We start from the raw sequence: 72,089 nt of genomic DNA, 5'->3' as shown, positions 1-72,089 counted from the left end.
GATTCGAACCACCAACCCTTCGATCATTGGACGCCCCGCTCTACCCCTGAGCCACTGGTAAAATAGATTCCTTACCTCAGATCAGATGTTCTGCAAAAAGATTATTCCAATTCCTGATCGCCAGGCCCAGACTGGCCATCGGGAGCACCGGGAGTTTTCCCGGTGGTCTGGCCTGCATAGATAAAAAAAATAATAATAATAAAAAAAATTATAATAATTATATATATTTTTTTATTATTATTATTATTTTTTTTTTGCCAGGCCATTGTTTCTAGTTGTGGCGGCGGCGCGGCGCGATAGTTAGATAACCTAGGTGGGTGGGGAACAACCAGGATTTCACTGTCTGCGACAGAGTTGGAGAACTATCTGACTCTCTCTCCCTCACCCGGATCACACACACACAATGGAGCTGTGCTGCCGCTTGTGATTGGTGGAGGCGGGACCAGGCGGGACCAGGCGATACAACTGATTGACAGCGGAGGCGGCGAATGGAATGGCAGATGGCACACTCCCACTTTTCTGAAAGGAGTTGTTAAATCTGACATTACAAAAAACAATATGTGGTGGTTATGATTGGGGCTGAAGTTGAATAAACAATTTATGAAAGAGAAAGTCTTTCAAGATTATGCCACATTGGCTACAAACATAATCACTGCAAAGTTATCAAAAAAATAAGAATCTGATCAGACACAAGGGTTAAGTTGTTGTTCCCTTTCTAATTTCCTCAAAAACATCTAGTCTAGTTAATGTGATCAATATTATTTGACAATTGATGCTTTTTGTTGGAAATTTCAGTCAGTGAGCTCATACTTTGAGCTCATTTTATAGTTAAAATGATTGAGACAACGCAATCTTCTGTCTTCGTTGTGCATGCATGCGTGTGCTCACCACACACAATACATGTGTCACTATTCTGGCAGTGGCTACTGTTATTATAGTATTGTAATGAAAGGTCTGTTATTTAATGTTTGTGTAAAGGGCTATTTTTACTGTTGATGGGTAGTGCATCAGTAAAGTGAATATGGTATTGTGCTCTTGCTCTGTTTGAATAGGTGGAGAGAGTGGTTAACTGTATTATAATAGTAAATAGAAAAATATGTTGTGCTCTTGCTTTTTTCTTTTTGAAGGTGGAGAGAGTAGCATTGCTAGTGCAGTTTTATTTGAGGTTCATAACAGTACATTGTACTAAGCAATTGTAGGCTCATTAGTTTGTGATTCACATGCACTAAAATTCACCAGAATGCAGGAAATTAAAAAAAGTCCGGGTGGGGGACCCCCAGACCCCCCGCTTAAAAAGTGTCCTGATTGGGGCTATATTTCGCGCTATATCTCCCGGTATGAATTATTTCGCCATTCCAAATACGATCGCGTTTATTGATCCAACAATCCAACCTCGAAACACATAATCCACGCTGCTCTGAGGGTCCACAATGAATGCAATCGTCTCGGGTTACATGCCTGAGAAGTAAAATGTGGATTCCGTTTATTTTTTTTCTACATGCATTTCCATTGAGTCCAATCCAATGGGTGCATTACCATCCGGGAGACGATAGGGGGCGGTATTTGCCCTGTTCGAGCTCATAGACAGTCCCAATGATAACGTGAGGCTGGATTGATGAAAAATGAATGGATATCGCTAATAAAAGCAATAACGATTAAATAACGAGATTTCTCGTCGTTGGCACTCAACGCATGGCAGCGAACAATGAGATTTCTCGTCGTTGGCACTCAAAGTGTTAACCCTAACCTTAGCCCTCAATTTATTATGTTTTACAAACTATTTTCTGATTGCTTCATTTAGTTATTTTTCTTTAGTCTAATTTGCTATTGTATTACATTTTGATGGGGGCATACAGTACCGTATATTCTCTCGAAGGATTCTTATATCATAATATTTCCATTTATATCTATTATATCCTGTGTATAATGCGATACTTTTGCACAGCATTTGCTTCCATGCAAATTAAGGGTTGCTCATCTATTATTAAGTTCCTATTGAACCAGAGTGTTTTCTACAATGTGTCCTCAGGTTTTCTGGTGGGTAGTATTGAAACTGGAGCCTGCTGGTAATAACTTCCTCCAAGAAACTAGACATTGGGTAAAAGAGATCTGTTTTCATTTGCACAAAATGTGCTCTTGTTATCGGTAAATAGGGAGAGATTATTTTTCAAAAACACTATTAACACATCCAGTGCCAGAGGGCGCTGTGGGCCGTGAGTGCTAACGCTTTGTTCAATGGGGATAAATGCTGGTATTTGCAGTGCTAAAACTATATTAAATATTATAGCTATGGATCTCTAATAACACAGTCGATTGTCAGTGAGTTTCTTCCGGTCAACATGCAAAAAACAGATTTTTTCATCCATACATTTCCAGCGATTCTGTGTAATCCCAGGAAACGCAGCCAAACAGCGCTTTACTGCATTTCACTATAAATCGTGCCATTCCTCACCTGGATAAATAATCAATCTGAGATCAATGCTAGATTATCGGTATTATGTTTCATCATGGATGCATGAAAGGGGGGGGGGGGGAGCCGCTCCTCCGTGCTTTGATCGCAACCAACGAGACACACCCCACACACACGCGCCGCAGACACACGCTCCGATCGCGGGGAAAGAATTACCGGATCAACACAATATTGATAATATATAGCCCTTACCTTGTCTATGATGTACTGCAAAAAGAATAATCCAATTATATGATCGCCATTCCAAGTACTGATCGCGATCATGTTTCCAACGTAATCCAGCATTGAACATGAACGGGGGGGGGGGGGGGGGTGCCTCGTCGATGCAACTGTGGTAACCACTTGTCTTGCCCGAGTGTTTAGACCCCGCCCCCACGCCGCAGCTCGGCCCAGACAACAAGCCACATAGTTTCAAATGGAGTGCAACAGCGGCCGCAAGGCATTAGGCGGCGGTATTGCACGTTTGCGATCTCAGACCCATTCAGGACAGCCTGCACAAGGTGCCTCGATGGATTATGAATGGCAATAGCGAATAAAAGAAATAACAACCCAGAAAACAGAATCTTCGTTTTTCGGCACTCAACCGTTGGGCCACAGAAACGAGAATTCTCGTGAACGGCAACCAAAGGGTTAATTGTGTTGACAACCATTCCTGGTTCAAGTAGGGCTTTGGGACAATGGTTGCCTTTAAGGTATAATTGAGTTATTTTAGATTTAAAGGTATCCAACTAGAGTTTCTCTTATAAACAACTTACTTTTTTATTGTTGTCTATTGTTGTTCTATTATCTAAATCAAATCAAATATATTTGTAGAGCCCGCAATCGCAAGTTAATGTCCCCATGGGCCAGACAAGTCTTCTTTAAACAATCTACAAGAAGAATACATTTCCTACCTCGTATAACCTTTGCAAAATCCATTTCCACAGTTTGCTTTCACAATGTTTACATTCCAAGTTTCACTTTTGGTTTGGTGAAACAGTCTGACCTCCTTTGAGTGACAGGCAGTTGGCTTGTTAGATTCTGAGAGAGATTGTATAGACCAGGGGATTTCAAAGTCTGAGACAGTGATCCTCCCTTCAGACAACACTGACACACACGCTGCAATGCAGGATCGTGTTGGTTATGCTAAGCCTTATCTGCTGAGCAAATCTGTGCAGCCCTTTAAACTATCCTGAGTACACATGTTTTGACTGACATTTAAGACAGACAGCAGTAGTTTCAGTTGGTCATAAGCTACAAAGTAGTCATTATCATTATTACATGTCGATCAACAACAGTAACATTTCATAATAAATATTATACAAATCTTCCGAAATATTCATTATTCAAATTGAACGTAGGCTATATTTTGCATGAACAGAAACAGCTTGGTAAATACCAGAATACTTGGGCATAATAACTTTCTATTTGAGTAGCAAATGTATGTAGCACAGTTTATGGAATATTTCCATGTCACACAGAGCGTGCACATTCACTCATGTTGTAGCACAGCGAGTGAAGCCCAATCTATCTCTCAGTCTGTTCTGCTCTTCACTTTCAAATGTCCTCAGTAATAAGTTACCAGTAGGATTGACTACTTCATCCACTAGATGGTTTGATGAATGCAGTTATGGGCGAAATTAAATTATAACAATTAATTATTAATGCTGACAGCACTGAATTCCCCCCAAACCAACCCGAGAGTGAAAGTGAAGTTAACTTGGCATTCACACAGTGAGTTTGTAATTTTCAGCAATGATCCAAAGCAAGAGAAATTATATGGTCCACCTAGTTGTATTTGAAAATCCTGCAGTACAGAAATAGCCCACTAAGTGTAGTGCTAAACAACTCATGCTAGTATCTCCATTTATATGGGCCTATTGGACTTAAAAATTTTTTTTTTTGAAAAATAGGTTATACATAAGAGCTGACCATTGGGCGGAGGTTGATCATTTGATATTCTAAAGGCATTATTTAGTCTATATACAGTACTGTATTCTGTACAGGGGTTTGACACCGGTAGGCCTATTTATGTATTTGTTTATACATAGAAAAAGAGTGATAGCATCAAGTCAAATGGATTGATCAAAAAGGTATGCTCCTACCCGGTCGACAGCTTGCTCTTGTGAAGCAAGAATAGTCTCAATAGGCGGTCGAAGGGTCAACATTGTCATTTCCCAGTAGACGCGCCTCAATGCTTCCTTTTATTTTCATATTTATTAAGAGTCTGTCCACCATCATGTTCACTGTCTCCTCTGTGATGATTCCTACTTAAATCATCCTTTCAACCAGCTGCTTCACAGGAAAGTAACATCTTCCAGTGTTTTTTCCAGGTCATTAACGGAGTCACTGGGCTTGTAAATGCCCTCATGTGTGACAAAATATCAAGGGTTGATTGTTTCGCTGTTCTATGAAGTCGTATGTTGTATGAGCTCACTCATGTTAGCTCATTTAGTTGCACAACACTATTTATAGTCCTCAGTGAAACTTGAACACGTTCATTTATTTTCATTAACATTTTAATAATTAATTCATGTAAATGTATTTCCATAAAATGTTTGTGTTTGGTTGGTTTTTCTACCGGTCCCACTGGCAAGAAAGATTTTCATTTAATGGATTAGGAGATTTCCTTAAGGTCAAAAAACAGTAATGACTGGCTAAAGGAAACCCTGCCCCACCCCACCTCCACCACCGCACTGTCAGAGCGCATTGTCATGAGAGTAGAAGTTAGGGCTGGATTTACATTTACTGCAAAGTCTTGTTTAGGAAAAACAGCATCATTCTCTTCACACTTTCCTTGCGGGGACTGAATCCGGCTTCGGGAATAACCGGACAAAGACGTTTGGATCGGGGGGCAATCCCGTGTTTGTCCAATCACTGTCCAGTTCACCGATAGAATGGCCGCCGGACAGCTGAACAGACAGGCTCAAATAGATATGACTAGGTGTGTGATGCAGGCAATTACCGGAAAGTAATGGGTCTTGTGTTTGTCGGGGAGAAGGCAAACAAGAGAAAACGTGTGTGCGGCAAACCATGAAACCGTGAAATATTGGAGTGTGTTATTTTTCCTCAGAGATGCCAGTTATACCCCCCATGCACCCCCTCTGTGCCCCCTGACATCCTTTCTCACAAAATTCTCTCTTGATCTGGCTGCACCCTGTGCTGCTGCTGCCACTGGAGGTGTTTGAGCTCTGGCAGAGCGGTACATGTCCCTGGTTTCCATTAATAGTCCCAGCCATTCTCACAGAAGAGGGGGTGGTGTCATTTAAGACAAGCTTTTAGAAACCTAGGAGTTCAGCTTCATTAGAACACCTTGTTAAGTCTATGTTAAGTTTTGTCATTTTCTCAAGCCTCTCTCTCTCTCTCTCTCTCTCTCTCTCTCTCTCTCTCTCTCTCTCTCTCTCTCTCTCTCTCTCTCTCTCTCTCTCTCTCTCTCTCTCAGCCATTCTCTTTGTATCCGACTGACTTGTGTATTCTTGTCTCTTTGTCTCCCAAACAGAGAATCCGAACATGATGAAAAACGTACAGAATCAGAACAGTAAGTACCGCTGCAGCCGCCTCGAAAACAAGAGAGACACTGTAGTAATCATCCCCGTAATGGTAGGCTTCCTGGTCTGTCCCTGGATCATTACGTTTCTGTAGACGCTTCCCAATGATGAACGCAACATGTAAACAAAGTTGGGAAAACGCACATTCTGCTCTGCCAGGCAAAATGAGCAGTCAATCCTGACAACCGGGGAGAGTTAGAATGTGCCTTGAATGATGAAAGTTGTTGTCAGGTGGATGTCTTGTGCTTTTATTGTGAATCTGATGCCCCCCCCCCCCCCCCCCCCCTAAACAGAGAGTGCGAGAATGACTCAGTCTGGAATCATCTGTGCCTGATGTTCGTAGGGGGCGGGGGTGGGGGGGGGGGGGGGATACAAGCCTCCTTCAGTGACTAACTACTCCTGTCACTTTTGGAGGAGTGTGAGATTAGGGTTGTTTTATATGCACTGTGGTGGCTCATTTGCGGCTCCTCAGATTATCATATGTAAAGATGAGGGATTGTCAGAGCAGAGGCAGCTACAGAGGGATATGACAGCCACCTCTCTCTCTCTCTCTCTCTCTCTCGCTCCATCTCTGCTAGCCATATCTTAGGGATGCAAATTTGAATATGCAAATGCTATAGGCAAGCGCCGGAGCAGGCGTGCCGCAGCAAGGACAGAATCAGGTCAGCGTGGAGGTGCAGATCGTGGAGCGCGGTGCAGACATGTCTTGCATGCAAGTCAGAGTGGTGTAGAACATGGCCCCAAGTGGACGCCACACAACGTGCCTGATGGCTTAATGGTTGAACGGCCCACTCCCTCCTCTGGTGTGTGTAGGAAGACCACCCCTGTCACTCAGTCAGGGCTCGCGGTAGACCAGCTAACCGCGCTTCCATTGGGGGGGCTACATTCATCTTTGTCAGAATTCCAACGCGGTCTAAGAAATCTACCGTTACATTATGGCAATGAGCACACATTGACATAAATTAAACATAAATGTGGTTGTTAGGAAGGTAATGTAGCAGATGTACCTATCCAAAATATACCGGAAGTATATATATATTATATATAACTTAGTATGTATTACACTTTTTACACAACTCCAGTTTCCAAGTGGCAGTTTGAAACAGATATCTAGTCAGCGTATTATTATGCGAGAAAGCGAGTAGAGACACATTTGTGCATGATTGATATTGCACATCACAAAAATCTATGGATGTTGTTTATGTCGTCACACATCTGTGGAATGGCCTGAGGGCCAGGTCGCTACTGCAGCATGTTTTGGCTCAAAGTCTATTTTGGTCTAATTGTGTTTAAAACCAAGTCTATTTCTGTCTGAATATATGGGGCAGGATCCTACTGGTTAGAGAAGATCGCTTGAAACCAGGAGGTCAATGCCTCCATTTCCCTGGACCAGCTTGAAACATTTCCGTGAGAGGAAGTGAAAGAGAAGTGTTCTCTTCTCCCTCAATAACTCCTGCCAAAAAGTGCCCTGAGGCACCAAACCCACGACTGCCTCAGTAGAGCTCATCAGAAGCCAAGTACAAGACTGGAGTTATACTGGTTCAATGCAACTCCCAGGGGTGTGGGTGTGCTCGTGTGTGTGCGTGCGTGTGCATGTGTGTGTTTGTGTGCAACCCTCCTACACACCTGCAAATACCTCCTCAGGCCATTACAATATATCAGGATTTAAATTAACTGGACAGTCAGAATGCATTGGTTCACTCACCTATGAATGCATTGCTTGTGAAATTATATATGATAAAGAAATAATAGGATCACGGTACATTCATAAGTCAGTAGTGCTGTGTGTTTTGAACACGAGAGAAATACAATACTGTTATTTCACACACTGCACTCAACGACTGAACGCGTTCTGAATGTCCAGTTAATGTAAATCAATACCCGATAAATAAAAAGGTTTTCCCTGAGTCAACTTGTCCGGTTAAGCACGGGTTAAAATCATTATATATGTAACGGATGGTATCGTGAAGCGCAGTCACGAAGGGCTTGGGTGAGTAGCGGTGCTATGGGTTAAACTCACTCTCATCCTCAAAAGACACGTTGACGTTACAAAGCAGTGAGTTCACTTCTTGGTATAACGGTCTGTGTTGTTGCCCGCGGTGTGGGAGACTCGGGTTCGAAACTCTCGGGGCATGGAAGTTTAAGGTGACGATGTCACAACCGTTATACTATATAAACACAAAGGGTACACGCATTCTATTATTTCAGAGGTGAGAGAGCAGGGAAGCGGGCTAATTGTGTCTTTGTCTGACTCTGTCTCTCTCTTCGTCTCACTCTTCCTCTCTCTGTGGCCCCTGCAGATGGAGCCTCCCGTGTGGACGTGCTGGGAGTAATGTGGATGGCTCTTGTTTTCACAGTGACTGTGGAACTGACGTGAAACGGCCCGTTCAAGACACACACACGTGCAGATACTGTACACGTACACAACACACAAACACACAAAACAAACAATCACAAAATGCACATTAACACACTCTTACAGCACCTTCCTCACACACACACACACACACACACACACACACACACACACACATACACACCCCCACACACACACCCCCACACACACACCCACACACACACACACACACACACACACACACACACACACACACACACATTCCACAATCCTGCAAGCCTTTTTCAATCATCAACAGACCCTCCATGCGTCAGTCTATCAGGAAACAGCGCCTCCACTGGACGGTGCTCCACTCTGTTTTTTTTTTTTAATGAAATAATAACCAAGACGACGATATCAAAAAGAAACAACACAATGAACATGAGAATATCCACCTTCAATATAGCCCTGCCCAGTCACACCTTTTTTATTCCTTTTCTTTTTGTTCTTTTTATTTAATTTTTTCTTGTCCCACATCTGCCTGTTGATCAATAAAATCGGTTGGTTAAAAAAGAAAAAAAGCATTTGGATTTTATTTGGATACAACTTGAACCATCATTGGTGTTTGACTGAGATGCGACAACGCGGAACCCGCCTGGGACGCATCCGATTCCCAACAAGCCCATGAACCTACAAAACGCGGATGCTCCAAGAGAACATTCTTATTTTTTTGTCTTAATACAACAAGTATTTCTTTTATTCTGGTGGTTTGGAATGTACAAGAGGGTTTAAATGCTAACGAGAAAAAAAGAAAAGAAAATGAAAAAAAATCTCCTTTTTGAGTGTATTTTGTGTACATCAGTGTAAATATTGAAGATAACTAAAGAGGTTATGGGTTCAGGTCGGGGAGGGTCGACAAGGAGTTTTCGGGAGGGTTTACAGATCACCGCCTTTGTTCGTATTCCATCCTCTACGCATTTCCACGGCTGTGACGACAGGACAATTAAACAGCCTTTTTGTTTTCTCTGTCTGGCTTTTATGTTTTTCTTTTCTTTACTTTTTTTTTACATCTATATGGCAGGTCTCAAAATGAGGACACAAAAAAAATACAAAGACTATCTATCATAATGTCTGCCGTTTTGGGGTTGTGGTGCATGTGACGTTTGAAGATTATTTCTCCTTTTTGTGTGCTGCGGTTCACAGACGATGCCGCAGCTGCTCATTGTCACTGGCCTTGTAGTCCAGTTATTTACTTGTTACATACTATCTTAAGTGACCTACATTGTGTACAATAAGTAACTCTTACCCTGACATTTACTAGTAGGATCATTTTAGCCGCCATTCCATGAGAGGTTCTCAACTGAAGCAGCGTAATGTAAACAGGGTTGTTGCATTTGTTTCATATCACCTGTATTAAAATGGAGAGATGATCAAACTACAGCACAAGCCTTGACTTTGCTTAACGTAGGAATGTGTCCGACCTGACGTGTGGCAGTGCAGCGTGTGTCTTTAACGCGGGACAGATAATACATCTGTTCTTGCACAATTCCATTCACATCTGGATGACAGGTGGAATGTATATTAAAATCCCATTCCACCATATTGGGGGAAATGTAACAATACACCTATTCAGACACACAGAGGCCGTGCCATGCCTGCTCAAATTCATGGAAGTTGCAGAACGTACACGTACCTGTACTTGGCTCCAAACTCTCAACACCGATGTTGTGACCTCCTCTATAAGCATTATACTCCAGTGTCTGAAGGAGATTCTGACTTTGGTGTTAACCCTTTCATTATTCGCGCTCTCATACACACGCATAGTGAAGGTTGGCTTAATGCGGGGTAATCCTACGTTTTTTTGGAATTCACAAGAATTGCAATTTAAGCTATTCTAGAGACACAACATGTATTAAAGGATTACGGTTTAAAACCAGGTGGGAGGCAAGAGAGGGGGTTTTAAAGCTTAGTACAATAGAGAAGGATAGACCCGTCCGTTTGGGAGATTGCCTCACCTTGCCAAAGTACAATCCATATCCTGACATTCTGAAGATGAGGGCTTTATAGCAGGAACATCATTAACAGACAGTCATCTGTGCGTTGAATTAATTTTCTGCAGAGAGAGGGAAAGGAGGGCACAAATCCATTTATAACTCCGCTGTCACTCGGGTTTTTGATTTGAGAGGCACTTCAGTGCGTTTTTTTGTTCTGTTACCTTTCCATTTTGATTGAAGAGAGATAACAGGTCCGCGAGCATCACTGAATGCCTTAGAAAACATGCAAATTGTCTTTTAATGACTTAATTATCCCGCCCAGATGAATAGCACATCATTACTTTGTTTACACTTTGCAGAGTACGTATGCATGCGTGCGCACGGTGGAACAAATGTTTCTCTCTGCTTATAGTATGTAGGTCGACAAGATGAGAGACTAAAGCATATACGCCTCATTCGGCATAGAGACGGCTCAGATTCAAGTTCATGGAAGTTCAACCTCTGTTAACAACATCAAAGTCATTTGTGACTAAAAGAAAAAGGGCCAAATACATGCATCCGGCAATTACCCTGACTATTTTTTTACTTGTGTCGTCTCCCGCCAACAAAGGAAGGCTGCCTATAATAACCATGGATCTGAAGTATTTAATGATCACCCTCTGTGTTAGTAATTGTGGGAGACTTCAATGTAAAGGGGGGTGGAGCAGGCATCTGTGTACTCTGTTTAACCACATGCACACAAATTACTGTGCATGCTCATTATAAAGTGGATACTGTAAGCCTAAGTGTTGTGCTTTGTGAGGGGACAGAGTGATTGATGCCTTATGATAAGATTTGAACCCGTCTCCCAGTCCCTCAAACATTTACCCCATAGTTCATAACCTCTCTATTCAATATCCAAAAACCAAAGTTGTGAAGTTTGACTTTGACTGATTCTAATGCACCGTGCTTCAATTCACATCCCATCCCTCTTACTCACCTCCAAGGTCACAACTCTGTGTTTGTGCGTTCCACTCTTGTTCTCCCGTTTGTTGCCGATCTCTCGGCAATGTCACATGCGAGCAGGGGTGAAAGTGTCTCCACACAACAGTGCACACATGGCACATATGACATTTTGGTCCACAGTGCTCCTCCTGAACGGTTGCAGTTTGAAACGGGAGAGTGGGTAAGAACGAGGAGCTGTGTTTTTTTTGCCCCCCGCCGGTGAATTATTCACGACTTCGCCTCGTGCCTGTGGAGTCCGGTTCCCCTTTATGCCGTCCGCCGGCTGGGCTATCAGATGACCAAGCAGTGTCCATGTCGGGCGAAGACACACGTCTCCCTGGGTGACACACACGTCTGAGAGCCTTGCCTGAGTGTCGCTAAACTGCCCTCTCCGCAAAGACCCTGGCCTTGGTCGAGCGCGTTGTTATCGGTAACACAAATGACAGCGGTGACACAGTGACAAGGCTCCTGGGTGACAGAGATGTATGTTTGCATCACAGTGCCGTCTATAACAATGGATGGTATTGTCAAGATTATTCCGCAGACACTCCTGGTGTTTGGCATTTCTCAGAGGATTGTCTGTATTATTCATAATCCTATATGTACATAATGCCAAGCCAGCACTGACATTCCACTGGCCTTTTTTGTAACCCAGAAATTAAAGGCCCAGTCAGTGATTTAAATGTAAGCAATATGAGTAGCCCCACCACCAACAATAACAAATAGAGATATGTTTTCATTCTCCAGTTGATGGACTTTAATTATATTTGCTGTATTGTATGGATGTAAAATGTTTACTTGCATTGGAGATGTTTGCAAAAATAAGCTTATTTTCCATGCAGATCAAATTCATATTTACTTATATAGTCAAAAGATATATATATATTATTGGGGTTTTAACCTCTATGAATTGTTGTGAGTATACATTTTGGTAAACTAGCATATTGCATAGCCATTCCCCTCCAAAGCCAAGTCTGTGCGTGTGTGTGTGTGTGTGTGTGTGTGTGTGTGTGTGTGTGTGTGTGTGTGTGTGTGTGTGTGTGTGTGTGTGTGTGTGTGTGTGTGTGTGTGTGTGTGTGTGTGTGTGTGTGTGAAAGACCTTTGCTCTGTGACTTGACTGAGCAAACAGAGGTATCCTGGTCACTAAGGACATAATAAATGTCCTATCATTATTCCACCCCTTATTCAAACCAAGTAATCTGCTACAGTATCTAATCAGGAGTTTGAAGAAGTCAAAGACTGTGATCTAGCTATCTTGTTTTTGACACATGCAGTTCCTGCCTGGCATAAAGGCACACAATTAGAACAACTCCTGTTAAAATGTAAACACAAGTTTCAGGTTCATTAGTTCAGTTTCATTTTTTATCCATGTCCTTTTACAGGAGAAGAAATTATTGCTTCTTAGCCTAGCAGCAACATAAACACAGTAGTACAGACAATAAGAACAGTGTAAACAATACAAACTATAAAAGAAATAGCAGCATAGTAAGAATAACAAATACAACAAATATCACCAGCTTGAAAAGACTGGTGCATTTATTTCACACTTCCTAGATAATAATTTATTTTATTATTATTATTTTATTTAAATTGTATCATGTGACGTTTCAGAAAAATACATAAGTAAATATTGATCTATACGGAATTTGCATGCCCTCTACTGCTTAGTGAGTAAGCATCTCACCTGCAGGTAGAGCATGACTGGCGCCCCGCCCTTACAGAGGCAGAGATGCAAATACTGCCTCCGCAGGGATCAACTTACACTTTGTTCTTTGAAAGGAGAGGCACAGTCATCAGAACACTGCAGCTCTCGTGTGATGAAAAGCAGTAGACGTCTGCTAAAATGCGCAACAACAATAGCATACAATAGGAAACGTCAGCCAATCTCAACGTGGGAATCGTCACTACAGCGATGCCTATAGCAGAGCTGTTGGGCGTCCAGTTCGACATGCAACTGCTGTTGAAGCTGAGCCTCTCTGTGGCCACTGTGCTGCTCGTCTCCTGGGCCTACAGGTTCTACAGCTCCAGAAGCACAGGGGAACATCCGCTCTATGTCAAAGAAACTACAGACAGTGAGACCCAAGAACCTACAAATGGAACCTGCCAGAACTGCAAGACGCCTCTGCGACCCCAGAGCACAGCCAGACACCACACAGACGATGAGGACAAACGACCTAGACCCTCACAGACTGACGTTGATGCAGACAACCTGACACCTCACAACACGGACAAACAGCCACGAGAAGAGGCACAACCATGTCAGATGGAAAACACAGGAGGATCTCAAAGCACCGAGGACCAAGACACCAACATGGACACGACCTCTCGTGTAAGACAGACAGAGGCTACTAATAGTAATATATCTGGATCTACTTTGAATCGTCCAAGTGTTAGAGAGAGTGGTCTGGCCACTCTGACGGGGCAGCGTGTGGGTGTGGGCAGGGAGCTCAGGCAAGATCTGGAGCACAAGGGCGCTCACTCCATCTTCCTCTCCAGGGCAGAGATCACAGTGGAGGACGCTAACCTGGTGCAAGGTGAAACCGGGGGCCAAGTTCTGCATGGAAAGATATACGATTACTATGTGGAGTCCTCCTCTCACTTCATCACAGACCCAAAACCCACGCTGCGGCAGCGTAAGAGACAATCCTCAGACTCACAGTCGGAGGAGTTAAGAAGCTGCAGCGGCAGCCGCACAGCATCTCCCGTGTCTTTCAACCACATTGTTATGCGGGATCTTTCTTTACAGCAAAGCACTGCTGAGGACTCACTCCCGCCGGTGAGCCCTGAGCCAAGGCACCCCGCCAGGCCTGTACTCCTACGCAAGGAGAGCTATCTGACTGCAGCAGAGCACTCTGAGCTTCCCATTCACACTCTAACTCCGAAAGCTTCAACCCCAGTCAGTCACTCTCAGGGCTCGTCCTGTGACAAACAGAGCTCTGCCAGCCCTATGATGAGTCCCTTCACAGACAACAAAGGCTCGAGCCCGTGGGAGGAGCCCAGTCTAGAGACTGTAGCGGGTGCCCCATTTTTACACCTGCCAGCGGAAAACCTTAGCAGCGTAGATTTGGAGAGGCTGAAGGGTAAGCTTGATTTAGGGAATTGCATGGAAGTGCTAGGCCTGGCTAAGAAACACGGCCACCCTCTCCTGCAGCAAGCGGCCCTCCGAGTCATGTCAGATAACTACCTCCAGGTGCTCAGGGAGCCCAGTCTGTTCGGGAGGCTGATGGCAGGCGAGCGGGAGCAAATCCAGAGACAGAGAATGAGAGGGAGGAGGTTTGTAGTGGTGGCTGATATGGACCCTCAGGACTGGCCAAAGAGTACAGGAAGGCAGGCTACAGAGGCAGAGCAGAGGAGGGCATCCAGCGGCCTGTACTATTATGACGATTACAAAGACATCTGGCACCCGCTCTGCTCTATCCCGCAGGAGGTCATCTCAAGAGGCTGCGCTATATGCACAATGGACAACTACTTATTTGTGGCGGTGGGCTGCCAGGGTACAGAGAGAGAGATGATACCTTCAAAGCGAGTATTCTGCTACAATCCTGTGACATCCATTTGGAAGGAGATCAGTCCCATGAATGAGGCCAGGCCCCACTGCAAACTGGCAGCTCTGCATGGCTATGTCTATGCTATCGGAGGAGAGTGCCTTTCTACAGTGGAGCGCTATGACCCACGAGCAGACAGGTGGACGTTCGTGGCTTCACTGCCTAATGACACGTTCGCTGTGGCCCATCATGCCACAGTGTGCAACGGGGAGATTTTTGTTTCCGGAGGAACCCTGAGATACACACTGCTCCGCTACAATCCCAAAACCAACACGTGGCGACTGAGCCAGATGGTGTGCAGCAAAGACAGGACAGCGCAGATGGTGGCTGTGAGGAGCTTCCTGTATCGCTTCGACGTCAACGCTCTGCTTGGCGTTAGCGTGTACCGCTACCACACAGTGGCTCGACTGTGGTACCAGTGCAGCACCAAACGCCTGCTCCACTGCCCCGCCTTTCAGTGTGTGGCCATGGATGACACCATCTACTGTGTGAGCCACCGCTTCACCATGACTTTCAGGGCTGATGATGTCTCTCCCGGTTTCCTAGCCGACGACTTGAGTGTCCTCCCCACAGCCAAGGGCATCCTTTTCCCCCTTGTCCTCTCGCTCCCCGATAACAAGCCTCTTCAGACTCGCGTCTGACCAGGAAACTTTTCTTTCAGCGATCAAAAGATTGGGTGGGGGACAGAGTGTCCCTACCAGATCACACTTTACATCAGGGCTCCTGTTGAGCAAGTGGTTTTGGCTTAGTAGAACTCATTTTGTTTCCAGCAGTTCAAGCTCACACTGTTATTACAAAGGCGTTGCCATCATGTAATTACTGTTATTTATATGGCAATTATGACAGCATTTAAACTTTGCATCAGTTGTTTGTGAAACCAGGGCATTTTCTTGAACTGGGTATTCCTCAAGGAAATGCAGCTGTCACCATCACAGGCAATGAAAGTAAAATATTATGCTATTAATGGTAATCAGACTACTGTTTATTTATATTTACACAGAGAGTGCTGCCATATAAATAGTTTTTCATCCTCCTCCTTGCCATTAGGTTAACTGTAAATCATAGAAGATGCTTACTCCCCCAGTAAAGATAATTCCTAAACAAATCTCAAATGATTTCAGTTCTAACACTTTGAAGTGAATAAGCAATAATAGTCACAATCTACCGCTGTGTGTAACTTTATAGGGCACATATATTACTTACACTGGAGCCCGGATAGGCGGATACAGAACAATTATCCACATTTGCTCTTTACATATGAATAGACATGAATGGGTTTGGCATACAGTGTAAATATGTCCGCTTCTATAAATGAAGGCCCTTGCTATTTTAGAATAATTTCCCAGATTGGGGCCTTGCTGTTTTGATGCTCGTATTCAATGTTTTAGCTGACAAGTACTTTTATTTTATTCATATGAGGGCCTGTACTGTCGTTACCCATTATACTTTGTATTGAATGCTTTGATCGTTGCGTTTTATTGTTTGTAAATACAGTCACGTAAATACTTGAGTATTTGTACTCATATCTCATATTGTACAGTATCTTAAATTATTAAATAATGATATAGTGTCCAATGTTTGTTCCCTTCCGCTGATTTCCAGTGATAGCTCAGACTTCAGCAGCAGCAAAACATGCCTTTCTTTAAGCTGCTGTGGATAAGATCTGGCTAACTTGCAAGAGAGTGGGCAATCCATCCATCCATCGATCACAGTCAAATGCATACAAATATGTTATTTTTTTTTGCCTTTTTCCTTCTCTCCCATCCCCCAATTTTTGTCATTATGCCAATTCCTTCCTGGTCGTTGCACTGCCCTACTGTTGGTCTGGAGAGGCTGTAGACTACCTCATGCCTCCTACGATACATGTGGAGTTGCCAGCTTCTTCTTTTCACCTGACAGCTAGGAGTTTCACTGGGAGGTTCACTTTATTTCCCCCAGATCCCCTCCCCGCTGAAAAGGTGCCCCGACCGGCCAGTGGGAGTCGCTGTTGCAACGACCACGACTCATACCCCACCGGCTTCGCACCCGCAAACACTGACAATTGTGTTCGTGGGGACGACTAATCAAGCCGGAGGTACCGCTGCCAGGGATTGAGCCTGGGTCTCTGCGGTGGTAGGTGAGTGCTTAGACCTCTACACAAACCGGCCACCTCCACAAATATGTTATTTTTAACCCTGAAACTTTCACAGTCTTGTGGTACATGTCTGAGAATATATTCCTTTGTTTTGTTTTGGTAAAATAATCTGTTTTCATACCACTGATGCCGTTATGCATTGTTTAAATCCGCTATGTTTCCCTGCTCCAGAGTGGCCAATGAGGTACCGGCCTTTCCCTGACAGCTTCCCTGATTGATTGGAAGTTGTCAGGGAAAGGCAAAGGATTTCAGAAGGCATAACTCAGTATCTGGGCTATGGCGGTTACTGAAATTGTTTCATGTTACGTTACCCTACATCTGTGACACAATTTCATTATTTATTTTCATTATTCAAACAAAATGTTAATTAGAAGAAGTTGCTTACTGTCAGGATCCTAGGCCCGGTCCTGGCTGGACTGGGCAGGATGGTAACACTGGGCAGTACCCTCCACCTAACTTTGGGCAATGCCCTCGATCTGACATTGGCCCTCGGCCTGACATTGGCGCCCTACCACCCTCTAGTGGTGACAAACAATCGGTGCGCTCCAGTACACTGGACATCCTGACTACTGTGTTAACTATAATTAATAGTTTGATTAATGTGATGTCATGGTGTGTACTGTCATTGTCTTTCCCTTCCCTGGTGTGATGTCATACACGGTTTTGGGTTGTTAGGAGTTGCTTTTGTGTTTAGTTGTGTTTAGTTGTGCTTTGCTTATTGTCTAGGTGTTGTTTGTGATTCTGTGTTGGCCAGGTGTTCTTAATTGGTAATTAGTCGGGGTATTTAGGTGTCTGTCTGTCTCCCTTTCGTTGTGGCGACATTCCTCCAGTTACCCCCTGTTCCTCCACGTCGTGTCGCATCGTTCTCCCTCTAGTAAGTCTTAGTGTTTGTTGTTTTGTATTGTGAAGTTTGTTATTTAGTTTCTGTATTTTCCCTGTATTACACTGGATTCTACAGTAAACACCCTTCTCCAAGCTTCACTCCTCGCCTCTGCCTCCTCCATTCTTTCCCTTTCTGTATTATTGCATTCTACCTAACCCCATCGTGACAGAATGTCGCCACCAACATTAACGAATGCAGCTGTAAGGGCGAGCGATACCATCACCGTTGTCCTGGCCCTGATGGCCGGTGACATGAAGAGTTACTCACTGGCCAAATGGGGGTTCCTACTCCGGAAGATCGACCAGGTCGCCACTGAGAATCCGACACTGCAGACGGCGATGTGGGAGATGGCTGAACATGTTGTTGTCCTCATGGAGAAGCATAAGCCGAAGGCTGGGGTAGCTAGTCTGCCGACTGTTCTCAGGCTTACGGTCAGCCTAGATCCTCCCACAGCCGCTGAGATTGCTCGGATGTCCATCGCCGGTCGGACGTCCACAGCTAACCTAGCTCCGCCGGTTAGCTTCGTGCCAATAGCTAACCGGTCGTCTCCAGTTAGCACAGCTCCGCCTGTTAGCTCCGCCACTATAGATGGCCAGACGTCCCCAGTTGGTACAGCTCTACCCGTTAGCTCCGCTCATACAGCTAACCAGACGTCCACAGCTAACATAGCTCCGCCGGTTAGCTTAGTGTCAAGAGCTAACCAGCCACTCCCAGCTAACCTAGCTCCGCCGGTTAGCTTCGTGCCAATAGCTAACCGGTCGTCTCCAGTTAGCACAGCTCCGCCTGTTAGCTCCGCCACTATAGATGGCCAGACGTCCCCAGTTGGTACAGCTCTACCCGTTAGCTCCGCTCATACAGCTAACCAGACGTCCACAGCTAACATAGCTCCGCCGGTTAGCTTAGTGTCAAGAGCTAACCAGCCACTCCCAGCTAACCTAGCTCCGCCCGTTAGCTTCGTTTCAATAGCTAACCGGCCGTTTCAAGCTAGCACAGTCTCCACTGCCAGACTAGGCTCCAGGTTCAGGGTGAGCCTAGTATCTGAGACAGACCAGATGTCTCCAGCTAGCACAGTCTCCACTGCCAGACTAGGCTCCAGGTTCAGGGTGAGCCTAGTACCGGAGACGGACCAGATGTCCCAAGCTAGCCAGGCATCCCCAGCTAACATAGCTCCGCCGGTTAGCTTTGTGTCAATAGCTAACCAGCCACTCCCAGCTAACCTAGATCCGCCCGTTAGCTTCGTGTCAATAGCTAACCAGCCACTCCCAGCTAACCTAGCTCCGCCCGTTAGCTTCGTGTCAATAGCTAACCAGCCACTCCCAGCTAACCTAGCTCCGCCCGTTAGCTTCGTGTCAATAGCTAACCAGCCACTCCCAGCTAACCTAGCTCCGCCTGTTAGCCCCGCTACAGTAGCTAACCAGACGCCCACTGCCAACCTAGGCTCCAGGTTCAGGGTGAGCCTGGTAGCTGAGACGGACCAGATGTCCCAAGCTAGTCAGGTCTCTGCAGCTAGCAGGTCTAGGAGGGCTATTAGGACAGGAGCTGCTAGGCTCTCCCCGACTGTTAGCTTAGCCTCAGCAGCTAGCCAGGCATTCTCAGCTAGCACAGTTCCCACAGTGAGTCCAGGGCCCACAGTTAGCCTAGCCCCCGAGGCTAGTATGGCTAGTAAGGCCTCCACAGCTGGTCCAGCTTCCACGCCCAGTCCAGCCTCTGCTCTGGGTCCTGGCTCCTCATCCCCGGATCCTACACCACGCCTCGCCGCCGAGACCGATCCGGTCTCCACGCCCTGCCCGGCCTCTCCACCTGGTTCGGCTGCCGTGCCGGCTCCCGTCTCCTCGATGGATCCTGGCTCCTCATCTCTGGATCCTACACCACGCCTCGCCGCCGAGACCGATCCGGTCTCCACGCCATGCCCGGCCCCTACACCTGGTCCGGCTGCCGTGCCGGCTCCCGGCTCTACGACGGATCCTGGCTCCCCGTCTGGTCCAGCTCTGCGCCGTGATCAGCGTCCTGGTCCTCGCCGGGGTCCTCGCCGGGGTCTTCGCCGTGGTCTTCGCCGTGGTCTGCGTGGGATCCTGCTCCAGGGGTCGTCGCCGCCGCACCTCCGGTCCGGCTCTCCTGAACCGGCCCCGAGTCCGGCGGCTGGAGGGTCTCTCGCCCGGGATCCTGCTCCAGGGTCCAGCTCCCCTTCCCGGGCTTCTACACCTGTACCCACCCCCCCTCGTCGGGCCTCGGTGCCCGTCCCCACTCCCCCTCGCCGGGCCTCGGTTCTCAGGTTCTGCCCCCCTCCCCGGGTCTCGGTGCCCATCCCCACCCCCCCTCGTCGGACCTCTGTTCCCAGGTCCAGTCCTCCTCCCCGGGCCTCTGCTCCCGTCCCCACCCCCCCTCTCCGGGCATCTGCGCCCGTTTTCTACCCCCCTGGCTGCTATGCCCCTCCTGGGGTTTTCGCTCGGCCTCCTGGTCCCTCGTCTTCGGGTCCTCTCCCTGGGTCCTCTCCGGGGTTCCGGCTTCCTCCCTCACCTGCTTATGGACGTTGTTTTCGGGTGTCTGGAAGCCACCCGTTGAGGGGGGGGTACTGTCAGGATCCTAGGCCCGGTCCTGGCTGGACTGGGCAGGATGGTAACACTGGGCAGTACCCTCCACCTAACTTTGGGCAATGCCCTCGATCTGACATTGGCCCTCGGCCTGACATTGGCGCCCTACCACCCTCTAGTGGTGACAAACAATCGGTGCGCTCCAGTACACTGGACATCCTGACTACTGTGTTAACTATAATTAATAGTTTGATTAATGTGATGTCATGGTGTGTACTGTCATTGTCTTTCCCTTCCCTGGTGTGATGTCATACACGGTTTTGGGTTGTTAGGAGTTGCTTTTGTGTTTAGTTGTGTTTAGTTGTGCTTTGCTTATTGTCTAGGTGTTGTTTGTGATTCTGTGTTGGCCAGGTGTTCTTAATTGGTAATTAGTCGGGGTATTTAGGTGTCTGTCTGTCTCCCTTTCGTTGTGGCGACATTCCTCCAGTTACCCCCTGTTCCTCCACGTCGTGTCGCATCGTTCTCCCTCTAGTAAGTCTTAGTGTTTGTTGTTTTGTATTGTGAAGTTTGTTATTTAGTTTCTGTATTTTCCCTGTATTACACTGGATTCTACAGTAAACACCCTTCTCCAAGCTTCACTCCTCGCCTCTGCCTCCTCCATTCTTTCCCTTTCTGTATTATTGCATTCTACCTAACCCCATCGTGACAGCTTACTGCAAGTTTAAGGGAAGATCTGTGAAAGTGTAGCAGGATGAAGGGCTCTGCTCATTTGGTGTGTTGGCCACTGAGGTAAACAATACGAACGTGAATCAGAATCATCAAAAGATGCAATCTATAATTGTTTACTCATTTACAATCAAGTCTTTTGTTGTACATACTGTGAAATTGTGGACTTTGAACCCACCCACACACACTCACACACCATGACACATTGCACTGAGTGACATGCTGCTAGAGCGCCATCATGTGGCTCAGAAAGTAAACAACACAACCATACTTTTAGGGGGTAGAAGAGCTGAGCTCACCAGGGACATAATGTGCACAGAAATCAGCAGCAGACTGGGGTGACTGAACTAGCGAACAGCGGGCGAGACAAAGGGCTTCTTCTCTGCTGCACTGGAAGGCAGCGGGCAGGTGGGAGAAGGGGGCCAAACGCAGATGGTTGACCATCAAACATAAGCATATTTGATTCTTCCTAATTAAACACTTTGATTCCCCGTAATTAAACGCCTAATGGAACGGGAGTTGGATAGGTCCCCTCAGACCTCGCCTTGCATGACTCATGGCTTCTGCCTCAATACCCAGGTCAGCTGTGTCGTTCAACGTATCCCGTTGCCCCCCCACCCCACCCTCCATTTTTATTTATTTGCTCCTGAGTATCTAGGGCAATGCTAACAATCCATTCTGAGTTTCAAATATTAAGTGTGAGGAGAGAGAGAGAGAATTTGCATGTAATTATCCTCTGGAAGGGGCGGACATGATTTATGGACTCTGTTCTCTCTCTCTCTCTCTCTCTCTCTCTCTCTCTCACACATACACAGTCGCATCCACGCACGACACAGCACACAGTAGACCTAGACTTCAAGAGGACAGGAAACCTAGACCTGTGGACATAATGAGATTCCTGTTTCATTTTTAATTAATTTTTTTACTTCCCAAACCTTCTGCTCTATTACATTTTGCATGCTGCCTCTGACTAATAAAAATAAACTCAAATAGCACCACTTTGAACAATGGCTTCTGAATGGCCAGGCAGCATCTGAGGCAATCCAAGAGGCTATGGTCTAGGCCTGCCGTAATATGGAGGGAGGAGGCTGGGCCTGTGGTCTGGGACCTGTAGCAACGAGCGTTGTCTCAAGTCCAGGTCCTTGTTGTTATGGTTGGCAGCATGCATGCGACTGGAGAGCATGCACGGTGGTGATTTGACAAAGCTCTGGCAGAAGGCACTAAGCGGGTGCCCCTGGTACGTTGACCTGTACACACTCAGTGGTGGGAGGTGCGACTGCTGCTTTTCCACACAGGGTAGTTTGGACTCCCGTAGGCTAAAGTTAGTTGGTGGAGCTGGAAGAGAGGATAGAAATGGTTCAGCTGCTGGGTTTGCTGCAGACATTAATTATACCAATGACTGGTTTGGAAGGAACAATGAAAGGCATTCAAGGCTACCCAAGTTGAATTGCGTAAAAAAAATGTATTTCTGAGATGAAGTATGCTGGCACTAACTACTATAATTCTTCATGCATAATTTGCACAACAGCAATGGCCGCATGGCAATGGAAATTGTGGCCTCACCGGGTACTGGGTGGTCAGATCTCTCCGGCTGCCATGTCAGACTGTCTGGGTGCCAGGAGCGCAGAGTGGGCGGTGCAGAGTGCTTGCGCCCGTAGGTCTCATCATACAAAGTGACAAGGTAATGGGAGGGTGGTGTGCCATGGTGGGCCAGAACCAGCTTTGATGGGAGCCCCTGGGACACAAAACACACAGAGTGACCTTTCACGCTTTCCAACATGGAGAACAGAACCCGTCCTTTGAAACAATAATTTTCACCAGGCAGAAAAGTGGGAGCAGCAAATTGTTCTAAGTGGCTTTAAACTGTAGAGTAGAATCGATTATTTTGAACCGCTCTCATGAATGCTAAACCTGCTGACTCTAACCAAACGCTTTTGCTCATAAAGAGCTTTATCAAAGGCCCTCATCTTGCCCTGTCAATATTGTGCAGGAGTGGCCACTATTGAGAGCAGAAAGCCTTGCTATGCGGGGCTGTGATGGACATTTCATTGGTGGGTAAAGCCATGATTGTGCAGTTTAAGGCTGACCTCAGCTCTCCGCAGGGCTGATGATCTCACAGAGACGTCTGGTTTGAAGTCCCAGTGAGGCCGGTAGTCCATGCGGTTGGTGCTGTTGGCCGTCTCAGGGTCTCGGGTGAACTGTTTCAGGGAGAGTAAACAGACGGCAGGGGAGGGGAGACGGGAGGGGCGTGAACAGCCGCTCAAGCACTGAGCCCACGACACAGGGGTTCGGCAAAGCTCACACTTCACTATCGATCCACGCTGTTGGACGGTATTTCTAAAGTCATCCCTCTGCTTAGATCCTGAACCAGCAGCCTGTGGTCGTACTCCACGTCAATGCAATTAGTCTGGAGCTCTAGCCTCCCCACCAAGACACTGTGCTGATGTAGCTGAACTGAGGCCGTCTAATCACTTTGCTATAGATTTGATGACCAACTGAGGCTCTGCAAACCCCTCTGGCAAACAGCCATTGAGACAGTATTATGTTTTGGATCTTTGGTATAGACAGGACGTAGCCTGTGTTCTAATATTCAATTGAAGTTGTATGCTTGTGTTTGGTTGGTAAGATTAAAGAGTAACTACAGGCTGTGCCAAAACGTATCAATGTGTTTAAAGAGGTGATACCTTTGGATAACCTTTTGGTGAAGTGCTATGTGATCAGAGAATGGAAAGAAAGAAAGAAAGAAAGAAAGAAAGAAAGAAAGAAAGAAAGAAAGAAAGAAAGAAAGAAAGAAAGAAAGAAAGAAAGAAAGAAAGAAAGAAAGAAAGAAAGAAAGAAAGAAAGAAAGAAAGAAAGAAAGAAAGAAAGAAAGGATGGAAAAGAGGAACAACTTAAAACCCTACCTGAAGTTTTTCCTCCTCCCAGTTCCCTATGAGGACCCTGTTTGAATACTTCTGCTCTATTCTCCAGCCGGGCTGGCTCCATTTATCATCCTTCCCCTCTGTTTTGTTCATGTTGTACAAGGTGTTCAAATAAAGTTGACTTAGTGAATGTTCAGTCCCGTTAGAGCATGGTTAGCTAGTCAAACAGATAACATGTTGCTCACTAGGCGCATTCACTTGTGCATTCTCTGTTGCTATGGATACAGCAAACACTGACGGACAAGGCAAGTGAGGGTATAGACCGTTTCAAAGTGAAAACAATAACATTCTAAAGGACCCAAGTTTATTTCCTGTTGAAATGTTTGCTAATGCAGTAGTTGACAGGAAATACATTTCAAACTGTTGCCTAGGAACAGAATTCCACTGAAACCGTATATAGGGAGAAATGGGAGATGCCATTTATATGTTTTATAACCATATCAAAAACCATTCTTGAATGCTGGAGTAGTCTTTTGGCTTCTACATAGGCCTACAAAGTTTTAATGTTGCTACTCTGATGTTTGTGAAACATTTCTTAAGATATCCTCAGGAATACTTCAATTCAATCACTTTCCTGTTAAATTTCCTGTAAAAAAGATGTCACATTAAAATGTCGTATTCATTATTTTGGTTCTCCACAAGCAAAATAACATCACTTTCAATGAACATGAAAACGCTGAAGGTATTCTTCTATTTATTACCATAATAAAACATGACATACTGTAAATGCATACAAAGTGAGTATCCATTGCATGTTCTTCATAGTGTTTTTACATAGTCAACAACACTATCCACTACCCGTGTTGCAGAAGGGAAGGTCAGCCAGCCTTTGTTGATAAAGTTGATGATGCCATGAAAGCCATCTGCCACATGTTGCCAGGTGACAGCCAATCCCAGGTTCAGCAGACGTTTCCTGTAAAGAATCCCATCATCCCTCAGGACATCATGCTCACAGGTGAGGAGAAAAGTGGGCGGTGTCAACCGCAGGACAGCATCGTCCGCCAATAAGGGGGACACCTCAGAATCCAGACCTGTCTTGATCACATGATACACCTGCCCGTCATATTCTGGGGCTGCTTTCTCCCTGTAGCCCCGGGCCAGGCTCTCTGGCGGCAGGTTAGCAGGGGAGAGCCACTTCTTGTAGCGTGGCCTGAGCTCAGTGGGGACATGGTTGCCTTCCAGCACGTCTTGGCACACAGACATGTCCCCGTTGAGGTATTGCAGGAAGTAGAATGCAACGCGGCTACGGAACAGTATGGGCACAGCATGATTTTGCTGGTATGAGGGCAGGTTGAAATCTGCCATCTGCAGGGCCGGGTAGATGAGGACCTGTGCACAGGGGAATGGCAGATGTCTGTTCTCTCTCTTTGCCAGCCGTTGGCACAACGCGGCTGCCAGGTTTGCCCCAGTGCTGTCTCCCCCGAATGCAACTCTGCCAGGGTCTACGCCAAACTCCGTCTCTGCCACAGACAGGAAGTGACACGCCGCAGCCTCGCAGTCGTCCAACTGTGCAGGGTACCTGTGCTCTGGGGCTAGCCGGTACCTACGAGGGGGGAGAGAGAGCAGACAACAGGGCAAACATGTCAGATCCTGTGCCACTTTGCAGCCAATTTAGGTTTGGGTTATTGATCTGCATTGTGAAACCAAGAGGGAGTGTGAAAATAAAATACCCAACGGACACAACAGTGGCCTCAGCCTCCTTGGCAATGCGCCTGCACACTTCATCAGCATCATCTGAGAGGGATAAACACAACTTAAGTTTGCAACTTACAAAAGTTGTGAGCAGCAACCAAGCATTGCACAGATGAAACCTTAAAATAATTGCACTTCTTTACCTATGTTTGTTGCTCTCTACCTATGTTTAAAGGTTCGCTCTGCAATGTTGGATGTACATTATATTGTTTTTTTCCCTCACTAACTGTTGACTAAATGTCGACTGCCACCAAGGACAATGTTATCCATGAGAGCTAAAGGTTAACGTGCTTCTGATCTTAGCTTTCTTGTTGCAATGCTAATAATTTCAAATGGGATAAGATAAAGTTGCTCCAAAATTTGGATTTGTAGATCCCACATGACAAAATTACCAAAAATGTGGCAAAAGGAAGCTCAGCCAAATATATACCAATAAAGAAAAAATTTGCTTCCTGTGTGCTTTTGTTAAAGCTATTTTACTGAAGTAAATTGCACGTAACTTTAAGATTTAACAAACAATGCAACATCTTCACACAATACTGGGGCAAACAACACGTTTCAACCTCAGCGGGTCTGCCTCAGGCTGTAGGTTTTTAAACTGTCTAAGTTACCTATGTACAATTTACTAAAGTAAAAGAAAAAGCTCCTTTTTTTATTGTTAGATTCCACAGAAGAAATTAGATTCACTTTATAGTGAGCCATAGTCATGTCTTTACAAATGGCATTTTGGGGGCGAACTCGTCTCACTCGATTTTAAATCTTTAGGATTTGAGAACCTTTCTTTCTTTGTCTCACCTAGCAACAAGAAGGACTAAAACCAGAAGCATACAGTTTAAACCATAGAAATCACAGATAGCAAAGTTCTCAGTGGCAACTGATCGGCCTAACCCTAACCTAACTGATCGGCAACAGAAAATAAACGTTTATTAAATTTGCAGAACCTTCCCATTAATTAATTAATTAATTAAGAAGATACATGTGTTTGTTTTACCTATACTGCCCATCACCCATCCTCCTCCGTGGAAGTAGACCAAGCCCCTTCTGAAGCCCTCAGAGGCACCCGTGGGCTCATACACTCGCACTGGCACCTCGGAGAACCCCAGGTCCTTTATACGCAGCCCAGCAGGAACCGGGTTTATGTGGGTCAGAAATTGGGCCCTGAACCGTCTGGTGAAGCTGACCTGGTTACAGATACCCAGACGTTCCAGAATCCGGCCCTAGGAAAAGAGGAACCATGGAGCAATATTTTTTTTTAAATGCGAAGCACCTCTATAATCGACAATGTCACTAACTCATCCATCCACTCATTCACTCATGGTTAGCCACGGCCCCTAGTGGCGGCTCACAAGCAATGCACTTTGCATCTCACTGTGTCCTTGTTGTATTTTTGTCACATTAAATTAATTAAGTAACTAACTAACCAATTAACTAACTAATTCACTCACTCACTCACTCACTCAATAATTCACTTATTCATTTAAAATGTAATCCATTCACCCAGGAAGACTAGATTCATTAAATGTGGGTCTGAAGTGGTTTTGTAGTCTATCATAAAAAATAAACAGACAACAGTGCAATGTATTCAGTTCTTCCTGTCTGCATTCAAATGAGGAGAAAACAACGTCCTTGACATTTCAAGTGTTAGACCTGTTCTCTTATCTGAACTTTCACTTATCTACTCTTTATCAGTTGCTAGGGGACAGAAAAGGACAACCATCTTTGCCACAGGCCTGAAAGAACAGAGCTCATGTTGAACATTATTCAAACACACATTTTCTCATATCCACTAGACTAGGGAATAAGTTAGATTAATGATCTCAACAGAGACATGAACACGGTTTGACTTTCAGAAAAAATATTAAATAATAAGCACTAACAATCCCATAGATGGATACTCACCACAATCGCTATGCCAACAAATAAGCCATGAACTATATGCAGCTTTCCTCTATTTGCAACCCCACGAGGAATGTCTGAATTCATCAGCTCGGAGTACACAAGTCCAATTACCAGAAGGAGGAACGCTGCAAAGAGAGCAGCGAAGCCAATTATTAAAATCGCACAGCTTATGTCCATGGTGTTCCTGCCCTGTGCTGCTGGAGGTAAGTCATTAGGAGTAAATGTTTTATCTACCTACTTTCAAACTCTCTTCACTCCTCCCACATTTCCATGCAATGAATTATGACCTTCGTCTCTCTTAATGACATGGTTGGTTGCCTGTTACCTAGGAAAGAAAATTATTATGTTCTTCCAACATTACAGATTTGTAGTCGAGAGCAATTAGTTGTTTCACAATCAAATCAAGATGTTTGATGTAAAATATAGACATGATCTTTTTTATGGATAGTGGGTTTCAATTACTCATGTGTTTATGTGCTTACTGTACCTCGACCATCACTCCCTTACTCTCATTTTACAAACACATACATAATAGTTGATTAAATTGTTCCCTTTTCTAATATTTGCTTTCTGCCTCTTGAATGGAGGAACATAAGTCTGCTACAAATAGCTTAATACAACAAAGACTGCTATTTACATACTGTAGGCAGATGCTGGGAAAATAGACAAATAAGACCTTTACTGCAGGCAGCAGTCTGAAATGGGTTGAAGAGCTGCTATCTGAACTTTCACCACTCATCTGTAGATGGCAGTGATAGCATGAGTGAAAACTCTATTAACTACAACCATTTATGATCTTCAAGACATTATATGGTCCAGCCTGAACACAGACACACATCTCTCACACACACACACACACACACACACACACACACACACACACACACACACACACACACACACACACACACACACACACACACACACACACACACACACACACACACACACACACACAACTGGTATGTGTCTCTTATTATTGTAATTTTACATACACATACTGGGATAGCCTTTTTATTTGTATCCAGAGAGTACTGAAGTATCAGCTTCCCATGCAAATGGATTTAGATATTTTTAATATGTTATGTATATTTAATCTAAAGAAAAAATTCCAAAATGATGCCAGCATCTGGAGCTGTTCTGTCTTAGCGCCTGTACCAGTCCCTGAGAGTCTCTCCGCCTCCTCAGAGTAGCTGAGCATGCAGCACAAAGCAACCATTGTGAGGCTGCTCTTTAAAGCCACCCCAGTTTTTTTAAGCACAGCATTCAGCAATACCCAGTAAAAAAAATCACAGCCAGGGCTTGGGCCAAAAATCACAGACTGGAATTGCATCTGAGGCCCATGAATTCACAGGATTTGTTTAGGAAGTCATTATGCAGGTTTCTGTTCTGTCACACTGCCCACATTCTGTAGCCATGCTTCTGACCCATTTACCAGACTGCACAGTCACAATCAGGAGATGTCAGGATAAATGAATGTTATCACACCAGATGGGTTCAAACAACAGCTTGAGTGTTGACCAAAAAAAAGCTAAAACATTTCAAATACACACAAATTACATGTTTTGTAGGCCACATCCAGCACCTTTTTTTATTCAGCATCCTAGATTAGTTGTGTTGACAAAAGCAATATACTATGGTAAATGTGATAGCAATAACGTAGGCAAGATGTATCTTCAAACAAACGAGGCATGGTCATTCAACAAGTGTGTGTGTGTGTGTGTGTGTGTGTGTGTGTGTGTGTGTGTGTGTGTGTGTGTGTGTGAGAGAGAGAGAGAGGGAGGGAGAGAGAGAGAGAGAGAGAGAGAGAGAGAGAGAGAGAGAGAGAGAGAGAGAGAGAGAGCAATGACAAATACTAGAGCCAAGGTCAAGCAGTTATGTCACACATGTTAGGCAACAAACGTGATTTATGGGGGCAGCCTAATGTGGAGAATGATGGTCGAATTAAAACATACATGTGTTAATTTGCGAGTCTGATAGAATCTTGATAACCTTAAAACAGTTTCGACCACACAATCATCCCAGCTCCCATCCCATACTTTCAACAGTAGGCATCGCATAGGCTGGTCTAGGGGGTGGGGAGACGCAGCAACAGAGCAGACACGCACTAAACCAACATAATATTCATCCCCAGTTAACATGCCAATCAGGATTAATGTCCTTACAAAACTCCCATCTGGTCCATCCAGGTCTTTTCGGCAGTAGAACGAGTAATAAGCCCTACAGGAAAGTACACTATCGCAGCCAGAGTAGAGGCGGTAACGTAGGGCTAGAAGACCAGAATAGGAACACAATACCAAGTCCAGCAGTTTCAGTAGCGCACGCTACGGAGCCAGTCGCGCCTTCTAGACTTGTTTCATGTTTGCCTACCAGCGGACGACAGGCGTTATGAGTGATCATTCACTCTTTTTGAGAGACAGATCATAGTCGAGTAACATGTCAGGGCTCCTTCAACTGCACGTTTGCTCATTTTTCGCTGGCGGATTATTTATGAAATAGCCTACTGAATTTTGCACACATGATATTCATGTTGGTTGCATAGGCTACGGATAACAGTACGTTTATATACTCTGCGCTGGCAAGTGTTGGAAGACATCAAACTTGGCTCGCAGACTTGCATAAAGAATATTTAAACTACCCAAGGACTATTCCAAGATGGATTTGAAGAGCGTGGGCTACATGCTTCTTTTCCCGTTTCAGATGCTCTATTACATAGTCAAAGCAAGTGTGTTTTCGCTGTTACCAAGCAGAAGGAAAGAGTTGACCAAGGAGGTGGTGTTGATCACAGGCGGGGGACGAGGCATCGGCCGTCACCTGGCCAAAGAGTTTGCGAAGCAGGGGGCAAAAAAGGTAATGTCATTGAACTCTATGCAACTTGTTGCACACCGACAATAGTATACTCAAACAAACCTCATATGAAAGAGCAATTAATCAACTAATGCCCAAAGTAGTTCTGTTTTATTATATATATTTAATGAATGTAATAAAAAAAAATCACAGAGGATGAAATGAAGTAAGAAACGATAATAATAATGTATGGAGTTCATGTACTTTTTTTGGAAGCTGGATTGTATTATGCGGACCATTCCTGTCGGGGGCTGTTTGACCCCCCCCCCCTTTCCTTGACAGGTACCATAGTGAGTGGGAGAGACGTGCGTCCATCCTATGCTCCAAAACTTTTGTCGTCGTCGTCGTCCCCCCCCCCCTGTAACTGTAACTGTAATAGGAAAAGCTGGGATCGTGACCTCCATGTATTGGTCCAATAAGATTGCAAGCTGCCCTCAATTTTGTCGGCAGGGGTCAATCAAAGGGCACGTCTAGAGAAGCCTTATCCCTCACTGTCTGTCCCCTGATGTATTGCAGTGAGTGGGTTGGGCTGACATCCATTTTACCAGTCTCTCGAGTGATGAATGGCGTTGAGGTTTGACTGATGTACCCGGAAAGTTTTTCGTCAAAATGATTTAGGTTCTGATAAATGTCTTGGCTGTGTGTGTGTGTGAGTGTTTATGCACACTTGAAGCCGTATTAAAAAGTATTCAAAGTTGCTATAATCCTGGTTTAACCCTTACATGACAGTTTCAAGCTATGTCAATCAAAGGGGGTACCAGGTGCCGACATAACCCCACGCCATCACAACACAACAAGGACGCTGTGTTGCTTTAAACGAGAACCCGGGTCTAAACGCTTGTTTTTTATATGCCTGGCAGAACAGCATCGTGCACAGAATGAACCCAACAAAGAGCCACAGTCTATTTCAGAGGACCACCCCACCCAACCCAAACATGCGCTCACAGTTCTTATAAATAGCCTTGTCTCCAGCCCCCCCCCATCCTTCCCCTAACGAGGAGCAGGCACTTGGGCTTGAAATGCTCCAGTGACTGCACTGATGGTCCCCAGCACCGCTGGGTGGGCTGACCACTGTTCCCATCATCGTTTCCAACACTTGTTTTGTCTACCAAGCCAGTGGGCAAACATTACACAGCCGAGTGGCTGTCGAGGCCACTGGTGCCCTTTCAGCACTAACGTGTTAAAACACCAGCCCACTCTATTTTTGGTCCCTCCGGCCACGGAGTTAGCCCACTACTATATACGGCATGCGATTGTACCATAGGTAGTGCATTCCGGAGTGGTTAACAAATCGATTGACCTGTCTCAAGCCCCGCCTTCTTTTCCTTGATCCTCCAATCACAACCGCCGCTTCCCCCGAGATAGGTCCACTGCCCCGCTGAAATCCACAGGTGGGAGTGGAGTTTTCCCCTCTGATTCTTTTGACATGTGCACTAGACGTGTATGACGTGCTGTTTAAGTGCAATCTAAGCGGCTTGAAAACCCCTGCTATAAAAGCCCCATGAAACGCTGACTACCTTCCCATTCTTTTCATTGCCGTCTCCTCGGGGGGAACGAGCAAGAGGAAACCTGTGGGTTTTAAAAGCTATACTTTGCAGCTGCACAACAAAGGATGTCACCCAGCTTTTCAGCAGGCCATTGTTGGGTATTATCAAGGTGTGAAGGCTTTGAAAACAACACCTGCGGTAGCGTGCCTCACAATTACTCTCTGCCTAAAGAGATGCTAAAAAGAAATAGGACGTGCATCATGAATAGGGCCAACCTCTGGAAGCTGGAGTTCACCCCACGCTTCAGCCCCTTTGTGATTGGCAGCCGGAATTTCCTTTTTCTCCCCTGCTTTGGCTTTGTCGTGTTTTCACGGTGTGGGAAGGACTAACAAGAGTGTTGAAAGAACCCCCGTGAGATGGAGAGCAGGGACTTTGGGAGGAGGAGGCAAGGTCTCCTTGTTGCACTGCTGAGACAACAACCGTTACAGAACCGAGCTCTGAAACAATAAACCAGAACAGGGCAGGCCTTTTAAACCGAAGCAGCATCCAAGTTCAGAGAGTCGTTCCCGGGGGAGAGAGGCCTTTCAGGACCGTTCCACTGAACGGTTCACGACTTTTAAAACAACGGATTCACACAATGGGCTCCCTCTGCAACACATCTCACAGCCATAAGACAAACTCCAGAAGGCCGTGGTTATGCAAGACATTGTGATCCCTTGTGGTTCTCACCATGCAGAAAAATAGACTACATGCAGGATAGGCCATTGACAACATATTCATGTGTGTACAGTGTGTTGTGTGTTGTGTGTGTGTGTGTGTGTGCGTGTGTGTGTGTGTGTGTGTTGGGCTGGGCTGGGCTGGAGGCGGGAAGCACACTGCTCCCAGCTGGGTATTGGCCTGCAGCTGACCCTGCTGTCTCCACAGTAATTAGACAGTGGCAGGCGACTGCCTCCTGAACTCCTGCTGCCCCCACTGTGTGCCCCTTCTCTGCTGGCCTATACAATGGGTGTGAAAAGGAGGGCTCAGACCCACCCATACATTCAGACCTGAGAGAGATTCAATATCATTGTATTCTACTGGGGATGCAAAAAAAAGAAAAAGTCTATGACAGCCATTACTGAGCAACATCTGCACTGCACCCTGGTCTGGTTTCAAGACAGCGCTGCAGCAACACTTTGATCCAAGTACTTTAATTTAAAATCAAATCAAATCAAAGTGTATTTCTCACATACTTTGTCATACAAGTACAATGCGTGGTGAAATGCTTGTTGCAGAGTACTTAAGTGTGCTAAGTAAAATAAAGTAAGAGTAAGTAGCTAGTAGCTACTAGTATAAACTAGGCAATATATATATATATATGTGTGTGTGTGTGTAATTTGGTGTAAATCTTGTTAGGTGTGCCCAGTTAATGTAATCACTTGATTATCAGTGATACTCAAAGGGCTTATGCAAGGTCAATTAGAAACTGTTTTCTTATCGTTTCTTATCCTCATAGCAATTTGGCCAATTGTTGTTTGTTCTGAAGGCCCTGTGTGTTGAGACGGGTGATAAAGCTAATGAATTAAATAACATTTAACAGAAGAGCACAGTTTGAGCACTGATCTTTAATGAGAAGTGTCAGCTTTGTTTGTCAGGCTCAAATCCTTTTAAAAGCCCTCAGTGATTTATCAAGACCTGTCCGCTTTTACTGATTGCTCAAATGGGCTTGCAAATTAAGCAAACAAGGAATCCAATCTAAAGCAAGTCAAACAAGGGCTGTTTAGTGTGTGTGTGTGGGGGGGGGGGGGGGGGGGGGGGGGGCAATGTTTGTGGCACTGGATCTGATATTGAATTAAAGAATGTGTGCCATTGGCTTTCTATGCCCCCACATCTAAACGGCCCCACCCCCGTTTCTGGGTTACCTTCTGCCAATAAATAGGACAACCATAAGTCCATGAAGACACATCACTAAGAAGAATACATACACACTAACACATCACTGACAAGAATACTAACACACTAACACTTCACTAATAACTATTCTAACACACTAACACATCTCTAACAACAATACAAACACACTAACAAGAATAGACCTACTGATTGTCACAGGGTGTTTTCCACCTATCATCTGTTTTTCTATCATCTGTCATTGTACCAATTCTGATCAAAATAATCAAATAAATAATAAATATTTATATAATATATTTTTTTTGTCATTGAATTTGATCCAATAGTAACTTTACTGCCCAATTGTACAAAATTAAATAATAATAATAATAATAATAATAATAATAATAATAATAATAATAATAATAATAATAATAATAATAATAATAATAACAACAATAATACAAAAAATACATTAAAAAGTCTTCAAAAGCAGGCAAATATGTATTTTGTAACTCTGAAGTGACTGAAAGGTCATAGTTCGTGCCTTTGGAAACTTTACTTGTCTTTGTGTGTTTTTGACCTGTTGGGTTGAATTGCAGTCAAGAGAGCTGCAGCCAATCCAAGCTACGTAATCATTTTAAGTGGCTGTTGTCATACTGCAAGCAGAACAACAGCATGTTACACAGTACTCTTCCCCAGACATTATTCAGAGAATCAGAGAACGAATTGCAGGGGGGGGGGGGGGGGGGCTGTTTTGTTGAGTTTGTCGTCACTCAAGAGAAAGTTTAGCAGAGGTTGTCAGCTGCTATTATTTCTCACAGATGAATATCTGTGCACTTTACCTTTACATGCATTACAAAATACAGTGTTGTTGTTAGATCTATAAATCACTGCAAATAGCAAACACTTAGGGCATGGGGTGTGTGTGTGTGTGTGTGTGTGTGCGTGCGTGTGTGTGTGGACATAACATTGATATAAAACACAACAGGGGTGAATGAAAGGCTGGCCCACGTGCTCACATACAGACACTCTTTTACACACAAACACACACTCGCACACTCAGACACACAAGATCACTTTCCAGAGCACTTTCTGCTCAAATATTAACCTTGGTCACGGGCGACCAGCCAAACCCCACACTGGCCCCCTCAGCACTTCACACACGCACCGTTTTCAGACTCCCTGACCAGAAATGACTGGGCTCATCTGCCCAACAGGCCGTGTAATCTCTTTGAGAATGTGTGTTTGAGAGATGAGGAGGGCTCACCCCCTGATTTCATTACCTTTCCCTGACCCCAAAGACTGACAGATCTAATTGCCCAATCACTGCACCCCCTACCCCCACCCCACCTCCGTCCAACCCCCAGTGTCCCAACTCCCCCTGCTCAAATGACCGGCATTCATTTAGTCTCCGGCCCGATGAGGAGACGGTTCGTTCACACAGCAACCCCCCAGCCCCTTTAATCTTCCTCCAAAACTAATTGTTGGACTAAAAATGGCCTCTCTGTTCTCTCTGAATGAAAAGAGTATTGCTGCTACAGTAGCAAACCATCTCCATAGTTCCATCGGGTCCCAATGCCAGAAAGATGATGCAGAACATGCCCAGTGTTTTGTTTGTGTCTGGTTTCTGGGCGAAAAAGAAAAAAAACGTTTGTGCCCCTTTACAATGGACTGTTCCCTTTACAATGGACTGTTTCCTTTACAATGGACTGTTCACTTTACAATGGACTGTTCACTTTACAATGGACTGTTCCCTTTACAATGGACTGTTCCATTGAATGGTCATCTTATCTTCTTTTTGTATCCCTGTTTCAAATGCCCTGCACATTGCTGTCAACCTTTTAACCTTTGGAAATGTCCCTTTTCTGTTAGGTAATCCTGTGGGGGCGCACGGAAAAGTGTCTCAAAGAGACGGCAGAGGAGATCTCCTTGTCCGGCACGGAATGCCATTACTTCCTGTGTGATGTGGCCAACCGGGAGGAAGTTTATAAGCAGGCCAAGGTGGTTAGAGAAAAGGTATGCTACATTTTGTTGTTTCATTTAATTTGTTGGGAGACAAACCTTGAAACGGCAAAGCATTCTCAACATTTCTCCCTGTGACTTCGATCCCTTCCCCTGTACGTGCATTGGCCCGTAGCTGCTCGAGCTTTCTTCGTCCCATCTGGTGTATAGATCACACTTGAGTTGGAATGTCTAAATATGAGTCGGAATATTGCTGTCAACTCTTGGTGCTTCATGACCATAGTAATCTCATGAAAGAGAACAGATAGTGGATGGGATCTCCTTTTTTGTTGACTTGGGATACTGTTCTATCAGGTGGGGGACGTTACGATACTGGTGAACAATGCAGCCGTGGTCCATGGGAAAAGTCTGATGGACAGCGATGATGACGCCCTGCTGAAGTCTCAGCACATCAACACACTGGGACAGTTCTGGGTGAGTTCTGAGCGCACACACACACACAGTGCACACAATGGGACAATTCTGGGTGAGTCCTGAGTCATTGACTCCATTCATGCTTGTCGTTCACAAGCCATGGTTTTAGTGGCCTATGCTCTTGCATGATCAAATCTACACGATTGAATGTAGAAGGTTGAATATTGAATGGCTGCCATTTTGTCTAGAAATGCCTGACAATGCTGTTGTGAAAACCAATGCTGGTTTGGTGTTAGTGTTGTCAGAATATTGTATCTAGCATACAAGTAGCTCTATTGACGAGCTTTGCATATACAAAGCTCTATGGCAGCTTTCCGAACCGCAACAATGGCCTGAAGAAATTCTCCGGAGATTAGGACCAGATCCTTTGTTCCTTGATCCCAGGAACAGAGGACCCAGACGGCGAGGAAAGAGAGCTGGAGTCCGTAACAGGCTGAGAACCAGGCGGCACAGGACACCACTACCCAGTATATTGCTAGCCAATGTACAATCAATTGACAATAAACTGGATGACATCCGAGCAAGGATTCAATATCAAAGAGACGTTAGGGACTGCAACGTTCTCTGCTTCACCGAAACGTGGCTCACACCGGAGGTTCCAGACCACGCAATTCAACCGGCCGATCACTTCTTTATCCATCGCAAGGATCGGACATCAGAGTCCGGTAAACAACGTGGAGGAGGTATTGCCTTCATGTTTAACAAAAATTGGAGCGATCCAACTAACGTGAAGGAATTATCCAACCACTGCTCCCCAGACCTGGAATATATAACCATCAAGTGTCGTCCTTTCTTCCTCCCGAGGGAGTTAACGGCGATCATCCTGATCGGAGTGTATATTCCACTGCAAGCCAGCAACAACGCCGCGCTCTCCAGACTCCACGACGAGGTAAATAGAATACAAGTGGCGAACGTTAACGCCGCCATTTTGGTGCTGGGAGATTTCAATAGCGCCAATCTGAGAAAGGTATTGCCTGACTTCTATCAGCATGTGACTTGCAACACCAGAGGCGGTAACATCCTAGATCACTGTTACACGCAATTTAAAGGTGGCTACAAGGCTCATTCTGATAGTGGCTTTGGTAAATCAGATCACGCGTCAATCTTTCTTTCACCAAAGTACAAACAGAGAATTAAAAGTACTCCTGTAGTCTCGCGAGAGGTGCAGAAATGGGATTTGACGTCAGAGGAGACGCTCCGGTCTGTGTTTCACTGCACAGACTGGAATGTGTTCCGCGACACAGATAACATTAATGTCTACACGGAAACAGTGCTGGACTATGTTTGTACTAGGGTGGAAGAAACAATCCCCACTACCAAAATGAAAGTTTACCCAAATCAAAAACCCTGGGTAGACAAATCCGTCCGTGAAGCTCTGAGAGAGCGCACCAAAGCATACAACGACGGCCTAGTGGCAGGCAACATGAATGACCACAAGGTGGCGCGATACAACGTAAGGAGGACAGTGTCAGAGGCCAAACGGCGCTACAGGGATAAAATTGAACTCCAGTTTGAACAAGCTGACTCTAGAGCTATGTGGCAGGGGCTCAAAACGATGACAGACTACAAAGGCGCCTCCCTCAAACTGAACAGTGACATCTCCTTAGCAAATTACCTCAATACCTTCTATGCGAGGTTTGATGCTGGTAATAACAACACCAGCTCACAAGCCACGGCAATGGGGGGGGGGGGGTCGGCTGCTGATGGAGGCGCAGTGTTCAGGGTAACAGAGCATGAGGTGAGGCGGACCTTTAAAAAAGTGAATATCAGGAATCCCCGGCCGCGTCCTAAAAGTCTGTGCCGACCAACTGGCCCCAGTATTCACTGACATATTTAACCTGTCCTTAGAACAGGCTGTCATCCCCACCTGCCTGAAGAAGTCCACTATTATCCCTGTACCCAAAAAATCCAAGCCTGCTTGCCTCAACGACTACCGCCCTGTAGCTCTCACCTCCATAGCCATGAAGTGCTTTGAGAAGCTAGTAAAGGGCTACATCTGCTCCTCCCTCCCCATCAACATGGACCCCCTGCAATTTGCATACCGCCCCAACAGGTCCACGGAGGACGCCATAGCCCATGTGCTGCACACAGCAGCATCACACCTGGACAAGAGGCAGGGGAACTATGTGAGAATGCTATTCATCGACTACAGCTCGGCATTCAATACCATAGTCCCCTCCATACTCATAGCCAAGCTCAGGGACCTGGGCTTGGGCTATGACCTCTGCCAGTGGGTCTTGGACTTCCTGACTGGCAGACCCCAGGTGGTGAGAGCAGGCAACTGCACCTCCTCATCCATCACCCTCAACATAGGGGCCCTCCAGGGCTGTGTTCTGAGTCCCCTCCTCTACTCCCTGTACACACACGACTGTGTGGCTCAGCGGAGTAGCAATACAATCATCAAATTTGCTGACGACACAGTGGTGGTGGGCCTGATCTCTGCCAACGACGAGAGGGCCTACCTGGAAGAGGTCAAGGTCCTGGCGGGATGGTGCCAGGAAAACAGCCTCTCCCTGAACGTCAGCAAAACAAAGGAGATGATTGTGGACTTCAGGAGGTCGGGGGTCAAGGACTACAGCCCCCTCAGCATCGACGGGGCACCGGTTGAGAGAGTCAACAGCTTTAAGTACCTCGGAGCCTACATATCCGAGGACTTGACATGGACCACACACATTGACAGTGTTGTGAAGAAGGCACGACAACGCCTCTACTTCCTCAGGCGCCTAAGGAAGTTCCAAGTCAGTCAGAAGATCCTTAAGAACTTCTACTCATGTACAATAGAGAGCATCTTGACCGGCAACATCACCTCCTGGTTTGGTAATAGCACTGCACAAGACCGAAGCAGACTACAAAGAGTGACACGTTCAGCCGAACGCACAATTGGAGGGGGGCTCCCCACCCTCCAGAACATTTACAACAAGCGTTGCAAGGGCAAGGCTAAGAGAATCATTAAAGACTCCAGTCACCCGAACAACTGCCTCTTTGAACTGCTGCGGTCAGGCAAGCGATACCGGAGTCTCAAGGCGAGCACAGAAAGACTCAGAAGAAGCTTCTATCCCCAGGCCATCAGGCTGCTAAACGAACAATGAATGAACACTACACAACAACAACCACCAAACGCACATAGCACACACATCCACACGCACACACTCACTTTAAACAAACACACTGTAGCACCCACTCCACACACTTTATAGCACACACCCACTTTAAACAAACACACTGTAGCACCCACTCCCCACACTTTATATTTATGGATGAAGGATTGCACTACAACTCGTACACCTTACTGTAAATTGTACCTAAAATTGTACCTCATCCCATTTCTGCTTTGCACTAGATAGTACTGTACATTAGTACACTGCATAGTATTGTATATTATATGGTAACTCAGAACATTGTACATATGTCTATACCGAACACTGTGACCTCATTTTTCTTCTTCTAAATTACATGCTATATTATGTTATTATGTTATTTGATACTATCTTGTCTAGCACAGTCTCTGGAGCGTAACAGTAAGAAGCATTTTGTATGAAAGTATTCTGTACTTCTGTATGACAACTATTAAAGAACTTGAACTATAACGAACCGCCACCGATTCTGAAGTCAAAAACTTGTCTAAACTAATTATTGCAAGTTTGCATTGTGCTTTCGAAGGAATCAACAGAAAATCTCCACAAATGCCAGTGGGGTGAAAACACAAGCTGCTGCTGAAATACAGTATAAAATTACCCCTTTCTCTCAGAAGTCTCCTTTTAAATCGGTAATGGTGCCTTCTTCTGTGGTTTTATGGGAAAGCTTGATGAATACACAGTGCTGCCAGTACTTATTGGCGACCAGTGGCACTGGTGGCAGCACAGAGCATTTGTCCATTGGAGGATTTGAAAGGAGACTTTGGAGAGAAAAGGGTAATTTTATACTGTATTTCAACATTGGCTTGTATTTTCACCCCACTGGCCTTTGTCGACTCAAGTCTATTTGAGCTTTCTGTTGATCTCTTCAAAAACACAATGCAAACCTGCAATCATTAGTTAGGACGAGTTATTGACTTAACCCTCAGAATCTGTGGCGGTTTATCAATAGAGCTAGCGTACAAGGAGATCACTGCGACGCACCAGGAAGGGCCCGTTCTATTAATTTCACTTGCACAGCACAGCACAGCATTCCAGGGTATACATGCCCCCGGGTCCTGTCAATCATAGCTTCCTTTACAGCAAGGTAAAATAGGGTATTTCCAAATGCCATCTCAGCCTCAGGGACATCAGAGAGGCTCTGAACCTTGCGGCGTGTTTAGTTTGAATGGAGATCAAACGACCACGCTGCATTGCAGACAGAAATGCAATTATCCACTAAATGGAAATGGAAACTTAATCTGTGGCCTCACTCTGGGCCTGTTTTCTCTCTTTCTTTCATTGTCTGACTCAATTTCATAATATGTCACATTCGCTTATTCATCCGCCCCTGGTCTTACTCGTCTTCTCTCTTTCCTTCACCCCCCCTCTCACTGCTTCCCTTCATCCACACACCTCTCCTGTCCAGACGACAAAGGCCTTCTTGCCCAGGATGCTGGAGCTGCAGCATGGCCGCGTGGTGTGTATAAACTCCATCCTGTCCCAGTCGCCCATCCCCGGGGCCATAGACTACTGCACCTCCAAGGCCTCCTCACTGGCCTTCATGGAGAGCCTCACGCTCGGCCTGCTGGACTGCCCCGGCGTGGGCTGCACCACCGTGCTCCCCTTCCACACCAACACAGAGATGTTCCAGGGCATGAGAGTCAGGTGAGAGGTTCTCCACCTTAGATTAGATTCATGAACAACATGAACATGGAGCAACATGAACATGGAGCAAAAAATACCCTTTGTGAATTCCCCAGATTTTAGGGAGCCCATTTTCCACGAAAAGCCTTATTTATTCATTCATTCACTCTTTTAGGATGTGATCAGATTGGACACCTTTTCCTTGCGCTCAAATGTGAAGCGTGACAGTGTACATAGAGAATCAAAAGTGCACAGGGCGCAACGAGCGATACCACCGATTACCATTGCTACCTCAGCTAACCCTACACAAGTTACATAAATGAAAAATTGTAGCCCTCCAGGCATTGCTGTTCATATCTCGGGTCGTGGTAAGACCTGTTAGACAGGTCGTGAAAACAAGGTCAAAATTAGCTTCTTCTCCATTATCAATTGGTTTGTTTTGCTGTAGATTTCTCTTCAGATACCTCCAATTTGTAATCCCTCCCCTCGGATGATTTGATTGGTCAGTCGACAAGAAGGTGATAAAACCATTGAAAACAGTAGAAAAAAGGCAGGCACAGGCGCATTAAAAAAGGCGTCCAATGTGATCACAGCCTTAGGCTCTATCTTCCCTCAGCCCATTGTTCCATCATTGCATGCTTCCCCCCATTTAGACTGTGGTTTCTCTGGCTGGCGTTCCCTCAACTTTATACCTTATAGCCCTGACTGAGGGAATACTAGAAGCTCTATTGTACCCTATACACTATATATTGTATAATACTATACATACTATAATATAGCATAGCATGAATATAGCACTATTCAATAGTGCTTCTAGAGGGAATACAGGAAATGCAGAGCATTGACCATATTCACACGGTGGCCATTTTGCTCTTATGTCATGCTCAGGATAGGATTCCTTTGAAGTTGTGTTAAGGGACAACATATGAACCAATTTCCTGCGTTGCAGCTTCTCTTGTGATACTTAAATGAAGGTGATGGTTAGGCTTAGGTTAAGGTTAGGGTTAAAGTTAAGATTAGGGAGCAGGGTTACAGTTGAAACTCGATTCATAGCAAATCCTATGAAAAGACGGCACTCGTGAGAATAGCCTGTGAGGGAAAACTACTCACCCATGTGCACTAATGTACATACATACTGTAAATACTCTATTTACATGTGTGTTCTTGCTGGGTTTATATCCTAGATTCCCCCAACTCTTCCCACCTCTAAAACCAGAGACAGTTGCCCAGAAAACGGTGGATGCAGTCAGAGCTGACAAGGCCTACATCTACCTGCCCTGGACCATGCATGCTCTTGTTGTTCTCAAAAGGTAAGGGTGTCACAGTGTATTGTATACAGAATATGTAACAATACATGTATTGTAGTTATTAAAATGATTGTTATCAATATGTATGTGCAACAACAATAATAATGAAAATAATTATTCAATAATAGACTATTAATAATGTATTAATGATAAATATGATATAAAATATGTATGCAATGTCTAACATTATCCCTTTGGTTTTTTGTTTTCTTCTAGCTGCATGCCACAAGTTGCACTTGAAGAGATCCATAAGTTTACTGGAAGCTATACGTGCATGAACACGTTCAAGGGGAGGACATGAACGTGCATTTGGCAGAAGCGCTTCGGCAACTCTGGGGTATATAACTAATGAAGGGAAGATTTCATGGACCACAGGACACTGAGCGATGGTGGAGGCCCTTCCATAAGGACATACGGAATGTCTCTCGGGCCTAAACAATGTTGTCGCGCCTGCAGGTAGAATTCATTCTCAAGCTGCAGGACGCATCCTGGTCCCATTTGTGAGTGAGTGAGTGAGTGAGTGATACCATTCTCACTTTGAACAGAAGCCATGCATCTGTCTGTATCAACAGTTATACTGGGAGAATCTTTTTTTTACACTCCTGTGGTGTCTGTTTTTATGATACTTTTTTATTCTACCTTTCATGTGTCTTTGAATCAAAACAAATAAAATTGAGTTTTAGAGAAGCATGGTTTTCATTGTGTGTGTGTGTATATATACGATGGATAGGAAAATACTTAGTATGGAGCTACCATTTGTGTGTGTGTGTGTATTTGCCTCCGATAGATATGTGACAACACCTCTGATTGAATCCAATCATGATATCACTGGCCATAACAGGTGATGTTGTCAAAATGTTGCTCACTCTCTAGCTACTGTCAAAAGAGCACATGATGTGTTTTTTTCTGGTGTGTTCAGATCGGTTCTTTCTTACGCGGGCGGGACTGTATTAAGATTTATTTGATTTGAACTTTTTTATTAATCTCGAACATTTCAACCATAAAACAAACACATTTGTAATAACAAAAAATAACAAAAATAAAATACAATAATAACTTATACTTGTCCAATAATTCCTGTTTATATCTGCATTTAAACATTTCAATAGTATTACTTTTTTTATTATTAATAAAAAAATTATTATTTTTATTGCTACATCAAGGCCATTCCAAATGGATACCCCACAAACAGAGATGCACTTGCTTTTGATAGTTGTACGGACAATAGGTTGTTTTAAATTCAATTTCCCTCTTCTTAGATTATAACCCCCATCTCTGCCCATGAAAATGTTTTGTATGTTGCCAGGGACTATATTTTGTGTTACTTTAAACACGAATTGTGCAGTTTTGAATTGAACCAAATCTTAAAATTTCAGGGTTTGACTTTTAACAAGTAAACAATTGGTATGATCTCTATAACCAGCATGATGTACAATCTTAGCTCTTTTATTATGTTGTATGCTATTAGCTTACTTACAGAGTCCCATGGTCAGGGGGTTCTGAGCGAACTGGAAAGCAAACCGGGTCAAGAAACAAAAACATTTGAATCCACAACATGCAGGCAAAAGGCATTTCCAACACAAAACCATGGTCCTCCAGCATTTCCGGCAGTCACTTGGCACAATTGGGCAACAGTAGTGATTGGAGGATCAAGTAAATAGGGTGGGGTTTGAAATGGGTCCATTCAAAGCATGGCGTACTGTTTTGCTCTAAGTGCTAACATTACCTACCAAGCATTCTAACTAATGTCAGCTACCAAATGTTAACTACTGTATAGGTTTATAAAAGTTACAGCTTTGCAGCTTGGCTAAAAGGTGACAACCCCTATGAAAGCATCCTTCCAGGCTATGGGATCTAGACACTACCATAATGGCTTAAAACATGGGGGGCAGCCATACTTAATACACTGTCCTATTCCATAAAGAGCACTGAACGCTGAGACACACAGTGACACAATTAACATGGTTTAGATCAAACCAGTAGAATCTAATCAAGAATAAATGACACCACACTGAAAAAACTTTAAGGGAGCATTTAATAGAACATTACATTACATTATAAAATCAAGGAAAAAATGGGGATAAAAATAGACTCTCTTTATTAGTGTTATGTATTCAACCTGTATTTAACCAGGCAGGTCAATTATGTCTCCTAAGAACACCTTAATTGTTATTTACAACGACGGCCTGGCGAGAGGACAAAAGGGCCTCTCGAAGCGTAACAGGGAAATGGGACAATAAAAAAAGCAATAAAATTAAATAGAAAAGAGACACGATACACAGAGGTAAGAGGAATAATTAAAACACAAAATTTCCCCCCAAAAATTTTTCTTTATCTTTAATTTCATTCTTTATGTGCACTGGGGATGTCACTTAAGAGTAGTGTGTATGACGTCACCTGTCTTCCCATTTACCCACATCACCACGTGGTCACGTGATTGGCTACTCAGCCCACCTAATGAGGAAAGCGGAAGAGCTGTGTTTGAAAGATGCATTGGCGGTAGTGAGTGAGAAGCGTGTTTTAGAATAGTTTTGATGAACCTTATGGATGAAAGGAGTTTTGGAATGGAGTGGTTTGGACGACCGTCCTAAATTCTCTGCAAGTATGCTAATGTTGTTAGTTAAGCATTTTGGGACTGTGGATGATAAATATGTGGACGGGCTGGATATCGGACAACACTCAACGCTGCCGTGCTGCAAGACTTCTATGTAACCCACCGGTGGTCTATTACTGCGACACAAAAGGACGCTATGAAATGTAAACATCACGACACCAGGAGCACCACTATGTATTAACTCTATGAATGGCGTGAGCCGGAAAGACAGGAGATGGAGCGGGGCCAAGAGCAGGTGCCTAGGGTTGGTAAAGCCTTCATGACACTTCATGTTGAAACAGTAGACAGCAGTGCTCTATCTTTCTTTCTATATTTCCCTCCTCTCCTCTTCCCCCAAAACAGGCTCAGCCAGCATCCTGCTATGTGCTGTTTCCTAGGTGAAGGGAATTGGCCATAACATTCATAATACTGATTTCCTAGGCATCTGGAGGGCAATGTTATTCGTTTAATTTGGTAATTTGCTGAGACGGATAGTAGGGAAGGCAAGTTCATCTTTTTTTTTTATCTACTTTTTCTCCCCATTTAAAAATTTTCTCCCATCCCAATTTCATATTATCCAATTCTACTATTGTATTAGTATGAACGACCAGACAAGCCGGAAGCAACGCCGAGAGCTGGGCTCGAACCCAGCATCTCCTGCATTAGTGGCGAGTGCCTTGCCCACTGCGCCACTTAGCCCCCAAGGCAAGTTCATCTTGAAAGTTTATTTTGACAGGGCATGAGAACAGTACGGGAGGCTGGACTGAATTCTGGCAGTCAATTGGTGTTCAACACCAAACTCCCACTTTAACACATTTGTAATGCTTTCATTAGATGTTCATGTTCATGTATAGGCTACTTGTCGTTTGAAGAACAGTGTGTAATTGTATTGAGCTAACATTCCCACTGAGCACCCTATTTCCTATTCCTATGCCTTGAGGGTAGACACAGATATTCTGTTATGAAACCGTTTTCAAGCAGCTGGTTAAAATAACTTTTAAAGGGTAACTAAACACGTGGTAATGTTGCTGCCATGGTGGTTGATATTTTCACAATGATGTCAGAGTACCTCTTTGGAAGTACTGTCTCAGTCTGTCTAGGGTAGATAAATAGGTAGTCTAACGCCACAGATTGGGGTGGGGCAGAGTGTGCAGCATACTGAAAATATCAACCACTAGGGCAGCAAAATGACCATAGGTGTACTCTTTAAAAGGAACCCATGGGGGTGTGCACTGAAAGCAACTAAAGAGGGCTCCTTGAAGACGCCCACTATGCTCCACTAGGTCTGTTCAAATGGGACAGGTGGATCAAGAGGGAGCTGAAACAAAAATCCTGCCCAAACCAAAATAATGACAGAACTCAGACTGGAATGTTATGAGCTAGTGTAACGGTGGTCACTAGGTACTAGCAGGCACTTTGCACTCGACACCAGTCCTCCGACAGCCTCGAATCACGAAGCCTCCACTTGCCAGCACCATGTGACCACATACGTTAAATACCATGTTCCATTCCACCACCTGAAAAGGACCCAGTTCAGGTGGTGAAGTGAGGGTATTTAAGGGCAAGGATCAGATCACCTCAGCTAGCCAGCAGGTGAAGGTCATTCTGATTAACGAGGGTGAGACCAGGAACCCTAAAGCGAATGGTAAACAAGAGAGTCAGGGTTAAAGTTCAGGGTTATTTATACTTTGAAAACAACATTTGGTTCCTTGGGGCCAAAAGAATGTCTCATATGTCTTTCTGGTTATTACGTTCACAGTAGTTCTGTCCATGGGATTCTACACTTTTTGTGGGTTGTTTTCACATTAGGTATGATTGCTTCGTACCGTGTCAGAGTACAATTCCACTCTCCCCATCGGCCAGCTTTCACACTAGTAATGTTTTTTTATTTTATTTTTGTATCCACTTTTTCTCCCCATTTTCAATTTTTCTCCCATCCCAATTTCGTATTTCCAATTCTTCCCTCCCCTGTCTTGAACGTTGCTAGACTATGCCTCCCACTGGTCGGCTGTAGTGAGGATAGAAGCCTTGCATCACGTGTCCCCTCCGGTACACGAGGAGTTAACCTGTTGCATCTTTTCACCGCAGCAGCTCGAACTCTCAGTGGCGAGGAGTAACGCGTGGGAGGCTCACGCTGCCCCCGATACTTCCTGTTTCTGCCGCACCGGCGTCACCCAACCGACCTGTAGGAGTCGCTGTCCACAACGTCCAATCCCCACCCACCGGCTTTCCCACCCTCTAACACTGCCAATTGTGTTAGCATGACGACCAGCCAAGCCGGTAGTAACGCAGAGAGCTGGGCTCGATACCAGCATATCCTGCGTTAGTGGCGAGTGCCTTGCCCACTGCGCCACTCAGCCGCCCCCACACTAGTAATGTTGTTGCGTACCTCAGTACGCTTAAGTTCAATGGCGAACCGTACCCCGAGTATGAAACATACTCGAGACCACCTTTTCAAGTGGACCTGGGTTCACGGTTTGTTGATCACGGTACATAGTCTTCACACTAATCAAACAAACTGGACTTTGGTGTCAAGTGTACTCTGATCTGGGCCCGGGTCTCTAGTGTGAAAGCCCCCTAAGCTACCCCCTTTCTTCCCGGTGGTACTGTATCTGCGAGCCTGTCCATTGAGCTGTGTGCTGTGTGGCCATTCTATTCCTCAACTATGTAAATTTGTTCCTACTGAAGTACAGATTGAGCCTCTGTATTCAGTGTGATATCATTATCCACTGACCCCAGTATCAATGTTAACTCTCTCACCACATGGAATAACCAATCACATATTCTGACCATTAGAAATTATTAGGGCTATTGGGTTTTCTGTCACAGAACAAAATGGGGGTACGATACAAACTCGGTTTATGGTAAGGGGTGTGAGTGCAGGAGGAAATGGTTCAAATGTGAGCTCCGGGTATAAAAAAAAAAATAAAAAATTAGGATGCACGACCAAACCCAACAATGATTTCAGCCCCTGCATTTCACTGCAGATCGACGGTGAGGACATCAGTGACAAGAAACAGATTTCTGATCATTTAAATTTTTTTTTTTATATATATATATATTCTTTTTTACTTCAATTGCACATAAGCTAGTTGACCGCCTGCCCTCTGGCCCTCTAACCTTTGGGCAGGCTCACCTTCATGAGTTTTATGCCCACTTGGGTGTTATCCCTAACAGCTTCTCTTTTAAGCCAGTCTCTGTAGTTTACATGATCACTCTTTTAAATGGTCTCAAGTGCTCCAAGGCAACTGGTTTAGACAATATCCCAGCCAGGTTTTTAAAAGACATAGCTGAGTTGATAGCGCCACCTATTACACATGTGATCAACTTGTCCTTGGCGCAGGGCATTGTCCCAAGCGACATGAAACATGCCAAAGTCATCCCCCTTTTAAAAAAAGGGAATAGTCAAGTCAAGTCAGTTTTATTTATATAGCACATTTACAAATGACTAACAGCCAAACCAAAGTGTTTTACAACATGATAAAAAAAAAACACATACAATGCAATAAAATACACTAAAATTACAAAAAAGGTAGAGTACAGTACTATAAGAAAGCAAGGGCAAAGTGCAATAAAAAAGTGACAGGAAAATTGGACAAAAAAGTCCAGAGTGACAGCGGACGTCATGTATAAATGCTAGGCTAGCTCTGGTCAAAGGCCAGGGAGAAGAGGTGTGTTTTGAGCAAGGATTTAAAAACCTCTAGGCTCTGGGCAGATCTTATGTGGGGGGAGGCTGTTCCAGAGCCGGGGGGCAGCAGCAACAAAGGCTCTATCTCCCCTAGTTTTAAGCCTGGTCCTAGGCACCTCCAGCAGCAGCTGGTCAGCACACCTTAGGGCTCTGGATGGGGTGAGGTGATGTAGGAGCTCAGCTAAGTACAGTGGAGCCAGCCCGTGTAGTGCTTTAAAAACAGTAAAAGTTTAAAATCAATACGGAAACGGACGGGGAGCCAGTGGAGAGAAGCCAGAACTGGTGTGATGTGGTCACATTTCCTGGTACCGGAAAGCAGACGGGCAGCCGCATTTTGTACCAGTTGCAGGCGACGGAGCAGCAACTGGTCAATGCCGACATACAACGCATTGCAGTAATCCAGCCGGGTCGAGATAAAGGCATGGATCACCCTTTCCAGATCCTTCTGGGAGAGGTATGGTTTGGTCTTGGCCAGGAGTCTGAGGTGGAAAAAGCTAGTTTTAACCACCGAACTAACCTGCTTATCAAATTTAAAATTTCTGTCAAAGATTACTCCAAGGTTTCTGACAGAGGAGCGGATGTTTGAGCCCAGAGGCGAATCATTACTAAATAAAATTATCTCTGTTTTGCGCTCATTTAAGTTGAGAAAGTTTGCACTCATCCATAGTTTAATGTCAGCCAGGCAATCTAACAGTGGTTGTAATGTAACCTTGCCTTTTGCTTGTAGGGGTAAATAGATGCAATCTAGGACATGTTGTGCTTTGCAATGATTGAGCCTAAGGGCAACATATATAATAAAAATAGGATGGGGCCCAGTATCGACCCCTGGGGCACCCCACAGGTAAGAGGGGCCGCTGAATAGGTGGAATAGGTCTGACCCCAGTAATTATAGGCCCATCTCAATTCTCAGTGTCACCTCCAAAGTTTTAGAAAAGGTAATTCACGAGCAGCTCTATGAATATATTACAGACTCAAAATTATTATATAAATTTCAATCAGGTTTTAGGAAATCACATTCCACCGATTCTTGTTTACTTATTTAATTTTTTATCCACTCTTTCTATTTTTCTCCCATCCCAATTCCACGGTGCCAATTCTCCCCTCCCCTGTTTTGAACGTTGCTTGCATATGCCCCCCACTGGCCGGTTGTAGGGAGGATAGAAGCCTTGCACTTTTTCTCCTTATTTTTCTATTTTTCTCCCATCCCAATTTCGCCTCGCCAATTCTCCCTTCAATGGACCTGTCTCAAAACCCTGCCCTCTTTTCTTGATCCTCCAATCACAGCTGTCGCTTACCTCTGACTTCCTCGTACAAACAAAGTTTGTACGAGGAAGTCAGAGGTAAGCGACAGCTGTGATTGGAGGATCAAGAAAAGGGGCAGGGTTTGAGACAGGTCTATTCTCCCCTCCCCTGTCTCGAACGTTGCTAGACTATGCCTCCCACTGGTCGGCTGTAGTGAGGACGAAGCCTTGCATCACATGTCCTCTCCGGTACACGAGGAGGCAGCCGTCACATCTTTTCACCTGTACAGCGCGATCTCTCAGTGGTGAGGAGTAACGCGTGGGAGGCTCACGCTGCCCCCGTTACTCCCTGATGATTCTGCTGTACAGGCGCACCAACCGACCTGTAGGAGTCGCTGTCCACAACGTCCAATCCCCACCCACCAGCTTTCCCACCCCTAACACTGCCAATTGTGTTAGTATGAACGACCAGCCAAGCCAAATCAAAAACCCTGGGTAGACAAATCCGTCCGTGAAGCTCTGAGAGAGCGCACCAAAGCATACAACGACGGCCTAGAGGCAGGCAACATGAATGACCACAAGGTGGCGCGATACAACGTAAGGAGGACTGTGTCAGAGGCCAAACGACGCTACAGGGATAAAATTGAACTCCAGTTTGAACAAGCTGACTCTAGAGCTATGTGGCAGGGGCTCAAAACGATGACAGACTACAAAGGCGCCTCCCTCAAACTGAACAGTGACATCTCCTTAGCAAATGACCTCAATACCTTCTATGCGAGGTTTGATGCTGGTAATAACAACACCAGCTCACAAGCCTCGGCAATGGGGGGGGGGGGGTCGGCTGCTGATGGAGGCGCAGTGTTCAGGGTAACAGAGCATGAGGTGAGGCGGACCTTTAAAAAAGTGAATATCAGGAAGGCAGCAGGTCCAGACGGCATCCCCGGCCGCGTCCTAAAAGTCTGTGCCGACCAACTGGCCCCAGTATTCACTGACATATTTAACCTGTCCTTAGAACAGGCTGTCATCCCCACCTGCCTGAAGAAGTCCACTATTATCCCTGTACCCAAAAAATCCAAGCCTGCTTGCCTCAACGACTACCGCCCTGTAGCTCTCACCTCCATAGCCATGAAGTGCTTCGAGAAGCTAGTAAAGGGCTACATCTGCTCCTCCCTCCCCATCAACATGGACCCCCTGCAATTTGCATACCGCCCCAACAGGTCCACGGAGGACGCCATATCCCATGTGCTGCACACAGCAGCATCACACCTGGACAAGAGGCAGGGGAACTATGTGAGAATGCTATTCATCGACTACAGCTCGGCATTCAATACCATAGTCCCCTCCATACTCATAGCCAAGCTCAGGGACCTGGGCTTGGGCTATGACCTCTGCCAGTGGGTCTTGGACTTCCTGACTGGCAGACCCCAGGTGGTGAGAGCAGGCAACTGCACCTCCTCATCCATCACCCTCAACATAGGGGCCCCCCAGGGCTGTGTTCTGAGTCCCCTCCTCTACTCCCTGTACACACACGACTGTGTGGCTCAGCGGAGTAGCAATACAATCGTCAAATTTGCTGACGACACAGTGGTGGTGGGCCTGATCTCTGCCAACGACGAGAGGGCCTACCTGGAAGAGGTCAAGGTCCTGGCGGGATGGTGCCAGGAAAACAGCCTCTCCCTGAACGTCAGCAAAACAAAGGAGATGATTGTGGACTTCAGGAGGTCGGGGGTCAAGGACTACAGCCCCCTCAGCATCGACGGGGCACCGGTTGAGAGAGTCAACAGCTTTAAGTACCTCGGAGCCTACATATCCGAGGACTTGACATGGACCACACACATTAACAGTGTTGTGAAGAAGGCACGACAACGCCTCTACTTCCTCAGGCGCCTAAGGAAGTTCCAAGTCAGCCAGAAGATCCTTAAGAACTTCTACTCATGTACAATAGAGAGCATCTTGACCGGCAACATCACCTCCTGGTTTGGGAATAGCACTGCACAAGACCAAAGCAGACTACAAAGAGTGACACGTTCAGCCGAACGCACAATTGGAGGGGGGCTCCCCACCCTCCAGAACATTTACTACAAGCGTTGCAAGGGCAAGGCTAAGAGAATCATTAAAGACTCCAGTCACCCGAACAACTGCCTCTTTGAACTGCTGCGGTCAGGCAAGCGATACAGGAGTCTCAAGGCGAGCACAGAAAGACTCAGAAGAAGCTTCTATCCCCAGGCCATCAGGCTGCTAAACGAACAATGAATGAACACTACACAACAACAACCACCAAACGCACATAGCACACACATCCACACGCACACACTCACTTTAAACAAACACACTGTAGCACCCACTCCACACACTTATAGCACACACCCACTTTAAACAAACACACTGTAGCACCCACTCCCCACACTTTATATTTATGGATGAAGGATTGCACTACAACTCGTACACCTTACTGTAAATTGTACCTAAAATTGTACCTCATCCCATTTCTGCTTTGCACTAGATAGTACTGTACATTAGTACACTGCATAGTATTGTGTATTGTATATTATATGGTAACTCAGAACATTGTACATATGTCTATACCGAACACTGTGACCTCATTTTCTTCTTCTAAATTCATGCTATATTATGTTATTATGTTATTTGATACTATCTTGTCTAGCACAGTCTCTGGAGCGTAACAGTAAGAAGCATTTTGTATGAAAGTATTCTGTACTTCTGTATGACAACTATTAAAGAACTTGAACTTGAACTTGAACTTGGTAGCAACGCCGAGAGCTGGGCTCGAACCCAGCCTATCCTGCGTTAGTGGCGAGCGCCTTGCCCACTGCGCCACTTAGCCGCCCCTGTAACGCTTCCCCCGGTCCTGCTGGACCAGACGGCAACCCTCCCCCCGGTTCGGCTGGTCCAGGATTCGGACCTTCACAACTTCCCTTCATACCCCCTTTCAATAACAATACACCACTGCACAATACAACACTGCCACCTGGTGGACTGATCCAGATGTGGCAGCTTTGGCATCAGCTCACTCACCTGTGTAACATTATTTGCCTCCATTTATGTTTTGTATATTCATTGTCTTTGTTGTCTGTATTATTTCCACTGTGTTAGACTTGTGTCCCTACTGTCTGTGTTTTGTAAATGTGTACATGTGTTTTAGTTTTGTGTCTCAGTTTGTACATTTGCTATAGTCATTCCCCTGTGTGTTCAGTATTCTGTTAGTTCTGTCTACCACACCTGTGTCCTGTTAGCAATCACCCTCTGTCTCTAATTAGTGTTTGTATTTAGGTGTTGTGGGCCCAGCATACACTTGCTGGGTCATTGTTTCATGTTACCCGTGTGTGCGTGTCAGTCGTGTTTCTTGTGTTTTCTGTATTTTGAGTAAACCTTGTTTATTATCACAACGCCGTCTCTTGCCTGCTCTATCCAAGCTCTCGTTTCATCTGCAACTGGGTTCCAATCACCATGCCACCTAAGCGCATTCGTAACAGAATGACCCAGCCAAACAGGAACCCAGCAGATGGGAGCGGAGACGGGGTGAGCGACGCATGTTTCATCTTGGGGGCTACGGTCGTGGGTGCAGACCAAGCTGCCGCTCGGGGTCTGGCACCATGGAACGGAGTGGCCAATCCAGCGGCGCCGATGACGCTGGGCACTGCGAGGATGAGTGCCATCGCCGCTGCCGCTCCTGTTCCGGATCGCTGGGTGGGGAGTCGCCTGGTCCGCAGGGGAGCGTCCGGGAAGGGGCGCGGATCCCGGCGCCACAGCCCCAGGGGGAGACGGGGTTCCCGGGACCGCAGGACCTCCTCGCCGCCCTGGTCGGGGTCTCCTCCTCCCTAGGGATGGGAACCGGTTCCTAATTGGCCGATGCCTGGAACCGTGTGGCTCCTGTGACTTTCGATTCCCTTATCGCTGCCTACAGTTACGTTACGTTAGCATGTAGCCATGGCAGACTCCATTTGATTCCTTAAGGGCTCGAAATTGCCTGGGTTTTGGTATTATGCTCCCGAAATGCTCCCGCTGTTTGGCTACTTCTATGTGCAGTGAAAACTACTTGAATGCTTTAGAACAGTCATTGATTTAGTTTAGGGTGAGCTAAAATTAGCCGCGGAGCTATCGCTAGCTAACGTGAGCTAACGCTATTTAATCAAGCTCACAAAGAGAGATAAACAGCTGACAGCGGATAGTACAGGTACAAATACAATAAAACAGCGGGTGGGGACTGTTGTGTAAACCTTGTACTCTTTAGTTCACATATAATAAGAGCCGGATTGTTTGTTTACTAAGTCTCTACTAGTCTACTCTGAGTCCGTCAGACAGGAAGTACCATGGTGCAACATACAAATGTGTCCGTGTAGCAACACAAGCCAATACTTTAAAGGACAGGGGCCCGGGGAGGGAGCTCTCTCTCTCTCTGTGTGTGTGTGTGTGTGTGTGTGTGTGTGTGTGTGTGTGTGTGTGTGTGTGTGTGTGTGTGAGAGAGAGTGTGTGAGTGAGAGACAGAAGTCAGAGGAATAACAACCTGTTATTCAATAGATTAAATTCGTTTAAGAATAAAAAAATAAATACATTTTAAGAGAATCTCAAATACATTATTTTATTTAAGTGTAGGCTATAGTTAATGTTTTATTTTTTACAGTGTTTGTATTTTTCTGACATGGGGGCTCAACAATAAATGACAATCAGAAATGTCAAGTTGCATGTTGTTATTCTAACCAGCTTAGACCCCGACGCTCTGCATCTTCTGGCCGCCTCAGACCTACTCCTATCCGAGCTCCGGGAGGGTCATCAAAGAGAAGTCGCCTATTCTCAGTCCTTGCCCCACAATGGTGGAATGAACTACCCACCCCAGTTAGGACAGCCGAATCACGTCCAATCTTTCGCCGTCGACTAAAGACGCACTTCTTCAACCATTATCTGAATAAAAAAAAAAAATATCTAACCCTAACTAACCGTACTGTCATGCACTTGTCCTAATAAACTAACCTACACTGTAGCACTCAACACTTTGATGAACATTGTTGCTCAGCTGATAGAGTTGTGCCCTTCCTGATGGCTTGTCGTACAGAACTTGTAAGTCGCTTTGGATAAAAGCGTCAGCTAAATGACTAAATGTAGTTCTGTTGCATTTCCAATTTATTTATTTAAATTATAAATTGATCAGGTATCGATAAGGGAATCGATAAAGAATCGAATCGATAAGCAGAATCGATAATGGAATCGTATCGATAAAATCCTATCAATTCCCATCCCTACTCCTCCCTGGGAGGCTCCGGGAGACGAGCCTTCACCATGGGATGCCTGGAGAGCGACGCCAGACCCCACTGCCGGAGGGACCCCAGTCGGGGGTCCTGCACCGGGTCCTGTGCCGGGTCCTGCCATCGGAGAGCCTCCGGTGCGGGGTTCGGCGGTGGGTCTCGCCGCCGAGGAGACCCCAGCCCCAGGTCCCACTCCTGAGCCATCGCCTCTACCCTCCTCCCTCCCCTGCTCCAGCCCTCATCTCCCTTGTCGACCCCCTCCCCCCGGCCCAGTTCCCACAGGTCCCGTTCCTCGACCCCCCTTCCACTAACCCCTCTTCGCCGGCGCTGCGTCCCACCCTGCCCGTTCCTGGGTGGCCTGGCTGGCCGCCTGGGAGACGTCCATTGAGGGGGGGGTACTGTAACGCTTCCCCCGGTCCTGCTGGACCAGACGGCAACCCTCCCCCCGGTTCGGCTGGTCCAGGATTCGGACCTTCACAACTTCCCTTCATACCCCCTTTCAATAACAATACACCACTGCACAATACAACACTGCCACCTGGTGGACTGATCCAGATGTGGCAGCTCTGGCATCAGCTCACTCACCTGTGTAACATTATTTGCCTCCATTTATGTTTTGTATATTCGTTGTCTTTGTTGTCTGTATTATTTCCACTGTGTTAGACTTGTGTCCCTACTGTCTGTGTTTTGTAAATGTGTTTTAGTCTTGTGTGTCTCAGTTTGTACATTTGCTATAGTTATTCCCCTGTGTGTTCAGTCTTCTGTTAGTTCTGTCTACCACACCTGTGTCCTGTTAGCACTCACCCTCTGTCTCTAATTAGTGTTTGTATTTAGGTGTTGTGGGCCCAGCATACACTTGCTGGGTCATTGTTTCATGTTACCCGTGTGTACGTGTGTCAGTCGTGTTTCTTGTGTTTTCTGTCTTTTGAGTAAACCTTGTTTATTATCACAACGCCGTCTCCTGCCTGCTCTATTCAAGCTATTGTGTTTCATCTGCAACTGGGTTCCAATCACCATGCCACCTAAGCGCATTCGTAACACGCCCCTCTTGTTTACTTTTTTTTAACTGATTTTATCAGAGCTGAAATGGATGCTGGCAAACTCTGTGGCATGATTTTAATTGACCTTCAAAAGGCTTTTGACACTGTCAACCACAGCCTTCTTTTTAACAAACTGTCAGCCCTTGGTATCAGCCCTGTTAGCCTAAAATGGTTCTCCTCTTATCTCTCCGATAGAGACCAATTGACAGACATCCATGGCCATCACTCATCTGCCCTACCAGTGACTTGCGGAGTCCCTTGTCCTGGGCCCGTTATCGTTTTTAATTTATATTAACGATATGAAAGCTGCCTGTTTCTCTACGCGGATGACTCTGCTATCCTTTCCTCCGATAAGGATGTGGACAAGCTACAGGCCACTCTCAGTAAGGAATTCTCTACCATAAAACATTGGCTCATTGACAATAAATTATCTCTGCATATGGCCAAAACAGAATACATCATCTTTGGTTCCCAATCCAGGCTGCGGAAGCTGGTCTCGCCCAGCATAAATCTCGAGGGCCAGCTTTTTGCAGCAAAAAAGTGTATAAGCTATCTAGGTTGCCATCGAGACAGCAGCCTGAGCGGGAAATCCATGGCTCTCAAAACTATGAGCAAGATGAATGGCAGAACAACATTTCTGGCCAGGAAAGCACATTTACTAGACCCTGAAAGTCTTCGCATTCTGGCAAATTCTCTTGTTTCTTGTTGCTATGCTATCTATTCTTGATACGGAGGGCTGACCAAAGTTTTAAAAGATAATTTACAGGTTTCCCAGAACAAACTCATCCGATTAACTCTAGGACTAGCCTCCAGAGCACATGTGGGCAAACAACACTGGACTGGAAGCCAGGTCCGTTCAACTTCAGCTCAACATAGTTCACAACATTTATAATAATAGGGCCCCCTCTTATCTTACAAATTATTTTCAGTGGAACAGGGACATGCATACCCATAACACCAGAGCCAGCATTGCTGACCTGCATATTCCAAGGTTCAAAACTAATATGGGCAAATGTTCTTTTAAATTCTGGGGAGCCACAAATTGGAATTTGCTACCTTCACAGCTAAAATGCATTAGTAGCCGACACAATTTTAAAATCATGGCTCCTCGACAATGTCAAAAACTAGATTTTAAAATGCATGAAAATGTTGCCTGTGGCTACGTTTGTACTGCATTTAAAATGTTCATGTCTATGTAGTTTGTCAAATTGTCATTTATGGTCATGTTTTGTATTGCCTGTCTGTCTGAGACCAAGGACCACAATGGAAATAAGTCTTGACTTTTTTGTGTAGCATCCTTGAAGTTTTTTCTGGAATCTTATATATATTTTTTTAAATGTCTAATAAAATCAGACAATGGCAATGCTACATACCCTACCACATGGCCCCCAATGGCCACCACAACCCATCTCTACTCACTCATAGGTCATGCTCTTGCTTGCTAGGATGGGTTAATCATGAAGCCAATAATGACAGTGCACATGGCACAGTAAACACACTGTATGGCACAGAAACTACTTGTCTGAACCATCAAAGATTCTGTAATCAGCGATCATGTTATCTTTGGAAAAACACCTTTGTTTTTTGTTTGTTATTTTCACCGATAGTCGTTTACTATCGATGTGGCCTTTGCATATCAGTGACACACACCCATACGCACAGTTCCTTCGCCCTATTGTCCCTTGTGAAAAAGCCCCTTCCAATAAACAGATGAAGTGATCTATAGTTTGCAGATCCAGACACACCGAGCAGTGAGAGAGACACCCGGTGTCTGAGCGCAAGTCAAGGCAAGCACACACAGCCACAGGCCAACCAATAAGAATGACTGTAAAAGTGGGGAAAGTGTCTGCCCTTTGGCTGCCAGACAAGGCCCATAAACATTCATTTGAATCCCAGCGAACCATAAATGCCCTCCTGTGCACTCACGATAGGGCCGCACATTGTGATCAGTAGGTGACCCGCGCTGGGAGCGAGAGAGGGAGAGGATGTGCTCCGCTGGGAGAGAGAGGGAGAGGATGTGCTCCGCTGGGAGACAGAACCCGAGCTGTCTTCAAGGGCCTGTTTCTCATTCTCAGAGTTGGGCTGTTGCGAAAGCAGAGGGAAAGAGAGGCACGCTGAGATGGAGCTGGGTCGGGGAGCCATGTAGCGCACGTATGCTTGGAAGAGGAGGGCTGAAGCGGTTTGATGTCTCATGGGGCAGGTTCAGAGCAAGGTTAGCCAAATACTGAATAAATCAAAGGGGAGCGCGAGAAGCCTTCTCCCCTGCTCCGAGCACCGAGCTCCGGGGTGACTGACCAGGCGCAGGTGGAAGGAGAGGGCTTTAGGTTTAGTCACATGGGGAGAAATGGAGAACATTGTCTCAGCTGTGACTGCATTCCCAGGTGTCTGTGGAGTGGCCCTCCACTTTGTTTAGAACCACGGTATGAAGTCAAAAACAAGATGTCACAGCAACTGTAGTTCCCTCACCCAATGTCACACTCTATCGAAACCCAATCTTCAGTGTTCAGTTCATCTCAATTTTTTATATATTTGCTACTGACCCTGAATCCCATAACCCATTCCGTGAATCCATTTTATATCAATTTCATATAATTTAATAGCAATCAATGTTTTTTTTATTGCACTTACTTATCACTGTAATTTCCCACTTCCATACTTCATTTTAAACTAGAGCAACAAGCCTGAGTGCATTTTTCCTATACACTCTCCAAGTATTTGCAATCCTAACACAGGGGCTTGGAAAGTCAGCCTCCAATGATCCATTAAATATGTTATAGGGCGCCCGGATCTGGAGTCCATTTGGCTTGTTGTGCAGTGATGCTGAACACATGTAAAACCTCGGCCAGGCAGGATTCTGTCGTTACTCACATCCCACAACCCTGCCGATCTCCTGACTCTCACTCTGGCCAATGGTTCCTGGTGGCCTGAAATGACTTTGCCGTATGCATCACACTGCCTGAAGCCCAAAACACACTTCCTGATAAGTGATAAAATGGTTCAAAGACAGGCTGTGAGCAATGGTATTGCCTCAAAAATACCTGCAATAAACCTGTGTGGTGTGTGGATGAGTGGAGACTGCCCAGAGCAAATAACTGAATGTGTGTGAAGCCTGGGGCAATAAGAGTGTAGAGTAGAGTTTGGCAATGGTTTTATTTGTTGTGTCTTATCCACTTTCTCTCAACTGTGCTGTTAGCTCTCTTGCCAGTGTGTTTCTCTGTCCATCCATCACAGGTCAGGTAGTGTGATAAAAAGGCGCAGGCCTCACCCAGAGCAAGGGGCCAGCCATCACGCCTCAGTTGACCTGTCAAACAGCAAGAATTATTGGCCACGGTGGGGTTAAAGGTCAAAAGGAGCAGCAAACTCAGAGGGTGTCAGTCCTCACACACACATACCCATACACAAACACAATGTAATGGCTTGAATGGAAGAAGGCAACTGCATTCTATCCATAACGTCTATAAGTCAGTGACTGAATCTGTTGAATATTTCTGGTTCATACCAAAATGTGTATCTTTCACGCCGCTATTGGCTACAATGATAAGGTTTTGATGATTTCAAAGTGTACTTTCATCACAAAAGACTGAAATATTGACTAAAGTTTTGTTCCTGTGCGTACATATGAGTACTTGAATGACACAAAGGAGATAACAACAATCTATTGCAACATGTACAGTGGCACAGCACTGAAAATACACATTTTCAACTTGTTTAATTTGGTGAGGCCATGGAATATTCAACCACTTGAGTCACCAGCGGTGTTTCTATTAACATATTTGATCACATTGGAAAAGCTTGATGGAAATGGTAAAATTCGTTTTATGCTCTCTTGAGGTGGTTTTAGGAAATTTCACTAAACAGTTTCCGCAGTGGAAAACGCATTTATCAAATAAATGACGTACGTGACTGGTCAGCTGTTTGGTCCAATTCCAATGAACAAACACTATTTTTAACTGATGCAGCAAAAGGATTTCTGTAAATGATCTCCACCACAACTTCCTCAGAACTATCAAATGCGGTGTTGCGCTCAGTGCGCTGAAGAGAACTGTCAAATGTGCGGCTGCTGCTGGGAAGAGCGGGAATAAGACGTAATGGGTGTAATTGTAACAAGTTCATTAAAATGTTGTTATATTTAGTCTGTTGGGAGCAGCGATATTAACCAGAGCGGTGTATCATGCTTATTATCTAGCTTTAGGTAGCCTGATACATCACTCCTGTTACAGTTTCTCCTAGTCTTTTCTATGAAACACCCGTTGGTTCGTGCATCAGAATAAGATAAGATATTCCTTTATTGATCCCCTTGGGGAAATTCAGGCATCATAGCAGCATGGGGGAGGGGGAGGGGAGGTACATGTAGTACAAACAAGCAGTGTAGACAATATAACAAATCAACAATAATTAACTAACTAACTAACTAACTAACTGAAATATACAGTATATTCACTATATATATTACTATATACTATATATAGTACTTTTTTACTCTATCTAAATCTATTCTATTTGATTATTTGTATTACTGAAGAACTGTGATTTGCCTTACCTTGCTACCTCTCTATCTCTTTGTATTTAATTTTTTATGCTCGCTTATGCCTGTATTTTTACTGTTGTGAAGCACTTTGAACTGCAACTTCTGTATGAAAAGTGCTATACAAATAAAGTTATTATTATTATTTATATACAATATTGGCCTGCACTTCTCTGTCTTGATCTAGATTCGGAAAGCAAGACATTATGGTCTTATACAAGCTGACACAAAAAACCCGCCCAATATTAGTCAATCTAGAGAGCCAAGCTTAGTTTTCATTGGATGTTCTTTTCTGACGTTGCTAGTTCCATGTTCAGGTAGAAAGTGTATTCGCCTCAACCCAATTAATGGAAACTGATGTAATTATATCCCTGATTGACAATGTCAGGGATATTATGGTTTTACCCTGACCAACCCCACTGCTGCAGACTTTCAATCATTTCTAATTGGCTGTGAATGACCCCTAGAGGCTGACCTCCATGACCTGTCCTCTATCACCACCATCAAGCCAAACATTCATATCCTAATTTTGAATGCAATAACTCCAATAGCTTTCATTCAAATATTTTCAAATTGTCAGTGCAGATACAGGACCCCTGGTGGATGAAGTCTATTGATTTTGGTTACCCTGTGACCTTTCTTCTCACACCACCATCAGCCCAAACTTTCAATATTAGAATGAATGTATCTTGAATACCCTTCGTTCAAATAATGTCTCATTTGCTGTGCACATCCAAGACCCCTCGAGGAAGAAGGCTATTGATTCTGGTGACTCCTTCACCTTTCCTCTATCACCACCATCAGGCCAAACTTTACATGTTCAAATGTATCTCCTGAATCTGTCCTGATCCGTCATGAAATTCATATCCAGAGATGCATCTATCTACTCATGCAACAACTTGGCCATAAGGACCTATGAAGTCCGCCATCTTAAATTATTGGAAAAACTATATATCTTTTACTCCTCCTCCTGCTCCCCCTCACCTGATCCTTACCATACTTGCTGTGTGGAATCTGGGGATTAACATCTTCAAATGTCATTTAGATAATTGATAGGCCAAACCATATGACTACCAGATCCAAAAATATTTAGGAAAAACATGGTATATGGCATGGTAAACAGGAAATGATTTGTTACCAAATGTGTTGCTTTACAATAGCAAGTAGGCCTGTGACATTCTGAGTCATCTTGCCTCATGGTGGTGCTATTCTCATGGAACTAAAACCATTAACTACTACCAATGGCTTGGATTAGCGGCGTCCATCAAAAGGTGAATTGACGATTCGGGCTGATTGGGGATATACCCACTGTTGGTAAAAAAGTTTGCTTATAATCTGCACAACAATTGAATAGAAACATGACCACTGACTTCCTCTGTAGCAATCGCTTTACAGATAGATGCTGCATAAAGGTGCAATTCTGCAATACGAGGTCAAGCGATTTAAAGCCGGAGCATAACTCTCTATAAATTCTGTTCATTATCAGCCGCCAGGCACATCCATCGCCTTCCAAAGTGTGCAGAGCCGTGCGGCATATCTATATGAGGATCTTCTCTGGGGGATAGGGTTTTGGAGCCGTAGTGAAAACTTCCTCTCTTCCTATCTCATGTTTTTTTATTAAGGTTCCTTTCGGGGACAGTGTATCGCATTGACAGATCTGATCAGGAACAACAACAGATCAGAGGGACGAGGCGTAGGCCACAGCTGACAAGGAACTGTGCGGCACAACAAAACAGCCATGAACGTGAAATGCTCGCGCCGTCCCCATTGTGTTTAAAACAATATAGGTTCTGTCAAAACCACTATTATTGTGTTATTATATGTACACGGTGGATGTTATCCACATGCTGCTGGTGTTCATTTGCTGTTATTTCTACAGACGATTTTTTACAAGTATGGGTGTCGCAATAACTGCAGTTGACATCAGATCTCCCTGAGAGATCCGAAATAATATAAACGTTCCTTTTTGGGGGTCCTCCACCTACACCGTTCAGATGGAGCCTTGAGAGGTTCTGGTGCTGTGCATGTGTGGCTTTCAGTGATCTGCTTTTGAACACTGACAGTTAACAGGGAAGAAAGTGGGAGGTAAACGCTCCGGGACAAACAAAGCAAAGTTAAGCCTGCTTTTCAGCGCAAAGAGAGGAGGCAACCAGTCAAAGAGAAGGGTGTGGGTGGGTGAAACACAGTTCACGTTGCGCGGATGAGCTCGGGATATTTATAAAGCCCACCAGGCATCACGCTGAAAAATGTTGTTCCCAGATGGACTGTCTCAGGCAGATTATTTATTACTGAACCGCTTCCTCATAGGTTACGCAACGGTGTCGCAGCACCAGTGAACTCTGTGGCTTGGTCTCCACTGGCAGCGGGCCTGCCTTGATCAAGGTGAATCAGATGTGGTTCAGTTAGAGGGCACCGTCCTCCCAGTGCCCTCCGCGCACCCCCCTCCTAAAGCACACTGTTGCACTCACCATGACTGAGTGAGGCATCAGATGTGCAGGTCACAGACTTTCGGGTATATCGGGGAAAGCGCAAAAACACCCCCTGATAAGATTGTCATGAATAGAAAACAGAAGAAAATAACAAGTAATATTCTCTTGGCTTATGTAAATAGGCTGATAGTTGAGACGCTCTTTTTACAGCTCACTTGGCAAAGAAAAGCCCTCGATCTATCACAAGGCAATATTACATAAACAACGTCTCCCGAGCCCAAAGCCTGAATGCAAGTCACGTGACCAGAGTTGGCGGCCTCCGTGAACTACACCTGAACTTAGCTAAATGGAAACAGACCAAACACACACAGTGTGCGTCAAGATGAAAGCATCCCACCAGAGAACTTTTTACTGGGTGTCTTGAGGAAAGGATGTGGGTTATCAAGCAGCATAGGAGTGAGCCGAATAGCACTCTCTTAAAAAGGAACGAGTCAGCATGTGGCTTCGTTAGCTATCCGAGGTAAAACCACACTTAAAACCACACTTAAAGCCTCTCATCACAGGGGGAACAAATCACACCTCGCTCATGTCTTAATAGAGGAGAACTTGCACTTATGCCACTGGACTTCCCATAAGAAATATAGGTCTCTAGCGGTGGGTGATAACTACAGTTCCCTTTGGTGTACTTCAGCTGTTATGGCTGTACAGCTGTTCTTGTATCCCCTTCCAGTAGTGGAGAGATGAATTAGAGGTCCAGGGAAGAGAAGGAAACTCTTAAAGGAACACTTCACCCCAACGGTAGCCATACTTGATGAATTGAAGTTAATGGGGTCCAAAACAGCAAAACTAAATCAAAACTTTTACAAACTCTCAAACACATTGTGCAGTATAATCCAAGTCTCATATGCTCAGTACTTCCCAAACACTCACGCAACACACATTAATTATCGCTAAAACCTTTCCGGCAGAAGCGTCATGTCCATTCAAACTGGATTTGATATCTGGATTTCTGGCATTTTTATATTACTATTGGCATTTTACTATACTACTAGCATTGTATTACTATTATTTTTACAATATGTAGTTATGATAATTTTATTTATGAGTCAAATGTATTATCCTAATTATGTCATAGATCATACATCAAGAAGTCATGTAGGTTACAGCTCAACAATGTTGCTGAAGTGGTTAGTAGTATGAGTCTACATGTGCTATATACATATTGGTATTATATGTTACGGTATGTCCGTGTATTGTGGAGTAATGAAGTTAATTGAAACAGTCGAGGCAGAGAGGACCTAGGAAGTGAACTTGGAGAGAGTTAGGGATTCCTTTTGGAGTCTTCCAGACAGACGTTGGCTGTCATTGCCACCCAACCTTCCTTGGTAATGGAGCGGACTTGTGTTTGAAAATACAGCTATTACCATGTTGGCAGGTTCCTTTCATTTGTGGATTTATTATCTATGTTTTCAAAATGTATTCACATTGTGAATATAGTCGTTATGTGAATTTATGTTATGTGAAAGGATAGAGAGAGGGGTTGCCATTGATTAGAATGTAGAATTAATTATTTTCACTCCAAGTCACATTTGAGTCATTATGGCAGTGCCCAGTAAACAGACAAACTTTCCATTGAGAGTTTGAGAAGTTGGACCATTTCAATAACTTTGTGGTAAGTGTTTGACAAGTAAGTCGAACCCGGATTTTATGTGTAGGTCATATATACATACACATATAAATGCCTCTGAGTAAGTACAATAAAGTACATGATATGTAATTGTAATTTAGATCTCCCCCGGGAGATCTAAAGTTAATTTCAGTCTATGTTAATTTGTCTGACTGTAGGAAGCAAGAAAAGTGCAGCAGTGTAGCCAGGAACCAGCCAATTCGGGCAAGCTGCCAATAACCTCACTTATTATACTTGCTTGCTAACGCTAACAGCTTACGTTAGCATGGCCAGAGTGCATTCTGCAGCATCAACAAGAGGCTACACTGCCTATCAGCCTTATGTTAGCATGGCCAGAGTGCGTTCTGCAGCATCAACAAGAGGCTACACTGCCTATCAGCCTTGATTTAGGAAACATTGCCTGCTTCCTTTATTCTGTTATGATACATGTTTGGGTTAGCTCATGTACATTAGACAATAAACCAGTGGTTGCTAGCGGGGCTTCTTGTTTGAAACTTGACCTCGCTGTATAAAATGACCTATTGTGCCCTCTAGGTTTATAACAGCACCATGTAACTTTATATCCATAAACTACAAATCTGGACCAATCAGAGTATATGGTTTGTCTGGATGCATAGTTTGAGCCATTTTCAGAAAAGAACAATCTTGCAGAAATGTCAATGTCAATAGTTATTGTTACCAAAATAATAGTATGACCATTGCCCACATGTTATTCAAGGTCTTGAGGTCTTTTAGAGGGACTTAAAACATTTATAAGATACCCCCCCCCCCCCATTTTCAAGTGGTAAAAGTATCTGTGGTTTGACATTATTTCTGAACGTCACAGACCTTTGATTGACAATCTAAAGTAATTGCGGACTGAAGGGTGGGGTTCAAAATAAAAATGTATAGGACTTTTTATTGTGTGTTTGGTAATATATGGTATATATTTAGGTCAAATAAAGCACATTCTGAACCACAAAACAGTGTACACTTTGTACTGTTCTCTTATTTTACCATATCTGAATTATTGTGTGGAGGTCTGGGGAAATAAGGATAGTATTTAATGTAGCTTATTGTGGACACACCAATGCACTGTTTCTAAAGTAATAATGCTCTGAAATTCATGGACTTGGTTTATTTTAAAACGGCATTTATTTTATAGCAGGGTAATGTACAAAGCAAGAAACTATTTACTTCCTGGCAACCTCAAAAATATTTTCTTGGATAGAGTGGGGGCCTATGATCTAAGAGAGAAATTGAATTAAAAACAGCCATGTGTTCGCACTACTCTTAAAAGCATGTGTATTTCTGTCTGTGGGGTGACTCTCTGGAATAGATTGGATGACAAAGTTGAACTGAATAAAAACGTCATACCATTCAGAATGAAATACAAAAGAGCAATTCTTGAAAGGTACAGTAAAGAAGAGGGAGGTTGTCCAGTAATTAATGGAGATTAATGAACGATTTGTCTAGTTTGATTTGGTTTATTGTAATAAGGGGTACAACCTGATAAGCATCTTGCTTCTTCCTATTCCTTTTCTGACAACATGTTTTTCTATTATTTTATATTGTTCAAAATAAACTATTCATTCATTCAGGTGCAGAGGGAAATAACTCACAGAGTAGGTTGTTTTTCCAGGATGAGACATTTTATGTTATGAGTTATAACCCTAGTTATATTTATACTGGCAAAGCGTCTTGCATCGCCTATTGGACTGCTCCTGGTGCCTATAGGTGCTCTCCCCTCTACTTTGCACATAAGCAGGTGTGGTAGCCACTAATTGCCAACAGCTTCTAGGGTATATATATAACTAGGGTTATCAAACCGTGAACCCTCCTGTCACCACCACCATGTGGCTATGTATGTTAAACACCACAGTCTTATCCATTACACTACTTCAAAAGGGTGCGGTGGCGAAGTGGAGGGTATTTAACTTAGGAGTGAGTTTACACCACAGGGAACACAAGGGGTGACCATTGCAAGGTTTCAACCTCGCTACACTCACCCTTCTAAACTCACTCCATAGTGACCCCAGCTGGAGAGCTGGGCTCAACCATATAATCAGAGTCACGGCGCCACTTGTAATGGTGGTCACTAGGTACTAGCAGGCACTTTGTGCTCAGCACCTGTCCTCTGATTGCATCGAACCGTGAACCCTCCACCCGCCAGCGCCATGTGGCCATGTATGTTAAATACCACGGTCTGCAATTCTCACCATTCTGCAATTATTATTTTTTTATCCACTTTTTCTCCTTATTTTTCTATTTTTCTCCCATCCCAATTTCGTGTTTCCAATTCTCCCCTCCCCTGTCTTGAACGTTGCTCACATATGCCCCCCACTGGTCGGTTGTAGGGAGGATAGAAGCCTTGCATCACGCGTTCCCTCCGGTACACGAGGAGGCAGCCTGTCACATCTTTTCACCTGCGAGCGCGGACTCTCATTGGCGAGGTGTAACGTGTGGGAGGCTCACACCACCCCCGCTATTTCCTGTCTCTGCTGTGCAGGTGTCCCCCAGCCGACCTGTAGTAGTCGCTGTCCACAACGTCCAGATTACCACCCATCGACTTCCACCCGCTGACTCTGCCAATTGAGCCAGTATGACGGCCAGCCCAAGCCGGAGGCAACGCCGACAGCCGGATTTGAACCCGGTGTCTCTTGCGTTGGTGATGAGCGCAATGTCCGCTGCACCACCCAGCCGCCTACCATTCTGCAATTTGAAAAGGATTCAATTCAGGTGGCGAAGTGGAGGGTATTTAACTACCATTGCAATGTTTTAACCTTGTTACACTTGTGCTCATGGTAATCATGGTTAACATTGCTAATGTCAGTGAATGTTGCTACTCAATATTTAGGGTACATGTTGTCTTATAGAAAGGCTTTCTAGCTAACTGAAATGTTTAGTAGTTGGAGCTAACATGAATGCACGTTAGCTATGCTAATCATGATTAGTGCTTTGCTAACATGTTTCCTATTTTTATTTGAATGTCAAAGGGATATGGCAGCTAGCAGGTTTATTTATATTTGCTAGTTCTGAGCTCATTCTCGCGGTCAGCATCAAGTGTTTGTATGATTCAGGAGAACCTACCGTTTATTTCTTATGCAGTTCAGTAATAATGTCCTGTCACTCTAAGACTAAAATCTTTATTACATGTTTGACCAGAAAAAACATGCACAAATCAACCTCAACATTAATTAAGATGAACATTAATCTATAACACTTATGTAATATCTTGCCTACTGTTACGACCTTGTACCTCTCCCGAGCCCCCCCCCCCCCCCCCCCCCCAGTCACCCTCCAAGCAATTTGGCTTGATTGTATAACTGCAATGTCAGAAATATTTTCCTATAAGGACTTATATGGTTCTCCGTCTCAAGCGTTCCATTTGAGTCTCGACTCTGTCTTTCCTTGCTGTGGGAGACATTTGTTTCATGTTCACAAATAAGAGACCATCAATTTATTAAACAACACAAGTACCATTTTCAGGATGGCCCTCTTTGAAGCCATTGCTAAGATGAATGCTTCAGGAAATGGAGTCACTGCTGCTCCAATATAATACTTTTTGTTGTGATACTCAGTGGTACTGTATGCTCAAATATGAAAGCTCTTTCTTTGGAGAAAAACAAAAACACCCACACTAAGTTATAGTACAGAGAGCGTGTTTGGGCGGCACACCAACAGCAGCCATGCAGATCCTCCTACACATGACAGACTACTGAACCTAAAGCTGGTACCAGTCACTTGTCTGATGTGTGTGTATGTGTGTGTGTGTGTGTGTGTGCGTGCATGTGGGTGTGTGCACGCTGTGCATACTCCAGAGAGCCTGAGATAAGAGAGAGAGACAGAGAGAGAGAGAGTGAGTGAGTGAGTGAGTGAGTGAGTGAGTGAGTGAGTGAGTGAGTGAGTGAGTGAGTGAGTGAGTGAGTGAGTGAGTGAGTGAGTGAGTGAGAGAGAGAGAGAGAGAGAGAGAGAGAGAGAGAGAGAGAGAGAGAGAGAGAGAGAGAGAGAGAGAGAGAGATAGAGCAATGGACTGACAGTTTGTGTTTTGAGTTTGTGCCCTTCACACAGAAGCCAAGAAGAGTAATTGCCTACTCAACACCTTGGAGGGGAAAGGTTGCCTGGGAAAGCTGGGAGGGAGTCACACTATCTGTAATAATTAGCCTGCAAAAGGACAAATTAGTCTCCCCACCAGATAGCTATGGGCATGTCTGACTTGGGCCCTCAAAGACCTTACAAGATATTATCACATCCCTCTGAACATGGTGATTACACGATAGGCCTATCGCCTAATGGTGATGTGAATACCGCGAGGGTGGGGGAACCCACCCATGGTTTAGACTCTCGTCTCTGGTCTTTTCAGAGGACTTCTTTACCCAATTATCTCAAACCCAGAGACAGGTGACACTATTTATTCAGGCAGCTTCATGTGGCAAAACGTCAAAAAGCGGTCTTCAGTGCTCTCATATGTCACACCGTAAAAGTGGAACTGATCCAGATGTGGGTATTTCATTGAAGGGGGAGATGTACAGTAGGTTGCAGAATAGCACACAATACAGCTGCCTGCCCCACTTATGATAGTGATGCACCAGAACATAGAGCATATTCATCAAAATGAACTGCCCTGGTTTCGTTTTTCACTAAGATCCCAGTAAAAGACCCGCGATTTTCCATAATTCCCGCTATTAGTCAGTTCTACCTTATGGCAAATGGACAGGCTCAACTGTAACTCACTGGTTCAATTAGACTTGGTCTCATATAACTCCAGAACTAACTCCCCCCCCCCAACCCCCCTCCCCCATCTCTCTTGCCACTGCTCTGCTGCTGGGCTTGGATGAGCCAGACTGGACTCGGATTGAACTGAGCCGATGAATTCCAACATCTGGCTTGTATCTGCAGCTTACGGTCATTTGGATGCAGTTGATGGTTTCCAGTAGATCCACAAAGGCTGAATTGTTCTGGGTTTGGGCCTTGTCTGCATCGGACTCTGAGGGCGCGGTGCTCTGGCGCCTGCCTGCCACAGCTGGGCCTGTCTGTCAAAGCCTTGTGTGACACACAGGACTGACTTATCCTCAGCCTGAGAACTGGAGGAGAGATGGGGGGGGCGGTCACCACATGAATAGAGTGGCTCTCCAAGATGGGAGAACATAATATTAACTTAATCACCGCAGTAATTGTCGAAAAGAGTGTTTGACAGGAAAGTATGCTTTTCACAGTTTTCTTTTAGCTATAGTTGAGCTCACTCATAAAATCACAATGTACAACTGTGAGAGAGACCTGAGATGACAAACACTTGCATCAGTCAGCTAAACCACACTCTGTGGCCTCTCCTCCCCCACTAAGGTCCCACACTACACTGCAAGTTTGACAATTGGGTTCAACACCAGGTCAAGCTCTGGGTTTGACAATGGGCCAACCAGTCTTCAATGGGAGTAAAGCAGACAGCTTTCCCACAAAGAGCTCAGTCACACAGAGGGGATTCTGGCTTAGTGGCCTCTCCTATTTAAACCATACTGACTGGAATTAGAGAAAATCTTTCTCACAGTGTAAAAAAGAAAAAGAAAAAAAAGAACCTTTGTAAGTTAGTGTTTTTACTGGCTACGGACACTATCAGTTACAGTCTCAGTGTTTCACTGGATCTGTTTACTGAAATATCCAACCCTTTAACCCCCCTCGCGTGTTTATTTTGTATCCGTGTCCCTCCGCTAAACTTTGCCATGCATTGGGTATAAAAACAACACAGTATCATGAACACGTCGTGTGAGACCGGGCTTTATCCGTCTCTACAGATTCCTGTATTTCCTTAGGTCAACAAGGCTGACTATACTGTATATCAAACACGCTGTACATTTTCACCAAAGCATTAAGGTTTTGTCCACGTCTGCCATCTCCTGTTTATGTGCACGTATGCGTGTCATGCTCTACGTGTGGATTCCTTCCTGCGTGGCTGTGCATGCTGGTGCACGGCTGGCGAGCACTGACTGAGGGACATGGATCTTGCACATTGAGTGTGTGAACTCTGGCTGAACCCCTGGGTGTACTGTTTCAGGCACGCTCTGACAACCTCGCCCCATGACCCGGCTCGCGACTGCACAGTTCACGGGGAGGTCCTCTCCTCACGCACAGCCCCCTCTCCCTCCCTTCCACTCTCTCCTCTTCTCTCCCCCTCCTCCCCTCTCTGCACCCTCCTTCACCTCCTCCACCCTCTCCTCTCCTCTCAACCTATCTCTATCTCTCTCCCTTCGTGCTGTGTTTTTGGGGGGATTTCTTTTCTTTTTCGAAACTGTTCCTGCTCTCTCCTCTCTCTCTCTCTCTCTCTCTCTCTCTCTCTCTCTCTCTGTTTCTATCAAACTGTTGCCAACAGGACAGGAGCTATCTGTCTGCTGGCATCTCTCAAAGGCTGCTCCTATACAGACATGCAAATGCAGAACACATTTCCTCACGTACCAGACACCTTCACACTCCAGATAAGATTAATGATATAAGTTGCAGCGAGTTCATATTGTGGTTAACTTTTCTTTTTCTTTTTTTACATTTAATTGTTCATTAAGTTGCTTGTATACAGATCAAACCGTTTTCTCGGGAAAAGTGATTAAGTTATTTGTGGGGAGTGTTTTTGTTTACAAACGTGAAAACACAAAAGTATTGCTTATAGCTCATTAACTGTAGTGTTTTATTGTACCACTCAACCATAATTTACTTTCAAAGTCAGTTAGGACTACTGCTGACGTTCTTTTTTTTATCCACTTTTTCTCCCCATTTTTCTATTTTTCTCCCATCCCAATTTCATATTTCCAATTCTTCCCTCCCCTGTCTTGAACGTTGCTAGACTATGCCTCCCACTGGTCGGCTGTAGTGAGGATAGAAGCCTTGCATCATGTGTCCCCTCCGGTACATGAGGAGGCAGCCTGTCGCATCTTTTCACCGCAGCAGCTCGAACTCTCAGTGGCGAGGAGTAACGCGTGGGAGGCTCACGCTGCCCCCGATACGTCCTGTTTCCGCCGCACCGGCGTCACCCAACCGACCTGTAGGAGTCGCTGTCCACAACGTCCAATCCCCACCCACCGGCTTTCCCACCCTCTAACACTGCCAATTGTGTTAGTATGACGGCTGGCCAAGCCCGCAGCAACGCAGAGAGCTGGGCTCGATACCAGCATATTCTGCGTTAGTGGCGAGCGCCTTGCCCACTGCGCCACTCAGCCGCCCCCCTGCTGACGTTCTTTTGACCTTTTTCCAAATAGAGAACCCTCTACCAGACACACGCCTAGCTGAAGAGGAATTATCTCTGGGACCCCC

At 45.0% G+C, this 72,089-nt stretch overlaps 5 protein-coding genes across 5 annotated transcripts in view; 3 read left to right on the top strand and 2 right to left on the bottom strand.

Moving 5' to 3' along the window:
• Positions 1 to 8,374, top strand: part of igsf21a (immunoglobin superfamily, member 21a) — a gene marked incomplete at both ends in the record, with an annotated part of 963,192 nt that extends 954,818 nt beyond the window's left edge. The window contains 2 exon segments of the mRNA XM_084316427.1: positions 5,949 to 5,987; positions 8,298 to 8,374. Of these exon segments, the coding sequence (XP_084172553.1) occupies positions 5,949 to 5,987; positions 8,298 to 8,374 (116 nt within the window).
• Positions 8,375 to 13,222: 4,848 nt separating this feature from the next.
• Positions 13,223 to 15,496, top strand: klhdc7a (kelch domain containing 7A; the record flags this gene model as incomplete). Its single annotated transcript, XM_084315712.1, has 1 exon — positions 13,223 to 15,496. One exon carries the CDS (start codon positions 13,223 to 13,225, stop codon positions 15,494 to 15,496), a length of 2,274 nt encoding a protein of 757 aa, XP_084171838.1.
• Positions 15,497 to 22,180: 6,684 nt separating this feature from the next.
• cfap107 (cilia and flagella associated protein 107) lies at positions 22,181 to 24,143 on the bottom strand (the record flags this gene model as incomplete). Its single annotated transcript, XM_084315711.1, has 4 exons — positions 22,181 to 22,464; positions 22,693 to 22,864; positions 23,217 to 23,327; positions 24,033 to 24,143. The coding sequence occupies 4 exons, from the start codon at positions 24,141 to 24,143 to the stop codon at positions 22,181 to 22,183; spliced, it is 678 nt and encodes a 225-aa protein (XP_084171837.1).
• A 666-nt stretch (positions 24,144 to 24,809) lies between these two features.
• Positions 24,810 to 27,818, bottom strand: aadacl4 (arylacetamide deacetylase-like 4; the record flags this gene model as incomplete). The annotated part of the gene is made up of 4 exons (XM_084316167.1): positions 24,810 to 25,593; positions 25,721 to 25,784; positions 26,734 to 26,959; positions 27,642 to 27,818. The coding sequence occupies 4 exons, from the start codon at positions 27,816 to 27,818 to the stop codon at positions 24,810 to 24,812; spliced, it is 1,251 nt and encodes a 416-aa protein (XP_084172293.1).
• Positions 27,819 to 29,871: 2,053 nt separating this feature from the next.
• Positions 29,872 to 43,037, top strand: dhrs3b (dehydrogenase/reductase (SDR family) member 3b). The gene is made up of 6 exons (XM_084316432.1): positions 29,872 to 30,491; positions 35,720 to 35,863; positions 36,164 to 36,283; positions 40,826 to 41,064; positions 42,228 to 42,353; positions 42,567 to 43,037. The coding sequence occupies exons 1-6, from the start codon at positions 30,297 to 30,299 to the stop codon at positions 42,649 to 42,651; spliced, it is 909 nt and encodes a 302-aa protein (XP_084172558.1). The 5' UTR covers positions 29,872 to 30,296; the 3' UTR covers positions 42,652 to 43,037.
• Positions 43,038 to 72,089: the final 29,052 nt, after the last annotated feature.

Source organism: Notolepis coatsorum (assembly GCF_963971535.1).
Source record: "Notolepis coatsorum genome assembly, chromosome: 6".
Lineage (NCBI taxonomy): Eukaryota > Metazoa > Chordata > Actinopteri > Aulopiformes > Paralepididae > Notolepis > Notolepis coatsorum.
Note: the sequence above shows the minus strand (reverse complement) of the source record. Positions and strands in the feature narration are given on the sequence as shown.

Bases quoted from the DNA above. Each gene is read 5' to 3' on its own strand.
- dhrs3b (XM_084316432.1), top strand. From the start codon at position 30,297: ATGGATTTGAAGAGCGTGGGCTACATGCTTCTTTTCCCGTTTCAGATG. The intron at 30,492-35,719 runs GTAATGTCATTG...CTTTTCTGTTAG, and splicing joins CGAAGCAGGGGGCAAAAAAG to GTAATCCTGTGGGGGCGCAC. The intron at 42,354-42,566 runs GTAAGGGTGTCA...GTTTTCTTCTAG, and splicing joins GCTCTTGTTGTTCTCAAAAG to CTGCATGCCACAAGTTGCAC.